The sequence below is a fragment of the Homo sapiens genome, chromosome 12, assembly GCF_000001405.40.
Source record: "Homo sapiens chromosome 12, GRCh38.p14 Primary Assembly".
Taxonomy (NCBI): Eukaryota; Metazoa; Chordata; class Mammalia; order Primates; family Hominidae; genus Homo; species Homo sapiens.
The window spans coordinates 97,965,419-98,037,507 of NC_000012.12; the positions used below are offsets into that span (position 1 = coordinate 97,965,419).

The window sequence follows — 72,089 nt, forward strand, 5'->3', positions numbered from 1 at the left end:
ATAAATAAAATAAAATAAAATTTAAAAACCATAGATTCACATCTCCCTGTAAACCAGTTACTTTAAGGTGTCAGCTGTTACAGTTGGCTGTAAAGACTGTGTTATCTGCTGGAGTCAAACTTCATTCCATCAGTTTGGTTCTCATTGTGTTTCTTCTATTTTTTCACAGCAAAACAAAGGGAGGAAAGGGGACTTGGTTTGTTTGTGAGGCTTTATTCGACCAAATGAAGATGGAGGTTTCTCTGGCAATGGCAGACTAGGGAGGCAGGCAGGCAGTGAAACAAAGCACCGGCATCCATAATTGCCTTGATGTTCGCTATGACCTTTCTTCCCTTCTGTGGCCAAGCATCAGACAGGTAGGTTGGAGCCAGCAGGAGCAGCCTGACCTAATCAAGTGCTGTCCCAGGCATCCCTAGGAACATCACCAGCTGTGGGTTCATGGGGGTCAGTGGTCAGTGTGAGCAGTGTTACTGTGACCTGTTCTCCTTGGCTCAGTGTGATCCTTGACTCTCATTCTGTCAACTCTAACCCACTGTTCTCTGTCTCTATAGACAGGTTTCTAGAGGTATAAGCCACTAGGACCAGGCTCTGAGTTGGGGGCCTGGGTTCAGGATGGAGAGGTATGGGGGGTAGCCTCCCCACCGCCACACTTCTGTGGCTCCCCTGTGGCCCTGCAAATCACCCCTATCCATCCACGACTCACCTCCTCACCAGCTCATCATCATCTCAGCTCTCTCTCTGTGAGGTGCCCACAAATACTGTTTGTCTAACATCACCTGTGAACTCCTGAAGCATAAGCCTTTATTTCATATTTTATAAAAAGCTGTGTAAGTTCAGCACTCCATAAACATAAAATGGTGAATAGCAAATTTCCCCCATACCGAAGCCATTTCATTTTCTTCAACAAAACAGCTCCTTTCACTTCCATACAGAAAGCCCAAAGAGGGAAATTTCTTCATTGCTCAGACAGCTACAAAATGTGATCACATTATTTCCCAACAGCTAATGTGCTCTTATGGATAAAATTTAAATTTGAAAGTCTGAGCAGATGGCCTATAAAGCTCTTGTTTTCCCTCTGAATTTAATTTCTTCCTGCTTATAGTGGGATTTTTAAAAAAAACATTTGGAAAGGAACAATAAAATGTTTGTATAAATTGTAATAATCATTATCTTGGTAATTGTTATCTCCTAAAGTTACCCCAGAAGAAAGATTAGAAGCTTGACACTGGGCCTGGAATCTTACCTCTCCTGTTGTATGCGTCTGTTCTCACACTGCTATAAAGAAATACCCAAGACTGGGTAATTTATAGAGAAAAGAGGTTTAATTGACTCACAGTTCTGCATGGCTGGGAGGCTTCAGGAAATTTACAGTCATGGCAGAAGGCACCTCTTCACAGGGCGGCAAGAGAGAGAATGAGTGCCAAGTGAAGGAAGAAGACCCTTATAAAACTAGCAGATCATGTGAAAACTCACTCACTATCATGAGAACAGCATGGGGGAAACATGCCCCCATGATTCATTCTTCACCTGGTGTTGCCCTTGACATGTGGGGATTATTATAATTCAAGGTAAGATTTGAGTGGGGACACAGAGCCAAACCATATCACCTGTCGTGTTCACAAGCTATAATTAATACCACCAAATCTTGCCAACTGGGCCCTGATCATTTTGGAGTCCATGTTCATTCTTACCTAAACTCTGCTGAAGTTCACCTTCTATTAAAAAACAAAAGATCAGGGGATGAAATGACCTAAGCAAATTAGCTGTACACAAGAATATAGATGAAATGTTAGGCTCTTTTAGAAAATATTATTTTCAAGGACTGTAAGAGCCATTTCATATCATCTCATTCGGATCCATTAATGAGCTAATTATCTTTTTACTAAAGGAGGCCCATAGGGCTTCAACTTAGAAATATTTAGTTGATCATCAGTTTGGGTGATTACATTTAACAAAATTGTGCTGTTTTCCAAACTACTTTATAATTCAGATTCTTTCCTAACTTAGCTAACACTTCCTAATATGAAGGAATCAGGATTGACTCAATGTAGTTTCTGATTTATATAAGGAAAATATCCCTGGTAACATGTATATATAGTGTTTTTCCTCCTTTTTATCCAGTCAGTTACTCCATTCAAAGGTATATATCTATAAGAAGGCTAAATAAGTTAACAAAATATAGATTGATATCACCTTTTAATCCCAATGCTATTCGCAAGTTGAATTCATTGACATCAGCCTGCTCTTAAAATTTGCAAGGCTCAGGGTTGAGAATATAAATGGAAGACCACCAACTATATGTTCATATATTTAAAAGTTATGTTTACTTTGAAAAATATACCTGTCGTATAGTCTTACCTTGGTCTGAAAAATTGAAGGTCAGGTTCAAATTTAAAGCCCTTGGCTCATCACAGTACTGTCTCTGAACATGGCTGCACAGGGTGCATCAGCGCCCAGCCTGCTACACACCCACCCTCTCTTCTCACCCCCAGCTCCATTCCACACTGCAAGGGACATCAGACACTCACAGAGCATGTCCCTCTTGGCTTACATTTCCAAGCTTCATTGCCACCTTGTCTCTCCTGCTTCTGCAAACAGCTGCCTCTTGGCCACCCTCCAGGTCTAAGAAAGCAAATGCTTGCCCCATAATCTTCCCTCGGGTGAACAGGGAAGAAGTCCTTCCCCTGACAGAGACTCATTCAGCCTCTGGAAGTGAGCTCATTGTCATTATAATAGGAAATCCTAGGGTCACAGGTATGAGATATATGATCTAGAAAGTACAAAACAGGGAGAGGTTTAGGTAGAATCTTACCTATGTGTCATGTCATGTTCATAGCCTTCTACTGAGTTAACAAAACTTTGAACTCTTTCCCCAAAAGCAGTGCTATAGCCACAAGTGGGCCAGGGGAGGGACTCCTCTAGGGGCAGAACTAGCTGTTGTCCTAGCAGTATGAACCAGCCCAACAGTACTTGTTCTACATACATTTACTAGGCACTGATAAATAGCATAAGCTGTATGTCATGCTAAGTGCCACGGAAAGACAAACACCTATGAGATGTATTGCCTGTGCCCACAGAGCTTACAGTCTGTTTGGGAAGATCACAAACACAAAAATAACTGTGCTACAGAGATAAAGTCCTAAGGGACAAAGAAGGGGTGCAAGTCAAGTCAATGGTTTATTCTTCCCAAAAAGTAGTTAGGGACTAAGAAATATTAAGTGAAGAAGTCTTCTTTAACCACTTTAATGAAATATTGTGCTACCTTTCTAAATCGGCCTTCATGATACTCCTTGGAGGAAGGTTAGTATTATCCTATGGAACACTCTGGAAATGAACAGGTTAAGATGTCGGCTTCCATCCCTGAGCAAATCTGATGCAGGCAAGATTCGAAGTAGAAAGGTTTAGCTCCCAGATCAGCACACTGTGTGCCAACCCATCTGCCCACATCAATGTCTATTTAAAAGTGAAATGAATCAGACTAGCTCCATCTTCACCTGTCTTACTGATCACCCATAGAAAGGGAGGGATGGAAAGCCCTCAAGTTAGACTGGAAAATTGAGCCTCTGTGCAATTTCTAGTCGTGTGTCTGCTTGGAGGCACGCAGCCAACAAAGCCATCAATCTGGCAGTTTCTTAACATTGACCCAATATATATTTGCTGGGCTATTTGAGCCATCTGCCATGCAAATGTCCATTAAGGAAACAGCATAAAGTGGGAATACTGGGGTTAAAATGCCATTTAGTAGGAAAACACCACTTTCAGCAGCAATTGTCCACAGGAGAACAAAGAGCTGGGAGAACCAAGGACAATAAAAAGAGAATAGAGGAGTAGGAGACCAAGGCTCCTAAACCTTTGCCTTCAGTCCAGGCTTGTTTCTTTATGGCACCTTCAGAGGCACAGGTCTTACTGACAAAGATTCCCTGTATGGTTTCACTGAGTTAAAATATGCATATATACATGTGTGTGTGCACTTAGATATATACACGCATACACGTGTATATATATGTGTGTGTATACATATATGTAAAAATGTATATTATATATGTGGGTAAAGAAGCTATGTTAGGGAGATAAAACTATGGGTGTTGTTTTCCTTCTTGAAAATACACACACACACACACACACACACATATATATATAGCTATACTACATATAAATTATATATAAAATTTGTTACATGCAATGTAATTATATGTTATATATAAAAATACAAAATTTTAAGGAGAAAAACAGTATTCATAATTCCATCCCCCTAACAAAGCTCCCCAACCCTCCTAAATATTATCTTCTGATGTTGGTCTATATGTGAGTAATATTTGTAACTATCTAGTGAGCCCTTACTATAATATGTTGGGTACTATATTACTTAATAATTGCATATTTCTCTAATATTTACATCAACACTAAAAGATTGATATTTCTTTCTAATTTTATAGATGCAACAAATAAGGCTCAAAGAAATAGTATTTTGATAGTTTCAAGGACATCCAGCTCATAAATGAAAGACTAAGACTTAAATCAGTTCATCTGCTTCTAATACCTATGTCTATCGCATTGCAGTCAACCCTCCATGTATATGCACTCTTTTATTCATGATTAACACAAAAATAAAAGCTATTTTGTGCTTAGCTTTGCTTAGTTAACAGAACATCATAAATGTTTATGTTTTTATATAGCTTTCATGGTTGTCACTTTTATTAGCTGGATAATAATCCATTTAATAATTTATATTAATTTATTAAACACTGTACTTTTTATTTTTTAACTTTTATTTTAAGTGTAGGGGTACATGTGCAGGTTTGTTACGTAGGTAAACTTGTATCATGGGGGTTTGTTGTGCAGATTATTTCATCACCCAGGAGTTAAGCCTAGTACCCGTTAGTTATTTTTTTTTATCCTCTCCCTCCTACCACCTTCCACCCTCCGATAGGCCCCTGTGTGTGTTGTACCCCTCTATAGGTCCATGTTAAACACTGTATTTAAATTTTCCCTCTCTCCCTACCTTTCTCTTTCTCTCTCATTCTCATCTTTGTTATTTCTCTCTCATGGTTAATAGTACAATGAACATGTTGGCATGTACAGTTTTTTGCTTCTGTTGTACTATTTCCTTAAGATACATTTCCAGGAGTGGACTACTGGATCAAGGGGTATGACCATGTTTATGGCACTTGGTACATATTTTCATACTGATTTTTAAAAGTATTCCATTCGAAGCATATGAGTGTTTCAACTAGGACAACCACACCAATACTGCATGTTTCATTAAAATTTCTTGTTGCTAATTTATTAAACTATAAATGGCACCTCAAGCTTCCTTTGATTTGTGATTTTTACTCCAAAGTGGTGATGGCTGTTTTCTCATCTACCTGTTTACTGCTCTGACATCTCATATAGCTGTTCTCTTTCCCTAGACCATCCCTTGAAAGGTGCTTTGTGTAAATACGTATGTACTCTTCATGCGGAGGAAATATTAACCCTTTTCCTTATTCTCCTATCCTTGAAGAAATGCCAGGAAAAAAAAGTTAACTTGACATATAAAATTTTAGCAACAAATCCTTCTACAGAACGAAGTCTAAAACTGAAATAATCAAGAGATTGAAGCATGAGCGAGCTATTTGGAAATATATAGGTAAATATAAAGAGAAACAGCTGAAAGATTTTAAAGTAGTAGCTTCTGGGGGGCATGCATGGTGGGGGACAGGGCACAAAGCTGCTCTTTTTCGTAAGTCTGACGTAACTATTTGACTTTCTACGTGGCAATTACAACTGACGAGAAAGATCAAATTAAATTTATAAATTTTTCTCCACAAATGAATTGGCAGATAACATAATGCTCTGTGTGTCTGCTTGAGAAAATATTCCAATTAAGCTTTCCTTTTTCAAAAATTAATATATGTTTTTCATCTCCTTCCCATTGCTCACAGCCATAGGATGCTAAAAGGAAGGGATAAAATCTGGCCACATTGTGTTCAAGGTTACTATTAGAGTCATGTCTTTCTGAATTCCAGATTCTCTTTATTTCCCTGTTTTAATGTATTTTGCATAGATTTAATTAGAGCTCCTACATTGCAGTGGGGATCCATAACAGGAGGGGGGCTCTGTCTCCAGAGAAAAACTGATGCTCATTAACAAAGAAATGGATCTCGAAATTAATTTTATTTATGAAACCCAAGATTCAAATACACAAGAGCAGTGGACTGTAACCCTACTCTCCTATAAGAGCAAATAAAAAATGACTGAGATGAATCATGTCCCCTAAAACCAAGCTTATTTACAATCTGAGACCACCTACATTGAATCTTCACTCTGTCACTTTTCAGGTGCCTGACTTTGGGTAAGTTATTTAACCTTTTTTGTCTCCGTTTTCTTATCTGTAAAATGGAAATAATAGCATTTGCCTCTTGTAGTTTTTGTAAAAATATCACGAGTAAATAACATTTAAAGGGCTAAGAACAACACCTGTCATACAATAAGAACTCAATAAATGTTTCTGATAAGTATTATCTTTGTTGTTATTCTCATTTTGGCAGTTTAAGTGTATAGGAAACATTGTCCATGATCATGTGGCATGGCATAGTTATGATTAGGGATCTTTATGGAATTAGAAGTCAGACATATTTAGATACTAACATTGGCTGTGCTGCTTATCAGCTAAACAACACTGGGTAAGACACTAATTTCCTCATTTGTACATTGAATCCTGATATCTGGTTCTTAATTTTGACTATGAAGATCAAAGATGACAATGTGTCTGAAATCTGCTCTTCCAGTTTTGGCATATATATATTATTATATATATTTATATATATATTATATATATTATAATATATATTATATAATATATATAATATACATTATATATATAATATATATATAATATACATTATATAATATATATATTATATATAAGATACATTATATAATATATATATTATATATAAGATACATTATATAATATATATATTATATATAAGATACATTATATATTATATATATTATATATATTATATATATATTATTATATATATTATATATATAATATATATAATATATTATATATATTATATATATAATATAATATATTATATATTATATATATTATATATAATATATATAATATATTATATATATTATATAACATATAATATATATTATAATATTTATATATATTATATATATAATATATATATTATTATTTATATATATTATATAAATAATATATTATTTATATATATTATATAAATAATATATTATTTATATAATATATTATATATAATATATTATTTATATAATATATTATATATAATATATATTATATATTATATAATATATATTTTATATATAATAATATATAATATATATATTGTATATATATTATATAAATTATATATTTTTTATAATATATATATAAATATATATATTATATAAATTATATATATAATATATATATATTTCAGAGGTGAACAAAGCAGGGCCATGGGAAGAATTAGAACAGTTACCTGAGATGAGCTGGGCGCAGTGGCTCACACCTGTAATCCCAACACTTTGGGAGGCCGCGGCGGGCGGATTACGAGGTCAGGAGGTCGAGACCATCCTGGCTAACACAATGAACCCTCATCTCTACTAAAAATACAAAAAATTAGCCGGGCGTGGTGGTGGACGCCTGTAGTCCCAGCTACTTGGGAGGCTGAGGCAGGAGAATGACGTGAACCCGGGAGGCAGAGCTTGCAGTGAGCTGAGATCGTGCCACTGCATTCCAGCCTGGGCAACAGAGCAAGACTCCGTCTCCAAAAAAAAAAAAAAAAGTTACCTGTGATGGTTGGAGCTGAACCAACTTCTCCTGTCTTAATAGCACCAATTGCAGGTGACTGGCGGAAGAGCAGTGGAGCAGAGAGGATATTGAACATGTGTTTGTTACTTAACCCACAGTCATTATTGAGCTGTGCTGTGCTAGGAGATAATCAGGTCACTTCCCTCAAGGATATTAAGAAACAAGAAACAAAGATAAACATAATTAGAATACTGTGTTCTAAGTACTAGAATAGAGCTATGCAGATGGCTGCAGAGAGGAGAGGTACCTAGGATGTGGAGAATCTGCTTGGAAGGGAGGTGTGTATCTATTGCTGTATAACAAATTGGTCCAAAACTTAGTAGCTTAAAACAGCACACGTATATTATCACATTGTTTCTGTGTGTCAGGAATCTGGGCACAGGTTAGCTCAGTCCTCTGTTTCACAGTTTCTTGTAAGGCTGCAACCAAGATGTGAGCATAAGTATGCAGTCTCATCTGAAAGCTCCACTGGGGACATATCCACTTTCAAGCTCTCATGGTAATTGGCAGAATACATTTTTTGTTGTGCTACTGGACTGAGAGTTGTAATTCCTCCCTGTTGGCTGAAGGCTGCCCTTTGTTCCTTGCCATGTGAACCTATCCAGCATGGCAGCTTGCTTCATCAAAGCATGCAAACCTAGAAGGCAGAAAAGGGAAACTGCTCATGAAATGAACACAATTGTTTGTAACCTTACCATGGACATGACATCCCATCACTTTTGCCAGTGCTTGAAAAATCACTAGGTTTAGCCTACTCTCAAGGTGAGGGGATTACCAAAGGGCATGAATACTAGGAGCAGGGACCATTAGGGGTCATCTTAGAAGTCAGTGGACTCTAAAAGGACTCATGAGCTGATTTTTAAAGCAGGAGAATGTCACGTCAGTCTACAGGGATGGAAAGTAGGAGGTCATGGAGGAGACAGGGCAAGCAAACAAGAAATGAGAAAAAAGATAAATAAGTTATCTCAAATCTTAAGGTATGTTATCTCTTGTAGAAAAAACTGGAAAAATGATAAGCTTCAAATAATCTAATGAAAAGGAGACAATTGATATAGATAAGGGAAGAATAGGGGTGAATTTTGAATGGAAAAACAAAGACCATTATATTCTTACCAGTGGAGTGGTTTGAAAGCCACACTGCTGATGAGGGTTATTTTCCTAAATTTACTTTGAATTGGTGAGTGGAAGAGAGGTCAGTGTGACAGAAGTGGGCAGCGCTCACATGGGAATGGCTGAGGGCAATATAGCTGTCAAAGTGTGTTTCCCTGGCTTTTTATTTTTAAATTATTTATTCAATAAATAGGCCCTCTTTTTAAACTGCATGGCCATTTAATTAATTAATTAATCACAATGTCAGTTATTATACTTTCCTGTATCTTTTTAGTTTTTACCATACCCCATGTTCTCACTTTGTTGTTTCCCTGATGTGATTACAAAGAAAAAGATTGCAAAGATTACTGCCATTATATTGAATATTTCAGCCTAGAACTTGACATTCTCACTGGTCCCCATTATGCCAGCCAAAGAAAGAAACAGTCAAAACATATTTGAAGTTACCGTAATGAGGAAAAATGATTGATAAGTACTCTCCACTGAATTTTTAGATTCAATTTGGTCACTCTCCTTTGCCTCAATGTCTGTAGCTATAAAACGGGAGTAAAATAACCTACCACCTCTATCTGTTAAAAGAGATAATGTAGTACAGGTGGTTTGAAAATTATAAATTTTACATATAATATATGAAAAAGTTATTCATTCCAAAAATGATCATGAGTGCACTGCACTAGTGTCTAATAGAACTGAGTCTGTCTGCTTGAGTGGCTCAAGGGTAGCGGGAATGAAAGACGTTTCAACACTTCCTTAGAATACAGTTTCTCAAGCATGATAATGAAGATTTATATAAAAGTGATTAAGGCTGTTACTAAATTTATCACATCTTATTTTAAATAGTTGCCCTATCATAGTAAAGTCACACAACAGCATTTTAAAATATTATTGAGTACCTAGTTTTGTTTGATGTGTAGTGTGGTAGTTAAGCACATGAACTCTGGAGACAGCCTGCCTGAGTTCAGACTCTGGCTCTGATAATAACTGTGTGAGCTTGGGCAAGTTGCTTAACCATCCTGTACCTCAGTTTCCTCTTTTGTAAAATATAGATAATAATAGTTCCTATATCATAGAGGTGTTGTGAGGATGAAACAAGTTAATACAAGTGAAGTTCTTAGAACAGTACTTGACACATAGTAAGCAAAAGTACAAATGTTTGCTTTTATAATATGGTCAAAGCACTGTGTCCAGACCAAAGGATGAAGCAATGAAAAAGAATATAGTCCCTTCCATCCAGTACCTTGGAGCTTGATGAATGAGTATCAAGATCCACTACACATCAAGTCACCTAGACCAGAAACCTGGAAGTTATCTTAGATACATCCCTTTTCCTGAATTCTACCGCTGTACTCCCAGCCCTCACAGTCGGTCACTGGGTCAGATCATGTACACTTTCCTGTCTGTTCCTTTCTCCCCGATCCCACGGCCCCTGGATTCATCCGGTAACTCATCTTCTGTCATCTGCATCAGTGTCCTTGGTCCCAATGTATCCTCCATGATGCTGGCAGTATGTCTGAGCACCCACACCTCTGATTCCAACCACTCCAGTGTTTTCTCACTGCCTCCTGGAACAACTACAAATTCCTTAGCAAGATCCTTTATGATCTGTTCCTTGCAGACCTCAACTTGCTTACAGGCAGTATGTATAATGGTTAAGGATAGACTCAAAAGCCAGACAATTTGAATCCAGCTCTACCATTGATAAGCTCTAGAATTTTCATCAAGTTACCTAACTTTGCTGGGCTCTTTTTCCTCATCTATTAATGGGGATAATATCTACCTCATAAGGCATTTGTAAGAATTAAATGATTGGACATATATGAAGTACTCTGGCATGGAGTAAGCATTATATGAATGTTAGCAACAATTATTATCTACCCAGTCTTGAATTATTTTCCCTTAATTCCACCATCCATTACAGCTATATAGAACATTGTTCATTCCCTACATACTCTCTTACTTATCTGTTCCTCTCTTTCCTCATATCATCCTATGTAGTGAACAGACCTAATGGGACCTTCAGTCAGTCCTTTATTCTGGTATTCATACCTTTGTGTAGTCCCCTCCCCATGGGTACAGGTGAGACCTGTGATTGCTTCTAACCAATAAGATATGTTAATGGTGATGAGGTGTCACTTACATGATTTTGTTACCTTATATAAAACTCTGTCTTGGCAGGTTAGAGATTCTCCTTGCTGGCTTGATAAAGTAAGAGACCATGTAGGGAAAGACCACATGGCAAGAAACTGGGCAGCCTCTAGGGACTGTGGCTGGCCTCTAGGACCTGAAAATTGACTCCATCTAATAGCCAGAAAAAATCTGAGGGCCTCAGACATACAACCACAAGGAAACAAAAGCTGCCAACAACTGAAATGAGCTTACAAATAAGTTCTTCCACAGTCAAACTTCCAGATGAGAATGTAGCCCACTTAACATGTTAAATATATCCTTGTGTGACCTTGAGCAGAGAATCCAGGTAACCCATGCCCAGACTCTTGACCCACAGAAACTATAAAATATAGGTATTTGTTGTTTAGCCTTCTACATTTGTGGTAATTTGTTACTACCCCCAGCTGTCTTCACTTGGTGAACTCCTACTCAACCTTCTGTTTGTGTTACATCCTCTGTGAAGCCTACCCTAATGCTCCTATGCACAGATGGGCTCTCCCTCCTGACACCCCAATTGCACCTCTTACACCTTTCCATAACAGAACTAGTTGCACTACATTGTTATTGTTTAAGTTTTAAGTCCATAAGAATAAAGCTGTATTTTATGCATCTTTGATTTCTCAGTTTCTAAAACATAGCGACAATTTTGCAGAGAAAAGAAAAGAGAGAAACTTAACAAAAAAGTAGGATATCAGGGCAACTAAAACTGCTCGATAAATGTTTGTTGATAAGTGAGTGAAAGTATTTTGATTATTTTCTTCTCTGCTCTGTTGAATTCTACAGAAATGCTTTCATTTCACTCTGATAGGCATCTCAAATATTGAGGCTATCATCATAATAGAAGATTGAATTATCACTAACTTGGATTGCCAACAAAAAATGAAAATAGCATTGAGAAAAGAACTACTACACTAATAGAAATATTTTTATTTACTTTTATGCCTGAAAGAAAGCTTGGGTAAAATAAGGTCTAACTATTAGATTAAGAAGTGATGCAAGCAATTTTTCAGTATGCCAAGTACTGGAAATGCATGCTTAAAAAGATCAGTTGATAGGAAGCATGGTAAAACTCAAACAACTTTGAAAACATCTCATTTAACTTTATTCAGTAGAAATAAATAATAGAAGAAGTGACAGTTTCCCAATTTCTCAAACTTTTTATAAAAAAATAATTTTTTAATATTTAATCTCTTTGAAGGAAAAGTAAAATAGTTAACTTGCCAGTTCTTTTTTTCTAGGGTAATTGTCACTTTGGAGTACATGGGTTAATTCATGAGAGGGCTTAAGTTGATTATCTATTCTTATTGTGTGAAATTATTGTTTACTCTGTGTGTGTGTGTGTTATATTGCATCCAAGAAGAAATAAAAACAGAAGAGGTCCACTGTAAAGAAAAAAAAGTATTAAACCTTGCCAAAGCATAATTTAACCACAGATAAAGTCTGAATTTTTTCCTAGTGTCTGCTTTCTGCAGGTCAGGGCCATTGCAGGCAGGCAGATGACAAACAATACAGCTGCTGAGATTGGAATGATGGATGGGTATATGGATGGACACATGCTGATAACTTTCAGTGACAGCAGCTGCCCTACAGTGTTAGGTTAGTTGCTGAGAGGAATAAAGTAAGTATTAACTTCTAACGATAACAGCTATTTCACATTGCATGTGTGTCCAGCAACTTCTCACTTAATCCACTGTTGCTTGAGGAGATATTTCAAATGTCAAACATGTAATGCCCAGTCCCCAGCACATGGTAAGGATACATTAATATTACTCAAACATAAATCTGAATGGCTGCTCTAAAACTGTTCCCTGCCTTTGGGAACTGAATGCTTGCCATTGGAATCGGCATTACCTACACTTATATTAATTTGGATGGCAAGCCGGCCTGGTAGGCTAAACACTGAAAGTTTAATGATGAGAGTTGAAAGAAAATCTGTTTTAAAACTTATGCTTGCACAATTCCCACACAATAATCTGTGAGAAAAAGCATACACATTAGATTTTATTATGGTCTTTTGGATTGAAGAAAAAAAAAGACAGTAAGTTGGTGGGGGAGAGGTGAAGTAACTAACAGTTTTAGCAGAGTAGCCAATGCACTATATTGCTCCAAGCTTTTGTTAGCCTCAGGGCTCTTTGATCTTGGGCCACCCTGTGTCTACTGCATAAGAATGGAGACTGCATTACTTTTCTATTGCTGCTGTAACAAATAACCACAAATTTAGTGGCTTAAAATGAAATACAGGAAGGGCATCAAGATGGCTGAATAGAGGCAGCTGGTACTCACCTCTCCCACAAAAAAGAATCAAAATAGCAAGTAGATAATCACACTTTGAATAGATCATCTAAGAGAGATCATTGGAATTCAACAGAGAAGTGGCAGGAAACACCTAAGGCAAGGAATGAAAGGGAAGGAGGCAGCCTACTCTCCCAGGAACAGCTGAGAGCCTGGCGAGGCTCCCCAGTGTGGGGAAAGGGGAGGTGAGAGACCCCTAGCAGCAGTCCATATTCCCACCATGGACTCTTGCAATTCTAGCCACAAGAAAGCTCTTTGAACCTCATGGACCCTGAGACTAACATAAGGAACTGCCTAGAGACCATGCAATAGCACTGTTCCAGAGAGGGAGCTCACACTGGGTCCCACACACCTCCTGAGTCTTAAGCAGCTATAACACGGCACCATTTTGAGAGCACAGCCCCCACCAGACTGCATCCTGCCCTGGGGTCCAATAGCCCCTTCATCTCCACATTCCTGGTGCCCCATGGATATCTGCCACCTGCAGCCACTGCTGCTCCTGGCTGCTGGGACCAGGGCCAATGTGCAAACCATTGGCAGTAACTTTGCTGTCCCCAGCAGTGGGGTTGGCACGCATTTACAAGTGCCCTGAGGACAGGCTATGCCACCTGCAGCTGACACATGGAACCAAAGCATACACACTCCCCAGCCACCTGCCTACAGCTGCTGCCACTGAAAGCAATCCCACCCCCACTATCATCAGGGCCAGAGTGCAGCTGCTGCAAAGCCCTCAGTCTGAGTATTCCCCTAGGGCCTGGGGATAACTGTGCCCCTATCTACCACAGTCAGCACCTGCACACACCAACTGAGGCCCTGAGAATGGGGCCACCTGGCCCAGCTTCACCCACCCCAGTGCCCAAGCACACCACTCAGGGACCTGGGGATGGTCCTGCCCTGTCCACCACTGTTGGCACCTGAGCACTCATTTTCGGGGTCTGAGGAAGGGCCCACACAATCTGCCACTACCACTACAGCTGACACTCATATGCTACCTGTGGGCCTGGGGACTGGCCTGCCGAGCTTATTATAGCCACTCCCAACACCAGTCCACACTGCTTGGAAGACAGACGGTTGTCCTGACACTGCTACTGCCATTATGTGTGTCACGCCCACTGCCCAAGAGCATGGGGACCCATCCACCTGCCCTGTCTACCACTGCCACTATCAACACACATGCGAGCCACCTAGAGGCCCAGGAATCAGCCTGCCTGGACCTGCCAACACCAGTGCCAGTGTATGACACCCAACAGCTATAAAATACACATTTTTCTCATCAGTAGATGAAATATTCTCTGGGATATACCATATGTCAGGACAGAAAACAGGTCTCAACCAATTTTTAAAAATTGAAATTATATCAAGTATCTTCTCAAGTACAATGGAATAAAACTAGAAAAATAAGGAAAACTAGAATAAAACTAGAAAATAAAAATAAAAACTTGGGAAACTATGAATAGATGGAAATTAAACAACAAGCTTCTTAGTGACCATTGGGTCAAGAAAGAAATTAAAGAGAGAATAAAAAAATTTCTTGAGGCAAATGAAATTTGAAACACAACATACCAAAACCTATGGGATACAGCAAAAGCACTGCTAAGAGTGAAATTAATAGCAATAAATGTCTACATCAAGAAAACTGAAAGACTTCAAATAAACAATCTATCATTGAAGTAGAAAAGCAAGAAAAAACAAAACTCAAATTATTAGGAGGAAAGAAATAATAATGATCAGAGCAGAACTAAATGAAATAGAGACTAAAAATAAAAATACAAAGCAACAATGAAATGAAAAGTTGATTTTATGAAACAATAAGCAAAATCTATAAATCACTGGCTAGATTACCAAGAAGAAAAGAAATAACACCCAGATAAGCCAAATCAGAAATAAAAAAGGAGTCATTACAATTGATACCACAGAAATACAAAGATAATCAGAGACTATTATAAGTAACCATTAACAAATTAGAAAACCTACAGGAAATTGATAAATTCCTGCACACATACAACATACTATGATCAAGTCAGGAAGGAACAGAAAACCTGAACAGACCAATAACTACAATAACTACTAATGAAATTGAATCAGTAATTTAGAAGTCTCCCAACAAAGAAAAATCCAGGATCTTATGGCATCACTGCCACCGCCACTGCCAAATTTTACCAAACAATTAAAGAACATTAATTCTCCTCAAACTATTCAAAACAATTGAAGAGGAGAGGATTCTTCCTAACTCATTCTACAAAGCCAGCATTACCCAGATTTCAAAACCAGACAAGAATGCAACAACAACAAAAAATAAAGATATAGGTCAATATCCCTGATGAATATATATGCAAAAATCTTCAACAAAATACTAGCAAACAGAATTCAACCCCACATGTAAAAGATAGTACACCATGATCAAGTGAGATTTATTCCAGGGATGCAAGAATGGTTCAACATACTAAAGTCAATAATGTGATTATTGTGATACATCACATCCAAAGAATAAAAGACAAAAACCATATTGTCATCTCAACAGATGCAGAAAAAGCATTTGACAACATTCTACATAACTTCCTGATAAAAGCTCTCAACAAACTAAGCATAAAAGGAATATACCTCAACATAGTAACGGCCATATATGCCAAACCCACAGCAAACATCATACTGAATGAGGAAATGTTGAAAGCCTTTCGTTTAAGAACTGGAACAAGACAAGAATGTCCACTTTCACCTCTCCTATTCGACATAGTACTGGAAGTTCTAACCAGAGCAATCAAACAGGAGAAGAAAATGAAAGCCATTCACCTTGGGAAAGAGGAAGTCATATCACTCCTCTTTGAAGATGACACAATTTTACATCTTGAAAACCCTCCAGCAAAAATCTCTTAGATCTAATAACTAAATTCAGTAAAGTTGCAGAATGCAAAAATCAACAAACAAAAATCAGTAGCATTTCTGTACTGTAATAATGAGCTAACTGAGAAAGAAATCAAGAAGGCAATCCCAATTCATAATAGCTGCCAGAAAACAACTAGGAATAAATTTAAATTTCGTTTAAGGAGATGAAAGGCCTCTACAGAAAAAAAAAAAAGACTAAACATGGGTAAAATAAATTGAAGAGAACACACACAAAGGGAAAGATATCCCATGCTCATGAATCAGAAGAATCAATATTGTTAAAATGACCACACCACCCAAAGCAATCTACCGGTTGAATGCAATCCTTATCAAAATACCAATGTCACTTTTGAACAGAAATGGAAAAAACAATCCTAAAATTTGTATGGAACCAAAAAAAGAGACCAAATAGCCAATGAAATTCTGAGTAAAAAGAATAAAGTTGGAAGCATCATACTGCCTGACTTCAAAATATATTATAAGGCTATCGTAACCAAAACAGCATGGTATTGGCAGAAAAACAGAAACATAAACCAATGGAACAGAATATAGAATCCAGCAATAAATCCACATATTTACAGTCAATTGATATTTGTCAAAGACACCAAGAACTTATACTGGGGAAAGAATACCTTCTTCAATAAAAGGTGCTAAAAAAAATTGGATTACCTATGCAGAAGAATGAAAACGGGATTTCTGTCTCTCACCATATACAAAAATCAACTCAAGATGAATTAAAGACTTGAATATAAGACCTAATACCATAAAACTATTAGAAGAAACCACAAGGGAAACATTTCAGGACAATCGTCAAGGCAAAGATTTTATGACTAAGACATCAAAAGCACAGACAATAAAATAAAAAATAGGCAAGTGGGACTATATAAAACCAAAATGCTTCTGTACAGCAAAGGAAACAATTAACAGAGTAAAGAGACAACCTGTTGAATGGGAGAAAACATTTCCAAATTATCCATCAGGCAAGTCTAACATCCAGAATATACAAAGAACTCAAACAACCGTTTTTTTAAAATCCCGTTAAAGAGTGAGCAAAGGGCATGAATAGACAATTCTCAAAAGAAGACATACAAATGGCCAACAGGCATATGAAAAAATGTTCAACATCACTAACCTTGAGGGAAATGCAAATCAAAACCACAATGAGATATCATCTTACTCCAGTTAGAATGAATCTTATTAAAAGGACAATAAATCACAAATGCTGGCAAGGCTGCAGAGGAAAGGGAACTCATTCACTATTGGTAGGAATAGAAGTCATTAATGCCAATAGGGAAAACAGTATCGAGATTTCTCAAAAAACTAAAAATAGAACTACTATATGATTCAACAATTCCACTACTGGGGATATATCCAAAGGAGAGAAGGTCAGTATATCAAAAGGATACGGGCACCTCCACATTTATTGTGGCACTATTCACAATAGCAAAGATATAGAATCAACCTAAGTGTCCATCAACAGACAAATAGATAAAGAAAATATGATATATATACAATGAAATACTATGCAGTACTAAAAGATGAAATCATGTCATTTGCAGCAACATGATGGGACTTGAGGACATTATGTTAATTGAAATAAGCCAGACACAGAAAGACAAATATTGCTTGTTTTCATTCATATACGGGAGCTAAAAGTCGATTTCATGGAAGTAGAAAGCAGAACTATAGTTCTCAGATGCTGGGAAGGATTGCAGTGGGGAATGAAGAGAAGTTGGTTAATAGATACAAACATATAGTTAGAAGGAATAAGTTTTAATTCTCCACAGCAGAATAGGGTGACTATAGTTAACAAAAATATATTGTATATTTCAAAATAGCTCAAAGACAGGATTTGAAATGTTCCCAGCACATAAACATAAAATGATAAATAAGGTTATAGATACCCTAAATACCCTAACTTGATTATTACACATTTTGTGAATATAACAAAATATCACATGTACCCCATTAATATGTATAAGTATAAATAAAGAAACAAACACATTTAATCCTTACAACTCTGGAGGAATTTTAAGAACTTCAAAATCAGTCTTATTAGACTGAAGTTAAGGTGTCAGCAGGGCTAGCTCTCTCTGGAAGCTCTGAGAGGAGAATCTTTTCTCTGCCTTTTTTCAGCTTGTAGTGGCCTCTTGCATTCTTTGAGTTTTGACCCCTTCTTCCATCTTCAAGACACATTACCCAATCTCTGCTTCCCTCATCACATTGTCTTCTGCTCTGATAAGGACCCTCATGATTGCATCAGGCCCACGCAGATAATCCAGGACAATCTGCTCCTCAGGATTCTTAAAGTGCAAAGCCTTTTTTGTCACGTAAGGTAACATCCCCAGGATCTGGGGCTTAGCACTTGGACATTTTGGTAGAACATTGTCCAGACTTTCATTGGGACTTAGCCACAAGTCTAGTTGACTGAATATTCAGCATTAAATAAAATGATGCAGATTTAGGATCGAGACCAAATGTTGAAATAACAAAATGCCCTTTCAAGCATAAATAAATATAGTACATTGCTTTGACGCCTTCAGCCAGTAGTTTCTCAACCTATCTTCCCTCCACAGGGAAAGGTAGCATGCCAGAACTTATTACAATAAAGATTGCATACTACCTATTCCCATGGTATGACATGGCTGAGACCACTGATTAAGCCCTCTTAGGGGCCCAAAGAATTTCCTGGAATCAGTAATTTACTAACTATATTCATGTGGTTATATGGATATCCGAGCACATGAACTTATTTCTGATTGTGCTTGACAAACTCAGAGGGAACTTACATTTATCAGCATAAAAATGTCCCCACATCATGCTTTCTCCTGACTAGCTTCATTTCCTTTCTCAAGCTCAGCCAACACAAAATACAGTCAGCTCCTGGGCTTTACATTATGTGATTGTGCACATCGGGCCTTATTGTTTCCAGTAGGTGAGTAAAAATTGGAAGCCAGGGGATGCTGCATTGCACTGAATATGATTCATTTCCCCCTGGTTTATTTGGCTCCCAATGTCATCAAAGACCAGTGTTCTGTTATACTTCCTATATTAGACAGGAACAGAGTTATCAGCTGGGAGCAGTTTGCCCTCCACCCCCATGATAAATCCAAGTAAAGTTTGACCTGCCAATCTTGTGCCCCATCAGGACATCCATGGGCAGAGGGTTTCTCGACTTAATTAGAATCTGTCTTAATGGGCTCACCAGGCCCTGGGAACCCAAAGATGCTCCTACACAGCAATTTTCTTTCTCTCCCTCTTCTTCTAGTTTGGCACAGCCTTGTCAACAGGTGTGATCAACAGTAAGGAAGCATGCAGTGCCAGTGCTCCCATTCTGGTCCAGGATGAGAACCCACGACTGAAAAGATGGTACTCACAGCCTCAGGCAAGCTGCCATGAGATTGTCATTCCTTGGCACTGGTGCCTGTGGCGAGCATCTTAGGCAACTTTTGATTGGGCACCATGCCCTCCAAACAGATGGGCATGAATGTAGGCAGGCAAGAGACCATTTATTTATATCAACTGTATTTGCTGAGGGCAGGGTTCCCAGCTGGGAACATCAAAACAGCTCTTTGTCCTGACCGTCTGCAGCTCTGATGGAGGTGATGCTGCCTTGCAAATTCAGCTGGATTAATTTTGAAAAATAAGAACAATGTTTCTATGGACACCAGGGGACATTCTTGGCTCCCTTCAATGGTTCTGAGCACAGAGCAGGCTGGGCCCAGGTCATTTTAATAAAATCTCCCATCCCTGTTTGGATTGGGTGGGAAAGAGCCAAGAAAGCTTTCCAAATTGGGCCAAGTTTAGGTGAACAGAGTTAGCCCCACATGGAAGCCAGTTTTGTGAGTTCTTTTATGCACAACGCCAAGTAGCTTCCAAAGAAAATTAAGCTGAAGTCACCCAGACTCAGGAGCTAGGAAGGGTATTCTGATACTGCCCTGTTTTTCTAGGCATCCATTAACCTTCATGTTGTCCCTCCTGTAAATGATGAATGGGATCAAGTGTGAGCTGAAAGTGCAAGAGTAGACATTAGGGTTGGCTTCAATGAGAGTTTCAATTGGCTTTAAGGGTAAATAGATAAATAAAGAATTATTACCTACATATAGACATCTGAGAAATTGTAGGGGTCTCTAAAGAGTACAACTTTATTATTAATATCAGTATTAACTACTAAAATATATTGCTTGCTTGCATGTCTGGCGTTGTCTTAAGCACTTTACGTGCAATCTTTCTATTAATGTTTGTAATAGCTCTATCATCTAATAATAGCTCCATAGAGGCGCTATTATTAGTATCATTACACAGATGAGCAAACTGAAGCTTAGAGAGACTTATTCAAAGTCATACAGCTAGTACCTGGGATAGCCAGGGTACAAACTCAGGACTGCTTGACAACAAAAGCTGACACTATGTTCCACTTCCTCTAGAAACACAGGAAGCTGCCAGTCTGTTTGGTAATTGGCTTGCCTAATTTGAGGGTGTTTCGTATAATAGTAGTTTAGGCCGATGCTGGTCAAACTTTCATGTGCCTACAAATTATCCGTGGGGAAAGTGCTAAGGTGCAGATTCTGATGCAGTAGACTTGAGAGGATGTCTGAGATTTCTGCGTTCCTAACAAGCCCAGGATGCTGGCACCCTGCAACAATGAGAGTAGCAAGGTTTCAATTTAGAATGAACATTGGATCTCAACCTGAGCAGCATGTTGAAATGTTCTGGGAAAACAATTTTGATGCCCAAATAGTACTTTCAGATATTCTGATTTAATTGCTCAACAACCGTTGGGTTAGCGATTCTCTTACCTATCAGTGTTTTGTCATTTGTTTGAAATGGGAATGCTGAATTGTAAAAGATGCCCTTGGTTACATTCTGTACAGATGGAAAATAAGACAATGAATGAAGATGTGTTGTTGTAGGACCCTCCCAGTTCCTAGTCAGTTCATTTTCCTGATGCTGATTATTTATAACAATGCTGGAGGCAGGTGATGGGATAGACCCTGCTACTCACACAGTCGTCCTTAATGTGAGCAGCTGGGAGCAAGAGCAGACTGAGATCAGCACCACCATTGCAATTGTTTAAGAGCCAAGTGCTGACAAACTGTATGTTGATGGAGGGGATGAGAAATTACAATCAGAGACATCATCTTTCTATGAAATGGGTTTTTTGTTGTTACTTTTGGTTGAGAGGATCTAAATAGGAAAACCTAAGGCCATTCAAATCTAAACCGTGTCAAACCTTTCTTTAATCAGTTGTACAAAACAAGCAATAGTATGGATCAGGTGTTCAATGATTGTATTTATTAGAGAAGAACAATTGATTCCATGTTGGCGGATATGTGACCATGACTCTTTTTAGGGTTTCCTGCTAAGTGTGATCAAACCAAAAGGACTACAGATTATTATATTCAAATCAATATTTTTGCTGGCAAAAGAAAAGCATTCAGTGAGAAAAAAAGTATCTGCTTTTCAGAAGATCTCAGCCTCATGTATTATTGATGCAAAGATGATCAGATAAAAACTGGAACTTGGCAAGCTGTCAAATAAAAAATGCAGAGTGAATCAAAAATTTATAAAACAGTATTGAGTTATTACAATTCTATTATAGATACCAGTAATCATTTTTACTGAAACAAACCCTTTATATGACTGTACAGCTGGGATGTTAGGGTATGAGGATTTAAAACTCAACCTCATTTTGAGTGGAGGATACCACAAAATTAAAAATTAAGTGTAAAGAGTAAATGATTTAGGCACTGTTCAGTAGCAGATTGAATAAAAACAATAGAATTTTTTTTTTTTAATGGCAATGCTTTCCTTCTTGGGCCACATTTTGCTGACTTCCTTGAAAAATTACTGGCATTAGATTCAGAGCAGGATGAATTGCTTTACAGGATCTGTAAACCTAATTTGAGCATGTGCCAAGAACATGCACGATGCAAGATGCTGGGGAGGAAAAATGACTTGGTGAAATATTTTGTCACTTATGGATTTTCTTTTATAGAAAAAAGATTCCAACTCTATAGTTTTATTAGCTGCCTCATCTTGTATAGGGCCCGTCTCTCTCCCTTGCTAGAACTAACGTCTGACAATGCCAGAAATACATTCAAGAATGGAAAGATGACTGTCACCATTCTTAAATATTCAGAAGATAATTGCCAAAGTTAGAGCACCTTGACATAAAACATCCCTTTGGCCCCCAAGCCAATTTGCCTATCCAAGATCAAATAAATAGCTATAATGATAAAATCATGCAAGTCTGGATACATAATCAGCATTTGAAAAATGGCACTAAGAAAGTTTAACATCGCCAGGCACGATGACTCACATCTATAATCCCAGCACTTTGGGAGGCCAAGGCAAGTGGATTACTTGAGATCAGGAGTTCGAGACAAGCCTGGCCAACATGGTGAAACCCCCATCTCTACTTAAAAAAAAACACAAAAATTAGCCAGGCATGGTGGGATTAGCATGTAGTCCCAGCTACTAGAGAGGCTGAGGCAGGATAATTGTTTGAACCTGGGAGGTGAGGTTGCAGTGAGCCCAAATCACGTCACTGCACTCCATCCTGGGTGACATTCCATAAAAAAGAAAGGAAAGGAAGGGAAGGGAAGGGAAGGGAAGGGAAGGGAAGGGAAGGGAAGGGAAGGGGAAGGAAAGGGAAGGAAAGGGAAGGAAAGGGAAGGAAAGGAAGGGAAGGGAAGGGAAGGGAAGGGAAACGAAGGGAAGGGAAAGGAAAGGAACGGAAGGGAAGGGAAGGGAAGAGAAAGGAAGGGAAAGGAAGGGAAGTAAAGGGAAAGGAAGGGAAGGAAAGGGAAATGAAGGGAAGGGAAAGGAAAGGAAGGGAATGGAAGGGAAAGGAAGGGAATGGAAGGGAAAGGAAGGGAATGGAAGGGAAAGGAAGGGAAGGGAAAGGAAGGGAAGGGAAGGGAAAGGAAGGGAAGGGAAAGGAAGGGAAGGGAAAGGAAGGGAAGGGAAAGGAAGGGAAGGGAAAGGAAGGGAAAGGAAGGGAAGGGAAGGGAAAGGGAAGGAAAGGGAAAGGGAAAGGAAGGGAAGGAAAGGGAAAGGAAGGGAAGGGAAAGGAAGAAAATGGAAAGGAAAGGAACAGAAGGGAAGGGAAAGGAAGGGAATGGAAGGGAAAGGAAGGGAATGGAAGGGAAAGGAAGGGAAGGGAAGGGAAAGGAAGAAAATGGAAAGGAAAGGAACAGAAGGGAAGGGAAAGGAAGGGAAAGGAAGGGAATGGAAGGGAAAGGAAGGGAATGGAAGGGAAAGGAAGGGAAGGGAAGGGAAAGGAAGGGAAGGGAAAGGAAAGGAAGGGAAGGGAAGGGAAGGGAAGGGAAGGGAAGGGAAGGGAAGTGAAGGGAAGGGAAGGGAAATGAAGGGAAGGGAAAGGAAAGGAACGGAAGGGAAGGGAAGGGAAGAGAAAGGAAGGGAAAGGAAAAGGAAGGGAAGGGAAAGGAAAGGAAGGAAAAGGAAGGGAAGGGAAGGGAAAGGAAGGGAAGGGAAGGGAAAGGAAGGGAAGGGAAAGGAAGGGAAGGGAAAGGAAGGGAAGGGAAAGGAAGGGAAGGGAAAGGAAGGAAGGGAAGGGAAGGGAAAGGAAGGGAAAGGAAGGGAAGGGAAAGGAAGGGAAGGGAAGGGAAGGGAAGGGAAAGGAAGGGAAGGAAAGGAAAAGGAAGGGAAGGGAAAGGAAGAAAATGCAAAGGAAAGGAACAGAAGGGAAGGGAAATGAAGGGAATGGAAGGGAAAGGAAGGGAATGGAAGGGAAAGGAAGGGAAGGGAAGGGAAAGGAAGGGAAGGAAAGGGAAAGGAAGGGAAGGAAAGGGAAAGGAAGGAAAGGGAAAGGAAAGGAAAGGGAAAGTAAAGGAAAGGAAAGGAATGGAAGAGAAGGGAAAGGAAGGGAATGGAAGGGAAAGGAAGGGAAAGGAAGGGAAAGGAAGGGAAGGGAAGGGAAGGGAAGGGAAAGGGGAAGGGAAGGGAAAGGGAAAGGGAAAGGGAAAGGGAAAGGAAAGGAAGGTTTAACAATGAGGCCTGCATTCTGTCCTTGGCTTTTTCTCTCTGCCTAGGCAAAGAACAAAGAGGGTCTCTTGGAGCTGAAAACAATTCCAAAGCAAGGTAAGTATAGAGCACAACCAGAAACATTGGCCCTGGTCACTTTGTCTTTTAGAAACAGAATTGACTCCACTTAAATGGATCTTATAAAGAGGCAGAAAGGGAGAAATGCCTTGCTTAATCAGACCCAGAGCCAAATTACCCCATATTATGACCAAGATAAGAAAATGTGGTAAACTTTCATCAGACTTAAAATGTTCAACATTGAACATTTTACCTAGAATTCTGATGCCAAGAAATCTGCAGGATGCATCAATCACTATAATGAAATAGCACAAAAAAACTCAGATTCTCTGCTGTGATATAAGAATTATGTTGAATCATTATTTTTTGGCTTAATGTTTCATTCATGTCACCGTGACTGTTTTCAAGAACATAAGGAAAAAGCAAATACAAGGAGAATTTTAATTTCCTACTGAGAACCAACTTTAAAAAGTTCCCATGGCCCTTGCATTTGTCTTGGGTAACTGGTTATGTGCTCTGCTGTGTTCCCAAGATTAGGAGTTAATTATTCAGTGTTGATTATCCCAGTTACTAGGCTAGCGAACTCAACAAGAGCCAGATGAGGGCTGGAGATCAAGTGAGCCATGAGATCTCAAGTAAGAACAAACTCAGTGTTTGGAATGGGCCCGCTGTTGCATGCTCTGCCTCTGTCAGAATCCAGTGAGGAAAACAGAGGCCACATTAAGTATTGCACACAGAAGAGATTTAGCACAAGGAGTTGGTTACATGTGTGTCAATAAAGGGCACAGCCTTTTGGACAAAGTATAAATAAAAATCCCTCGGGTGAAATGCTCTCCAACTGCACACAGGAGTTTGGTAGGCTTAGCCAACCACCCTGCTTCAAACTGCATTTCAGCCATTTGGATCTCCTGACTTGCTTCTATTGGGAAGAATAAACTCTATCCTCATTTCCTATCATCTATTGCAGCATGAAGTGACTGAAAATTGTTCAAGCAATTACTGTGTTTCACCAACCGGGTGCCTTTGGCCGTAAGGGGCCTTTTGGGTTTGCAATAGCTCTACTGTCATTCCCCTTCTTTGACTGATTCTGGTACGAATTGCTAATGGCTTCCAAACTGTGGTCCTCTCTCTCACTAGAAGAGAAGTCAGATTCCTTCAAAAACGAAGTTTGCTCTTAGGTATATGTAGCGATGATGGGAGTGGAAGGGTAGCAGCAGAGGAAACGGACAGAGACACTCACCTCTAACACTAATCAATACCACTGATGAGTCCTGTTGGTTCTGCCTCCTAATTATCTCTCGAATTCATTCCCTTCACTACTCCCACAGCCACGGTGTTCCGCCAGGTCATTTCCTCTCTCAGCTTAAATATCACAACAGCCTCCTAACTGATTCCTCTGCCTTCTACCCAGCTCTCTCTCTATTCATAATTCTCCATAGCAGTGGTTCTTTACCAGGGGTGCACTGCCGCATCTGTTCCCACCCCCTACCAGCAGATATTTGAAAATGTGTGAGAGCGTTTGGGGGTTGTTGTGAAATGGAGGTGGGGCATGCTGGCTGGCATTAAAAGGCAAGATCAAGGATACTGAAATGCCTACTTGTGTTCATTTCCTATTGCTGTGCTAAAAAAAAAAGTACTGCAAACTTCACAGCATAAAACACTCATTTGCCATCTTACAGTTCTGGAGGTCAGCTGTCTGACCATGGCGTGACTGGTCTAAGATCAAAGTTTCAGCAGGGCTGCATTTCTTAACGAGAAGCCCAGGGGGAAGAATCCCCTTCTTAGGTCATTCAGATTGTTAGCAGAATTCAGTTCCATGTGGGTGTAGGACTGTGGTTCCAACTTTCTTGCTGGGTCTCAGCAATATTATTCTCAGCTTCCAGGGGACTCCCACATGTGTTAGCTGATGGTCTCCTTCATCTTCAATACTAGTAATGATGGATTGAATCTTTCTCATGCCTTGTGCCTCCTGCCTTCTTTTCTGCCATTCCTTTTTCTGGCTCATCTGTCTTCCTCTTCCACTTGTAAAGGCCCATGATTAGACTGGGTCCATCCAATCTAAGTACTCCAGGATAATTTTCCTAACTTAAGGTTTATAACTCTAATTGTGTTTGTAAAGTTCCTTTTGCCATGCAATGTAACATGTTTATAGATTCTGGGAATTAAGACATGGACATCTTTGGGGAATCACGAATCTGCCAGCTACACCTGGAATGACTGATCTTCATAACAAAGAATTGTTTCATCCAAAATTCTAATAGCAGCCCTGTTGACAAATACTGAGTGGGTGGTCTTTCTAAAATACAAATCTGATCGTGCCTCTTTTTTGCTTTAAAATCCATCAGGAAAATTCCCATTGCCCTAAAGACAAAATCCAGGGCAAAGCCTTACCATGTTTTCAGGAAAGTTCTTTATAATCAAGCATCTCTGCTAATCTCTAACTCACATCTCACCATTCTGCCTCTGTCTCTGCCTCCTGGCTCCTGCCACACTGGATGATTTTCTGACCATCCTATGGAATCTCTTACCTTTTAATGTTCACCAAGGCTATTTCTTCCACCTGGGGCACTCCTTCCCCAAACTCTTACCCACCTCCCTTAACGCAACTAATTCCAACTCAACTTTCAGGTTTCAATTTAATATCTTAGTTCCTTGTGAAAGCCTGCTATAATCCTACAAGTTAGAGTTAGAAATCATTCCCATATGTTGTCATAGCAGCCACGTGGCCACACACACATCATTTATCATACTGCTTTGTAATTTTTTTTGCCTGTCTTTGATTCCCCGTAAGCTCTAAGCTGTAAGAAGGCAGGGATGGTGTCTTATTTGCTGTTTTATCTATAGCACTCAACTCATACCTGGCATATATTTACCATCAACAAATATTTATTCATTAAATAAATTACTTCATCATGTAGACTTTTATACAAAGAGTGCAATAAACTTGGTTTCAACTGCTCTATAATAGAGACATAATTATAACAATAGTCAAGCACCAAATTTTGTCATTCAGGGACCATTTCATTTGAACTCTCTATCTGTATGAAGTAGGAATTATTATTGAGCCAATGTTATGGAGAAAATTGAAACTCAAAAAGGATAGGCCAGGTGTGGTGGCTTACACCTGTAATCTCAGCACTTTGGGAGGTGGAGGCGGGCAGATCATAAGGTCAAGAGATCGAGACCATCCTGGCCAACATGGTAAAACCCCGTCTCTACTAAAAATACAAAAAAAAATTAGCTGGGCATGGTGGCACGTGCCTGTAATCCCGGCTACTTGGGAGGCTGAGGCAGGAGAGTCGCTTGAATTCGGGAGGCAGAGGTTGCAATGAGCTGGGATCATGCTATTGTACTCTAGCCTGGCAACAGAGCAAGACTCCGTCTCAAAAAAAAAGAAAAAAAACACACACACACACAAACACAAAACAAAAAAAGGATAAATACCTGCAAGAGCACTTGGCACTCAGGTGGCAAAGCTAAGATCCAAGGCTAGTTTCTGATTCCAAGCCAATACCATGGTACCTTTCTGAACCAAAAAGAGTACCTTACAGTTTATAAAACATTATGCCACAGTCCTCATAACCTCACTCTAAGATTAAAATGTTGATCTCTTTTTTGGACATGAAGAAAGGTACTCATCAAAGTTAAGTGACTTGGCCAAAATCACACAGCTAATATGTGGCAAATTCAGACTAAAAGTCAGATATTTTAATTACATTCCTCTTGTTCTAACTATACCATCTACAAACTGGGAAGAGGCTAGAACTTGGAGAGTGGAAGAAACTACCTTGGTAAGGTATTCTCAAAATCTTTGTGTCATCATCTCATACCTCCCTGCACACACACAGCCAATAAAGAACTTAGACCAATGAAAAATCTATTTAGAAAAAAAAAGGAACTCCTCTATTCATGAATCACTTATATATTATGCAGGTGGCAAAAAGAGAGAGAAAATGTTATGTGAATTTAATCTCCAAAAAGATGATAGGTGGTGAATAATGGCAGTTAGTTAGCTTGAGAACAAATGTTGATTATCATAGTTATCAGAATACATACATGGTATAGAATCCAACCTTGAGATAAGAAATCTGTCACTATAGTGTATGGGTCAGGACTCTGTTGGCTCCATTGTAGCCAGCGTCCAACAGGGCCTCTGGTAGTCTTTCCCTCTTGGTATTCATATCCTTGTATATTCCCCTCCCATATGGAATCAAGATTGACCTAGTAAACAACAGAATACTAAAGATGTGATGGTATGTCATTTTCAAGGTTAAGTCATAAAAGACATTTACATCTTCCACCTTGGTCTCCTGGATCGCTTAACTTAGGGAAAGCCATCCGCCATATCGTGAGAGCACAAGCCAGGCTGGGGAGAGGTTTCTGTGTGAAGAACTGAAACCCCCTACCAAGAGTCAGTACAGGCTTATCACCACATGGCTAAGCTACCTTGGAAGCAGATCTTCTAGCCCCAGTCAAGCCTTTAAGTGGCTGTAGCTCCAGCAAACATCTGAATGAACATTATGAGAAATCCCAAGTCAAAACCACCCAGCCAAGCAGCTTCGAATCCCTGACCCACAGAAACTGAGAGATAATAAATGTATATTTTTGTCTTAACCCACTAATTTATTACACAGAGATAGATAACAATACAGGCAACGAGTGACAACTCCTATTTGAACTAGCTTTAAACAAACTGGGACCTCTTAACCTATGTAAGTAAGGAAAGTCTCAGGAGACATGGCCTTAGGGAGAGTGGAACTAGATACTCCGAAGGGGCCAGGCTCCTTTTTCTTTCTCTCTCATCTCTGCTTCTCTCTGCACATAAGTTGCATTCTCTTAGTCTTCTTCCACCTGACAGAAAACATGGCCACCAACGCCATCAGGCATTACCTCTGACTTTCTCCCATCCCAAGTTCTAAAAGCATGGAAAGTACTCCAGTTGGCCTAAAAATGGATCACTTGCTCATCCTAGACCAATCAGTGGAGGCCTAGCTGGTGGAATCAGTAAAAATATCTATTTCCATCCAAACCGCATTATTAGGGTGAGGAAAAGAACATTTCTTAGAAACAACATGGGGTGGGCAGTTTCCTTGGAAGAGAAACAAGCAGTCCACTGCTCACTGTATGTTCACATAGGAGAATGAAGACACATACGTATGCATGCACAAGGGGTTTCTCTATGCTAATCCTGGGGTGACAGTAAACATCATTTTCATGAATCATTTTGTCACCTGGCCCTAAGGAAAAGGCTCTCTCTAGCCAGGAAAACACATCAGCCAGATTTCCAATGAGAAGTAAATCTTATCTTTCAAAGAGAAAGGAAAAAAAATAGCCTAAAGCAGCCCCAAAGTAGAAAATACCTCTGAGATTTCTTTCCTGAGAACCTAGGGTCTAGATGATGAGAGAGGAATAACAATAATAATGATAATAGATGCCATCTATCATGCACATGTCAGGTACATTAAGCTACTGGATATCATTTTGACTCATATCACACAACTGATAAATGCCAGAGCCTAGATGACTCCTGAGTCTGTCTGCTGCCAAAGTCTAAACACTTAATCACTATGCAAAATACCAGAGAAGGAATTACAGAAGCCCAAGCCTCAACCAAGACCATGGTTAGCTCCTAAGCTAAAGAAAAGCAGAGCAAGCTGTCCTCAGCTCAGAAGCTATTTTCTGTAAATTTCATGTCAACCAAGATCTCATTTCAGCATTCCCCTGAGAGCCAGGTGGAAGAACTGAACTCCAGCTCACTCCTGCTGCTCTTGTCTATGAAACAGAGCAAGACCCAAAGCAAAAGTTTTCAGAATTTTGTTATAACAAAATCTCTATTTTTCATTGTCTTCAGAAATAAGTTTTGCAAATCAATTCCAGCTTTGGGTGGTTCTCAGAGGCAGTTACATAAAAAGAAAGCCCATGTGACTCATTCCTGCTGAGAGTGGGCCACTTTGCTCTCTTGGAAAAAGGGAATTTAAGTGTTCATCAAGGCAGGCATGACATCATCACTGACAAGTCAGGCCAACCTTCAGATGAGGACCATGTCTGTTGTTTGTTAAGTGTGTCTTGGGGAAGTTAATACTTCATGTCAAGGTTTCTTTATCTGAAAAAAAAACGTGCCTCTATCTCATATTTCACAAGGTGATTGTGAAGACCGAATGAGACAACACATGTGGAAACACCTAGCAAAGTACTTAATGCTATGGTTTGAATGTCTGTCCCCTTCAAACCTTCCATTGAAATTTGATCCCATGTTGGAGGTGGGGCCTAATGAGGGGTGTTTGGGTCCCCATTGTAGATCCCTCATGAATAGAGTAATGCCCTTCCTTGGGGGTGAGTGAATTCCCAGTCTATGAGTTCCTGCTAGAGTTGGTTTTAAAAAGAGCCTGGCACCTACTCCAGTCTTGTTTTTTTTTTTATCACCATGTGATCTCTGCACACACTGGATTCCCTCGCTTTCTGCCATGGGTGGAAGCAGCCTGAGGACTTCACCAGATGCCCAACCTTGAACTTTTTCAAACATCAGAAATAAAGTGAAATGACTGAAATAAACCTTTTTTCTTTATAAATTACCCAGTCCCAGGTATTCCCTTATAACAACACAAAATGGACTGAAACACTTGATAAACATTTGTGACATTTGTCTTTCATCATCATGGCTTTGTTTTGCTCTATGTTACAGTGCATGCGGCTTTTCTCCTCAAGGAGGTTCTAAGTTCCACTTGGCAGCATCACTGTCTTATTCCCACTGTGTGTCCCACACATCACTCATGAGCAGGTAGGGCTTGATGTGCTGATAGTGGGTTGTGCTGGACTCCACAGAAAGCAAATTTTCAAAACCTACAAGCAACATGTTTTCTGGCATGCCACAATATGCCATCATCTCACTAGACAATAATAATATACATGAACACTTGAAAATTTGAACAGACAGATATCTAACCTAATTGACTCAGTGGCTATAAGAGACAAGTCTATGGATACATATAAACATTTTAATCCTACTTGGCAAAAAGTGTGTCAATGGGTGTAAGGAGTTAGTTATAGCCTCCACTCTCATCTGGGCAACTATGCCCTTTCTCCAACCCCTGTTGACAAGGCAACCCCAAGGTGGCCACACTGCAAACTAAATGATCTCTTCAAGTTTATGCAGTTGCACATTTGGCTGGACCAGAGACAGCAAAATATGATGCAACTAGGAATCAGATGAAGATTTAGACCAATCAGATCCTTTCCCTTGAGAGCATGAACTTCGAAATACCAAGGAACAAGGCAGCGCCAGATGGGCATTCAAACTGAAAGAATACCATTGGAAGACAAATTAGAGTAGCGGGTGAAGGCTAGAGTCAGTCAGCCTGGATCCCTGTGTTAGCTTTGTCAGTTCCTGCCTATGTGATCTTGGGAAAGGTACTTTCTCCAAGTGTTCTCATCTGTAATATGGAGATGATAACAGGACTTCCCTCATGAAGTTAGTATGAGGATTAAAGAGTAAATGTATATGAAAAGTACTTGGATGGCTGACACATAGTTAGAGCTATATAAACAATGGCTGTCATTATCAGGTAGACTCCAAGATCAAGTAAAGCCCACACCATGTGCAGAAAACAATGAGAAAGTAGAAACTATGAGAATGCCTAGGAAGCTCTGAGGTCAATACTGAGAGAAGAATAGGGTATGTGCATGGGGAACCCATGAGTCACACAGACCCTCTAAAGCATGAGAAAGACACACAGAGCATAAGATATTTTCAAGCTGACCCCTCTCAAATGTCCTTCAGCTCCTTGGAGTATGGGTCAACCTGCCTGTTCTCTGAGCTGGGAAACCTAAAGAACCTAATATTTGGTACAAGACGGAGCCTGAACAAACAGAATTGTGTTTTTACTGAAAGTCCACAAAGGCTTCATGAAGATGATGTATCCCAATTTTTTTCAGTAAAGAGATAAAAATGAGGCCACGAAAAAACAACATTGACATGCCCCTTACCTCATCATAAATTGCTGGTGAAAGCCCCAAGTTGGCACATCTGAGCTTTCTCCATCTAGCAAGTGATAACCCTTATCAAAGGAGCAGAGTCTGAAGCAAAGAATGTCTTGCAGCCCCGATAAGCTCCAAGGCACTGGGCCAGGGTAATGGACCATAGGCGATGGAGTGGGGTCTGCCAAGCTCAATAATACAGCATTGTGGCTGCATTGGAAAATGTTTTAATTTACATTTTCAAGCGCAAAATATTTTCCCCTCATGCTTTAGCTAAATTAGGTAGTTAAAGTCTGTGAAGTGGCAGTAATTGGAAACAATGGATTTTATATTTGACATTTATTATTTTAGTGGAATCTGTTTTACATTTACATCAAACATCTAAGGACCCCTGCAGAAGTTTCCTTTGCTATTGCATTATCATTTAGCTCTAATAATGCACTTTGAATTCCCAATTCTCAATTATAATTATATCATTTCAGATAGAGTAAGAGATGGAGTAGAGATAAACCTTCACTGGAAATTGTACGCCTGTGCTTTCCTTTCCTTGTGTTGAACTTTGATACATTAATAATTTGCTCAATATATTTTTATCCTAATTCTTTAAAGTTTCATATTGTTCTCTAATTACTTTATATATTTTGATCTTACTTCCCCAAAAACCTACTTAGGGACAAAGATCATGTTTTGTCCATATATTTGCTTGAATATAAGTACATAATGAGAATCAAGATATGTTTCTCTACTCAGAACAGATCAGTGTTATCTTATGGGAAGTGGGGAGTAGAATCCAAGGGAGGACAAAATTCCATTTTGTTTAAGGAAAGATTTTCTTACAGAGCTGCTCGAGATGGATTAGGCTGATTCAGAAAGTAGTGAATTCTTAGTCCCCAGAAATGTTCAAAGGAAACTTTAAATAATCACCCTTCCTATTCTCTAATTTGACTCAAACTAAAAATTATAAAATATAGTTGTCAGAAGTTCTACAGATAAGTTTCGGCTTTACCTAAAGCTCTGCTGTAATGGATGTCCCATCTGAGACCACTTCATAACAAGGAAACGGGCCAAGAATGAAAAGGTTTGGAGTCAGAAAGAATTGGGTTTGACTCATAGCTTCACAACTTAATTCTGTGTGATCATGGGCAAAATGACCTAATCTCTCTAAGCTTAAGTTTCCTAATCTTGCAATGACATTAATAATGTAACTCTTATGAAAATTGAGAATAGGTACCCTTGTAATGAACTGGATGTCCTGAAGAGCCCCCAGTACTTAAGACAGCCCACTTCATTTGTGGTGGGGGAAAGTTAAAAAATACCATTTAATTCTTGACTTTCATAATTACAGAAATACAAACTGATCAAACTTTTGGAACAGAACTCAAAGACAGCCACCAGAAATAAAAAAAAAAAAAGAATGTGTACCTTTCAAATCACAGGGAAAACTGAAAGTGACAGAGAACAAAGAAAAAAGAAAGGAAACCTAAGACAACAGAAACTATAAAGCAAAATGACATAAGGAAAATAACCTGTGTTTGTTAATGCAAATTAAAATATTAATGCCAGGAGCTAATACTTTAGTGTTAAAGTTCCTTAAATTATTAGTTATCTACTAAAGCATTAGTTCCTGGTACTAATACTTTAATTTGCATTATGAAGTCCTTACTATGTTGGTAAGGACTTTACAAACTTCATCTCATTTAGTTCTTACGGTGTCCTAGAGATTGGCATTATTTTTATGCCCACTTTACAGGTGAGAAAAGTGAGGCTTAGAAAAGTAGAAATTTCTTAAATTTACCCAAGGACTAATATATTTGAAGCCAAACAACCTAGCTGCAGAGTGAATACTCGTAAATATTATGCCACCCTGTGGAAACAAAAGGGACTATATCTATATGTCTAAATATCATCACATATTTATATGTACAGGAAATAATTGGTCATAAATAAAATATGAAACAATATTTATCTCTAGGTAGTAGGATTATGAGTAGTCTTAATTTTCCTGTTTATAGCCTTCTGCATTTTTCAAATTTTCTGCAATGAACATGTATTTATGTAGTCAGGAGAAACGCCATGAAATTTACAATAGATTGCCCCGCTTCTTGTTATATTAGGAAGCCCAAGTCATGGTATAAATTCTTGAGATTTTCCTGGGATGTATGCTTCCTGAGGGAAAATGTTCCCAAAGTGTTCTCATCATTTCTTCCAGAGGAGCCAGTATTACAACTAGGAGATGAAGCACTTTGGTTTGTTGTTTCTAGTGTTTTCTATACAGATTTAAAAAAAAAAAGAAGAAAAGAAAAACTAAAAAGTTTTCAGTCTGAGGAAAATTTAAATAATCACTCATCTTATTCTCTCATTTGACTCAAAGTAAAAATTGTAAAATATAGTTGTCAGAAGTTCAATAGGTAAGTTTGGCCTTTACCTGAAGGTCTGGGGCAACGGATGTCCCATCTGAGGAATTCCAAAAGAACTCCCCAATCCAGGGAAAGGTCTCACCTCAGAGGCAATGTGTGAGAGTTCTAGCTACACACGTTGATGTAGCAAACAGCAGTCACATGGTCACATTCTCTTCCAAACTATTTCCATTTCGTCAAACCACAGAAATTGCCAGAAAGGATTGTAGTGTTGAGTCCACCCTTCTCTCTGTAAGTAAGAAACTGAGATCCTGAAAGGCTGCATCACTCTGTTTCCATCATGACCTTCCTAGACCAAGCTACAGCCTTCACTCACCTGAATTCCTGTATCTGTCCCCACCTGTCTCACACCCAATTCAGCGCCCCTTCAACTCCAGTTACCACCATGCTGCTCCCCTGACTCTCTCACTCACAGATTTTTATTGTTCTTAAAATAGAGAAGAATGTTCTTAACATGTTTTACAAGGTCTCTCCTAATCTGACCCTTGCCTTCCCATTTTTACCTGAATCACTTTTTTTTTTTTTTTTTTGAGACAATCTCCCTCTGTTGCCCAGGTTGGAGTGCAGTGGTGCAATCTTGGTTCACTGCAACCTCAGCCTCCTGGATTCAAGCAATTCTCCTGTCACAGGCTCCCAAGTAGCTGGGATTACAGGTGTGCACCACCACACCTGGCTCCTTTTTGTATTTTTAGTAGAAATGAGGTTTTACCATGTTGGTCAGGCTGCTCTCAAATACCTGACTTCAGGTGATCCACCTGCCTCGGCCTCCCAAAGTGCTGGGATTACAGGCATGAGCCACCGCGACCAGCCAATCACTCTCTTCTTTAGTTCTCTAAGCCCCAGCTGCACAGTCCAATTTTCCAAACTAGCCATTCTCCCCCCAGCAAATGTTCCTCTACTGGCCATGCACCTAGATAATTTCCACTGAGAGGTTTCCTAGACTCCAGTCCAAGTTAGATCCTTCTCTCTTATCATGTAAGCATCCTTCCTAGCTCTTATCATAGCTGTAGCTTTGCACTTCTTGCCTGTATTCCTCCCACTGGATTGGGACTCCGAGAGGCAAGGACATGTCAGTTTCACCCAGCATTTCACCATCAGCACTAACCCAGTGCCTGCCAAAGAAACACAGGCCCAGAGAGGTTATGTGATTCTCTCAAAGGCACATACCCAGTTAGTGATAGAGTCAAGTCTCAAATCCAGGTCTCCAGCATCGTTTCCTATAGAGCGCCCGTCTCTTTCTCACAGAGCTGCCTTTGTCCATCAATTATAGTTCTAGCCCAGCTCTTGTTTTTCTCCCAGATTTCAACTGTAAGACCTGGTGCTTCTGACTTCTCTCAAAGTCATCCTTCTCCACCTTCAACCCTGAGTCCCTGCTGAATTCCTTCGTGTTACTTAGAGTTGCAAAATGATTTGCTTGTGTTTGTCTCAACACGTTTCCCTGACATTCTGAACTCTCCGTAAATCAACCAGTGACAAAAATGTATTCAATCCCTCTTGTATTCTCAGCACTAAGCTGGCTGCTACAGGGAGTAAAAGGAAGACACAAATGTCCTTTTGACCCTTAAGAAACAAATTATCTATTTGAAGACATAAGGCTCACACATCTAATGCTAGTAGGGGAAAAAAACAGTAATAATAGTAATCAAGTTTGTGTAACACAGACTCTGAGTGCTACAGAAATTCAGCCAAAGAAAGATGAAGAAGGCTACACATGGAAGGTGAAAACTGATCTGGCATTGAAGGAAGTTAAGAACTTAGATCTGCAGAAAGGAAGGAAAAAAAAATTAAATTGCCATTTTCCAACAAGGGAAAATGATGGAAGCATCATCAATGATGCTTGACGTTGGGAAGCATTATCAATACATTTTGTAAAGGACCAACTCAAATGGAGAATAAGCCCAGACATGGGGGTGTAAAGAAAGACAAGGGCATAAGGTCTTGTTCCAAATCCCAAAGGGACTGTCAACAGACAAGCTGGGGAAGCTTGAGGGACAGTGTGACTCTCAAACCCTGCTATAGCCTCTCCACTATTCAGATGTCAATGTTAATAGTTAATGGTAAAAGTTAATCCTTATTGAACTCTATCTATATGTCAGACATTATATTAAGTGCTTTGCATATGTTATTTCATTTATTCTTACTTAATCCTCTCAATATTTCCTTTAACAGTAGGTAGTGGTATTATCCTCGTCTTACATATGAGGAAGCTGAGGCTTTGTCAGAGTAAATAACTTACCAAAGAAGATTATATAAATGGATTACATAGATCCAGAGTCTCAACCCACACTCTTTACTTGGGAGCCTGAGCAAAAATAAAAACGACTCAAAAATTTCCAATGCTGTTTCTAAAAACCAAAATAATAGCACAGAGTATGAACCCAGAGGTCTACCCATTCTACCTAGTATGTGTAAATCTTAAGGAATTTTACTGAATTGTGCAGGCATAGAGAGATGTAAAGGGGTCAGTTCTCACACCTTTATGATATTAAAATTTCATTAGTTTAGAACCATTAAGTCAAAAAGTAAAAGAAATATTTTTTTCCAAATACATCTGAGTTGCTGACCTAGAAATCACATGAATTGCTCCCCATTCTTTCTCCACCAGTGAACATTCTTCCCAATGTCAGTAACAGCATTTTAACATGCCTATTATAGGTAACAGAAAAGGTGATGTAAGTTTCAGGAATGGAAGGAGGGAGGGAAGAGGGAAGGAGGGAAGGAGAGAAGGAAGGAAGAAGGGAAGGAGGGAAGGAAGGGAAGGAAGGGAAGGAAGGAAAGGAAGGAAAGGAAGGAAAGGAGGGAGGGAGGGAGGGAGGGAGGGAGAGAGGGGCAGAAAATTGTCTCCTCTTATTGTCAAACGATGCTCGCCACCGCCTCTTATCTTCCCTCCATCTCCAGTAATGTATGTTGACAACAGTGACACCTCCTGGCGAAAACAAACTTGACCTCCTGCAGGATTTCATTTTGCTCACTCACCGCAAATTACTCTTGACTCTTCTTGTTGCCTCCAGGTGCAATTTTCTTTTCCTTATCTGGAAGACTGTACACTAGCACGGGCATCCTCAGCCTTAGAAACTCAATAACCCAGTGCTGACCTAACTGCAGAACTCGGTCTGACATGCAAAGCCCCGGAGTTTCATCCTAAAAACGTCAGCATGATTAGCCCAGAGACCCAATTCACAGCCTTCCTACTTACAGCTACATTAAATATAAATAAAGCAAACTAAATACCAGCTACTGAGAAATAGTTCAATTAAATCCTACAATGAGAGTGCCTCTTGATTTTAATGTGTTTAATCCCCTGGGAAACATAGTTGTTGTATGCCCTTCTTGTAGAATTTTTTTTTTTTTTGGTCTCATACTTGTGCAAATCATACAGCCACTAAAAAGGCTAAAAGCTTTTAGTATTATTGTTATCTAAAACAGTTTTAGAAAACTAACTGTGAAAGGTTTTGTTTCATCTCATTTCCTAGACATTCCAGGGCATGATCCACATGGTTACTCACCTTGAAAATAATATATTGGAAAATATAGTAAAGTATTTTGTACCTACTTTGAAAGCAATCCAGCACTTTGTTAAACTAGACCCCTGAGCAAGCATAATTAAGGGTGAAAGTAGCTGATGGATCAGAGAGGAAAATGGAGACCTCAAGCCCTGTGGCATTTTCCTTTTCTCAATTTTATAAAATAGCTTAGGCCCTTCTGTTTTTTTCTCTCTCTCTGAATCATTCAGTGGTTCAGAGTATAAAGAGTTTACCTTGAAACTTGTTTGTTCCTATTCGATTCACAGTCTGCACAAAGAAACCCCTTCATTTGGGCAACTAAATCTTGTAAGTTCGCTGGTTGAAAAAAGTCTATGAACTTTCCCTTAGTTAAGCTTTTATTTTGAAAAGACTCCTATGAGATACCTGCATATTAAATCTCAGGTGAACTTGCATCCCAAATTAATAAAAATTCAAACCCTTGCTCCTTTCCAGATCTAGTGATTCTTTTGACAAATAAACCTTGGAGATTAGATTATATCTTTGTTATGCAAGAACAGAAAAACACTGGTATTATAAAAAACAAAAGTTCTTCTAGCTGATCAAAAAGAAAACGGCGGTTGAGTCGCAACAGTTATATTTTTGTCTCTGTGTTGTTTTACAGTGAAAATCGTGGTTAAAATTTCAACTGCCTTCTGATACAATAAAGATTCCAAACATGGGCATTTCAAAACTTTATGCAAAGGCAAATTCTGGTGGGGGTGGTCAATTTCAAAAAAAAAAAAAAAAAATCTCTCTGCTTGCCTTAAAAGAACACACATGAAAGACAGATACTGGAACTAGAGGAACATGCTTCGTGATTAGCACAGCATCAGAATGATAGATCTGGAACATGTCAGCATATAACATACAAATGATAAATATATATTTGGACTTTATCACATAAGCTTATTCATTTACTCAACAGTGAATAAAGTATTTGCAGTGGGTTAAGCAAAATGGTAGGTGTTAGAAAACAATGGTGAACCCTGCCCTCGAGTGAGAGCAGTCTAGTATGAGATGATAGGGTTGTATGAGACATACTTATACTGAAAGATTATTCATTGTTTATCTGAAATCAAATTTAACTCAGTGCACTGCATTTTTACCTATTAAATTTGGTAAACTTAATAGAAGGTAAATGGGCAATTTCTTCTTTTTTATTGTTATTTTTCAGAGACAGGGTCTTGCTCTGCTGCCCAGGCTGGAATGAAGGGGTGCAATCATAGCTCATTGCAGACTCTAACTCCTGGGCTCAAGTGATCCTCCCACCTTAGTCTCCCAAGTAGCTGGGATTACAGGCCAGAGCTACTGCACCCAGCAGCAATTTCAATCTAGTATGATATATTGAAGTGATAAGAGTGAGCTGAACATTAAAGAAGTGCATAAGGATCTCTCTTTGAAATATTTATTTTATTTCCTTTGGATACATACACAGAAGTGAGACTGCTTGATCATATGATAGTTCTATTTTCAATTTTTTGAGGCATCTTCATATTGTTTTCCATAATCTACCAATTTACAGTCCTACCAACAGTTCTCTTTTTGCCACATTCTTGCCAACATTTAAGAGCCATCCTTACAGGTGTGAGGTAATATCTCATTGTAGTTTTGATTTGCATTTCCCTGATGATTTGTGATGTTGAGTACCTTTTCATATACCTGTTGGACATTTGTCTTCTTTGGAAAAATGTCTCTTCACCTCCTTTGCTCATTTTGTAATCAGGTTACTTGTTTTTGTTTGTTTTGTTTTGTTGTTTGTTTCTATTGGGTTTTATGAGTATCTTATACATTTTGGGTATTAACCCCTTATCAGATATATGATTTGCAAATATTTCTTCCCATTCCATAGACTGCCTTTTCATTTTTTTTGTTTCCTTTGCTATGCAGAAGCTTTTAAATTTGATGTAGTCCTACTTGTTTATTTTTATTTTTGTTGCCATCTTTTTGATTTTATAGCCAAAAGATCACTGCCATGTTCATTGTGGCATTATTTGCAATAGCCAAGATATGAAAACAACCTAAGTGTACATCAACAGATAAACTGATAAAGAAAATGTGGTGTGTAAATACACAGTGGAATATTATTCAATCATAAAAAAGAAGGCAGTCCTGCCTTTTACAACAACATGGATGAACCTAGGGAACATTAAACTACATGAAAGAAGCCAGGCTCAAAATACAAATACAGCAGGATCTCACTTCTAAGTGAAATCTAAGTAATTCGGGTTCATACAAGCAGAGAGTTGAATAATAGTTGCCAGGCGAAGGAGGGTGGGGGAAATGGGTAGATGTTGCTCAAAGGGTACAAACTTTCAGTTACAAAATGAACAAGTTCTGAGGATCAAATGAATAGTATGGTGACTATATTTTATAATACTATGTTATTCACTTGAAATTTGCTAAAAGAACAGATCTTAAGTGTCTTCACGCCCCTCCCTCACCACACACACAAAATGGTAACTATGTGTGGTGAAGGGCGTGTTGATTAACTTGATTGTGTTTATCATTACACAATGTATATAGATATCAAATTATGATGTTGTACACCTTAAATATATACGATTTTGTCAATTATACCTCAATAAAGCTGGGGGTGGGGAAGAAGTGCATAAGGAGGTACAGGTAACTCTGACTTTGAAATTGGGATCTGAAAGATAAATAAGAGTTAACCAAGAAAAGAGAAAGAGGTTAGTGATTCCAAGAGGAAATGCAAGTGCAATGTCCGTGAGGAGAGAAAGAGACTGGCACGTGTCTATCATCGTTGTTCAAAATAAATGGGCATACAGTGATGAAGCAGGAGAGATTAGCAGACGCCAGACCACAGGGACCCTCTAAAGACATTTGGATGCCATATTTAGGACAAAGGAAAGTTTTAAAGGTTTCTAGGCAGAGGCGTTTTATGATCAGATTTGTCATGTAGGAAGATTATTCTGGATGAATGCTGGAAAATAGATTGACATCTGGGAAGACTGGAGGCAAGGAAACCAGTTGAAATAATATGCTTAAGGAACTCTAAAGGAACTAAAATCTTAACCAAACTATGAACTAAAATCTTAGCAGTAAGGAGTGTACATCTTAGTCTAAATATATATATATATATATATATATATATGTATAAAGCCCCAACAAGTCTATGAAATAGGTATTATTATTATTCCTGTTTTATAAATGAGGAACATGAGACTTAGAGAAAAATAAATAATTGGCCTGTAAAGCTAGTAACTGGTACAGTAAGGATGATATCCAGGTCTGGAGGATAAGCCATGGGCTGAGAGATGGTGCCACTGACCATGATTGGAAATACAGAAGAGGGTACACATTTGTGAGAAAAGTGCAGGGCTCCTTTTTAGACTTACTGAATTTCAAGTGCCTATGATATCTGAGGGCAACTGGATAGATGAATTTAGAGCTCATGTGGAGATGAGGATTGGGGAGATGGGCTCATCTGGAGACAGGGATTGGGGAGATGAATCATCAGCCACGCAATTACAGTGGAAACTCTAGAGTATAGATAAGGTGGATTACAGAAGGTACACGGAGTGAAACTAGAAAGAGCCCTAGGGAAGAATCTTGAGAAACATCAACATTTAAGGGTCAAGTGTGGCCAGGGCAGTAGGAAAAAGCCCCGAGAGTATGATGTCAAAGAAGGCAAGTGCTATGGACTGAATGTTTGTGTCCACCCAGCCAAATTCATGTACTAAAATCCTAAACCCCAAGGTGATAGTGTTAGGAAATGGGGCTTTTGGGAAATGACTAGGTCATGAGGGTAGAGCCCTCATGAACGGGATTAGGGCCCTTACAAAAGAGGCCCAGAGAGCTACCTTACCCCCTCCACAAGTGAGAACACAGTAAGAAGACACCATGTATGAGAAAGCATACCCTTATCAGACACCTGATCTGCTGGTCATAGATTCCTAAGCCTCAAGAACTGTGAGAAATAAATTTCTGTTACTTATAATCTACCCAGTCCATGGTAGTTTGTTACAGCAGCTCAGATAGACTAAGACAAAATTGGTACCAAGAAGTAGAAGCACTGGCTGGGCACCATGGTTCATGCCTGTAATCCCAGCACTTTGGGAGGCCAAGACAGGTGGATCATTCGAGGTTAGGAGTTCAAGGCCAGCCTGGCCAATATGGTGAAACCCCATCTCCACAAAAAAATACAAAGATTAGCTGGGCGTGTTGGTGCATGCCTGTAATCCTAGCTACTCAGGAGGCTGAGGCAGGAGAATCACTTGAACCCGGAAGGTGGAGGTTGCAGTAAGCAGAGATCACACCACTGCTGTACTCCAGCCTGGGTGGGAGAGTGAGGGAGAAAAGAAGAAGAAGGAGAAGGAGAAGGGGAAAGGGAAGAGGAAGGGGAAGGGGAAGGGGAAGACGAGGAGGAAGGAGGAGGAGGAAGAAGAAGAGGAAGAGGAAGAAGAAGAAGAGGAGGAAGAAGAAGAAGAGGAGGAGGAAGAAGAAGAGGAAGAAGAAGAAAAGGAAGAAGAAGAAGAGGAAGAGGAAGAAGAAGAGGAGGAAGAACAAGAGGAAGAAAAAGAAGAAGAGGAAGAAGTGGAATGGAAGAAGAAGAGAAAGAAGAAGAAGAGGAAGAAGAAGAATAGGAAGAAGAAGAGGAAGAACAAGAGGAAGAAGAAGAAGAACTGCTATACAAATACCCAAAAATGTGGAACTGGCTTTGAAACTGGGTAATGAGTAGAAGGTGGAAGAGTATTGAGCTGAATGCTAGAAAAAAACCTGTATTGCCATAAACAGACTAATAAGGGCAATTCTGGTTAGGGCTTAGGAAAGTTATAGAGAAAGCCTCAATCTTCTTAGAGAATATCTGCATCATTGTAAACAGAATGTTGGTAGAAATATGGATGATAAATGTTATTTTGATCAGGTCTCAGATGGAAATACAACCACTTAGGTATTCACTATTTTAAACTGGAGGAAAGGTGATTCTTATAAAGTGACAAAAAGTGCATCGTGTTCATGTCCTAGTTTTTTGTGAAGGTAAACTTGTGAGTGATAAAACTCACAAGATATTTGGCTGAGGAAACATCTAAGCACAGCGTTGAAAGAGTAGCTTGGCTTCCCTTGAATGTTTATAGTAAAATGCAAGAAAAGAAAAATTATTTAAAGATGGATTTTTTTAATTAATAGGAAGACGATCTTAACGATTTGGAAAATTTACAACCTGGCCATACTCTAAGGAATGAGAGAGTATGTTTAGGAGACAACACCAGGGATGTCATCAAGCAACCTTTTGATAAGATTAAAATTGTACTGGTAGAAATCAGGCACTATTCATCAACACAATGGAAGAATGACCCCAAGGGCATTTAAAGATTGTGGAGGTTGTCCTTCCCATCACAGGCCAAGAATATCAGGGCCTTGGAGGCAAAATGATTTCAAGGCTCTGCTTCTCTCATTCTTGCCCAGTGATCCTAGGCAGTTCACCCAGATGCAGCATGGACCGAGGTGGCTGCCCCTCAACAGGGCACAAACTATAAACCTTGGTGGCAATCACGTAGTGCCATCTCCACTGACCTGTAGATTGTACAAAATATGAGGGTATGGCTATCTCCCTCCAGATTGTGAAGGATGGAGCCACCAAGGAGAGGGTTAACTTCAGGCTAGGGCTACCAGAATCCCCACTAGGGTAATACTTAGTGGCACCATAGAGTTAAGACCACCATGGTAACTTCAGATCATTGAAGCCACCAGCCTGCAATTCCAGCCTGGGAGAACCACTGGCACAAAATTCCCACCTATGAGGGGCTGCAGCATGGGCTGCACCTAACATAGCCATGGGTGGGACCACACAGAACTCTGAGGGGCCAACCCGTACCACAGTGTGTTTGGAAGGTTGCACGTCAATTCAAAAAACATTATTCTGGAGCCTTAAGATTTTTTAACATATTTTTAAATTTCTATGGTTTTGGGGCTATAAATGATTTTTGGTTACATGGATGAATTGTAGAGTAATAAATTCTGAGATTTTAGTGTACCCATCACCCAAGCAGTATACATTGTACTCAGTGTGTAGTTTTTTATTCCTCATCCACCTTCACCCTCCCTCTTCTGAGTTTTCAAAGTCCATTATGTCACTCTGTATGCCTTTGTGTACTCATAGATTAGCTCTCACTTGTAAGTGAGAATACATGATATTTGGTTGTCCATTCCTGAGTTACTTCACTTAGAATAACGGTCTCCAGCTCTATCCAAGTTGCTGCAAAATATATTATTTTATTCCTTTTTATGGCTGAATAGTATTCCATGGTGTATATATGTCACATTTTCTTTATCCACTCATTGGTTAATGGGCACTTAGGTTGATTCCATATCTTTGCAATTATGAGTTAGGCTGCAATAAGCATATGTGTGCATGTGTCTTTTTCATACAATAACTTATTTTCTTTTGGGTAGATACCCAGTAGTGGTATTGCTTAATCGAATGGTAGATCTACTTTTAGTTCTTTAAGAAACTGGAGCCTTAAGATTTAATGTTGTTTGCTCTGTTGGGTTTTGGACTTACTTAGGACCTGTCAACTCCTTTCTTCTTCCTGTTTTTCTCTTTTGGAGTGGGAATGTCTATCCTATGTCTGCCCTGCCATTGTGTTTTGGAAGCACATAACATGTTTGATTTCATAGGTTCACAGTTAGAGCGATTTGCCTTAGAATAAATCATACCTTGAGACTCACCTATATCTGATTCAGATGATATTTAGATAAAACTCTAGACTTTAGACTTTTGAGACAATGCTGGAGCAAGTTAAGAATTTGGGGGGCTATTGGCTGTATTTTGGATATAAAAAGGACTGCAATCTGGGGAGGCCAAGGGCAAAATGCTATGGTCTGAATGTTTGTAGCCCTCCAAAGTCCATATGTTGAAATCCTAACCCCAAGGTGATAGTACTAAGAGATGAGGCCTTTGGGAGGTGATAGTGTCATGAGGATGGAACCTTTATGAATGGAATTAGTGTCCTTTTAGGTGAGGCCCCAGAGAGCTACCTTGTTCCTTCCTTGATGTGAGGATTCAGCAAGAAGTTGCCCTTTATGAAGCAAAGAGTAAGACCTCACTAGACATCAGAGCTGCTGGTGCCTTGATCTTGGACTCCTTAACCCCAAGAATTATGAGAAATAAATTTCTGTTGTTTATAAGCTACCTACGTCATGGTATTTTCTCATATTAGTCTGAACAGAACATTCCAAGATATAGGTAGTGTCAGCATTATAAAACGAATTATGTGAGATGTGCTAATCGGAGAGGAAATTCAGAAGGTCAATCTATTGTATACAGCAGAAGAGAAAAGTTTTAAAGCTAGTTGAAAGAAAAAGAGTTAACTTAGCAAATTTAGGGGTAGAATATACTGGGGCACCAGAAAAGACAGTTAAAACAGGAGAAAGAGAATGGTGGAAATGTGAACTGCTGTGCCTTCTTGCCAGCCCAGCAATAAGGCAAGTCAAGAACACAGTGGGAGTGTGATCAAGTAGGGTTAAGGTTAATTTCAATAAAGACTAAACTTTACATGTTAATAAACTTCAATAAAGTTCAAACTCTCTTCTGGTTGACCTAGTCATGGGGGTCTCCACCGCATGCTGTTGGTATTATGAAAAACAAACACAGACATGGAGCTATTTTCAGTCAAGTTTGTTCTGCCTTAAGGGAAAGTTTGGGAAAGTGCTGAAGGGAAGGAGGAGAGGGCTGTGTGCTACAAATAAAGGTGTCATCAGGACAGAAAAAATTTAAGCTCTCCCTAAAGAAATTAAATTGAGCCTACCTGCTGGAGAGCTTCTGGGTACAACACTAATCTGTTGTTCTCCTATTGTCTTTGAACAAACTATGCACCATTGTAAAATGTACTGTTAAGAGAGGAAAAGCACCCCTACAAAAAGCTGGAAGACAAAAGGGCTACATCCCCAGTGTTAAGAGTAAATGAGAAATAAACTCACAACACAGAAAGGGATGGTGAAGAAGTGTCTCAATCTTGGCAATTTGTGAAGAGGAGATTAAAAACCCTCCCCTAGGTGTATGAGCCAAAGCACAGGCTTTGGTCTGAATTCACACCATCAGTGTAGCCAAAAAAGACCTCAAGCAGAAAATGTAGTTTAAAGTGATTTCAGGTTGTGGTCCCAGTGACTGGCAGAAAGAAGGAAACTCAAATCCTTCAGGGAAGTTGATATCAACCCAGGCTTACAGTGATTTGAAATGCCATGAATTATAAAATATGCTAAAATGCAAAAAAAAAAAAAAAAGTCTTAAAATGTATGGAATAATGTAGTTATTTCACCCTTATACCAGTTGGCCTGGAAGGAACTGTAGGTTTCACCTGATGACCTGTGAAGTTAGCTTAGGATCAGAACTTTTAATGGGCTGCCCTAGGATCAGAGCTTAGACTGTTCTTACTGTCTTACTCTCATCTAGCAGCACTAGGCCTACCCAAAGGGAGTACTGAGAACAGAACAGGAAGTCAACAACTTGAGTCAATAATCAGGGTAACTGGCACCTTTAGGCCATACTTGTTCCAGTTCAAAAGAATTCTCCTCATGACAGGTGTGTGTCACTGGGTTCACTGCAGAGACCAGATCACACATTTCTTCCAAGTCTATAAAATCAGAACTAAAGAAATCCAATGGGTTTAACAACTATATCACTACTCCTCTTTCCAAGAACAATTTTGATGGAGTCGGAAAGAAGAAGAAAAATACATTGCTTTGAAGTTAATAATCAGGTAACATGTAGAACAAAGTGATAATCATCTCTGTTCTAAAGGAGAGGACAGAATTCCCAAACATGGTATCTGTCCATTTTCTCTATTACTTAAGATCAAGATAATGCATTCCTATAAAACCTTTTTGGGATTTCACTGGTGAAGGAACCTAGTCTAAAATCATTTGCTGTTTCCAACCAAAGGCTCTTGAAATGAAGGATTTCTTCATGAATGTGTAATTTAGGTGTTTTGAATCGGACCACTGAAGAGGCATAATAAATTCTTGAATGTTAAGTGATGTTTACCTTTTTGGTTCACTGTGAAAGAATGTTTAAATTAATTCAGCTTGCTTTATTCCACTGACCAACATTCATGTATATCTTAGTGTCTAGTATGTATCTAGTTAACATCAAAGTGCTCTTTAAAAATTTTCTTCAACCAGATTCTCAACTGTCACTGTCCTCTACCACCCTTACATTATTATTCTAAATTAGTGAAGTCTTGCTGCCCATATAATAACTGTGTTTAGACATACACAGAATATTTCTTAAAGTTCTAAACTCTAAGATTTCCAAACCTGAAGAAGAAAATATAAAATAGGTGTTACCCTTGCTATAGGAGTTGCCCAGCAAAAGATTCTATTTCCCTTTTCTCCATAGAAGCAAAAGTCATACAGATATGTTAGAGTTAGTGGTTCATGTTTTTTCTGTAAAAGATATATTTTATTCTTGTTTTACCAATCTAGCCAGAGAAATGTTTTGAACTTGTTTCCCTAAGTAAAATAAAACTTGTAGGACTAATAGTAGGAGGTCTTAGGAGAAAATTGGCCAATGAAAAGCCTCATCTCCCACTTCTGATATAACAGCCTTAGTGGAGAGGACCTTAAAAAGTCAAGACTAGGTTAGTGCATCAATAAGATAGCAGAATAAGAATTTTCAGTGCTCATCCTCTTGCAGAAATATCAATTTAAATAACCATCCATGCAGAAAAACTTCCTCAAAGAGCTAAGAAATACAGCATCTGGATGGGGCACAGAAATAAGAAAAAAAGCATTGAAGAGTGTAGGACAGTTTCACGTTATTTATCTCACCTTTCCACCAATCCCAGGAAGCACAGCATGAAGAGAGGTACTCTCCACATGGAGGAAAGAGAGTGAACATTCAACTTTGCTGCACATCCAAGCACTAGGCCTGCTCTAGTAAACCATAGTACCAGGCCGGCCTCCATAGAATCAGGACTCAAGCCTGCCACAGTGCCAATCTGGCCTCCACTGCCCCAGGCTCCAGGCCTGCACCCATGGTTTGAGGCACCAAGCCCACCCCTGCACCTAGGTTCCGGGACCATCCTCACAGACCCAGTCACCAGGCCCACCCACGTGGACCCAGACTCCAGTCCTGCCCCAGTAGACCCAGGTTCCATACCCACCCCCATAAACTCGGGCACCAGGCCAGTCCCTGTGGTTCTAGGCACCAGTCCAACCTGCCCAAGGACTCCAGCAGCAAGTCTGCCCATGCACCCCATTAGCCAATCTGCCGAGAATCTCTAGAAGGGCTTTTCCTGTCAAAGGCAGCTTATAAAAATGGGGAGAGGTGCTTGCTTCTTCACATGTGCAGAAACCAACACAAGACTACAAAGATTACAAATAATCAAGGAAACACGACACCATCAAAGGAACAAAATTAAGTACCAAGAGCTGATCCTAAAGAAATGGCAATTTATGAACTCCCTGAAAAGAATTAAAATAATTATCTTAAAGAAGCTGAGTGAATTCTAAGAGAACACAGACAACTACAAGAAATCAGGAAAACAATATACAAACAAATGAAAAGTTCAACAGAGAGTCAAACCATAAAAAAGAACCAAACAAGTTCTGGAGACAAAGAATACAATGACTGAACTGAAAATTTTCATCGAGATCCTCAACAGCATACTCAATCAAGCAGAAGGAATAATTAATGGGTTTAAAGACAGGTTATACGAGACTACTTTACCCAGTCAGAAGACAAAATGAAAAAAAAAAATGAGGAAAGCCTAAGGGACCTGCGACAATGTCAAGTGAACCAACATTTGGATTGTAGAGCTCTCAGAAGAAGTAGAGAAAAAGACAGGGACAGAAAGCTTATTTAAAGAAATAATGACAGAAAACGTTCCAATTTGAAGAGGGAAATAAACATTTATATCCATGAATCCCGAAGAACTCCCACACATTAAACATAAAGAGGGGTTCACCAAACATATTATAATCAAATTCTTTAAAGTCACAGAGCAAGAGAGATTTTTGAAAGTGGCAAGAGTGAATTACTTATACAAGGGTGATTTCCAAGTGACTGTAAGTGGATTTCTCAGCAGAAATCTTGCAGGCTTGGAGAGAGTGGATGATATCTTGGAGAGAGTGGATGATATCAAAGTGCAGAAAGAACACACACACAAAAAAAACATTCAAGCAAGGATACTATACTCTGCAAATCTGTTCTTCAAAAACAAAAAAGATAAGGACTTTCCTAGACAAACAAAAGCCGAAAGAGTTTATCACCACTATATCTGCCTTACAAGAAATGCTAAAAGGAGTTCTTAAAGTTAAAAGAAAAAGGTTCTAACTAATAACGTAAGTTGTGAAAGTATAAAACTTACTGTAAAGGTAAGAATATGTATTTAGAATATGTTAATACTGAAATGGTGATTAATAAATCACATTTAACCCTTTAGTACAAACATCAAAAGACAAAATTATTTTTAAAGTGTAACTACAATAATTTATTAATGGATATATAATATAAAAATATGTAAATTGTGACATCAATAACATAAAATGTAGGAGCAGAAGTTACCATGTAGAGTTTTTGTATGCAGTCGAAATTAAGTTGTTATCAGGTTAAAATATACTGTTACAACTGGAAGACTTTATATAAGCCTCAGGATAACCACAAAGAAAATATCTGTAGTAGACATACAAAAGTAAAGATAAAGAATTCAAAAACATAATACTAAAAAAAAAGCCTAAATTATTAAATCACAAATTAAAACAAGAGGGGAAGAAAGAAAAAGGGAACTATATAACAGTTAGAAAACAACAAAATGATAAAAATAAGTTCTTATTTATCAATAATTATTTAAATTTCAATGGATTACATTTGGCTACATGGATGAAAGAATAACAAGATCCAACTATATGCTGCCTACAAGAAACTTACTTTAAGGACACACATGGACTGAAAGTGAAGGGATAGAAAAGGTATTCCATGCAAATGATAACTCAAAGAGAGCAGGAGCAGCTATATTTATCAAACAAAACAAACTTTAAGCCAAAAACTATTACAAGAGACAAGGTCATAATCAAATGATAATGGAGTCAATTCATCAATAGAGTATAACAGTTGTAAAAATATACACACCCACCATTAGGCACCTAAACATGTAAATCAAATGTTAACATAACTAAAGGGGAAAATAGACAGCAATACAATAATAGTAGGGGACTTCAACACCCCGCTTTCAACAATGGATAGATCGTCCAGACAGAAAATCAATAAGGAAACAGTGGACTTGAACAACATTATACATTAAAAGGACCTAATAGACATGCACAGCACATTCAATCCAACAACAGCAGGCTGTACATTCTAAAGTACACACAGAACATTCCCCATGACAGATCATATGTTGGACCACAAAGCAAGTCTTAACAAATTTAAGAAGATTGAAATCATATCAGATATCTTTTCTGACCATAGTGGTATGAAACTAAAAATCAATAACAGGAAGAAAATCAGAAAATTCATAAATATGTGGAAATTACACAACACACTCCTAAACAACCAATAGGTCAAAGAAGAAATGAAAAGAAAAAAAAACTTAAGAGAAATAAAAATGGAAATACACCTCAACAACAGTTAGCAGAAGGAAGGGAATAATAAAATTCAGAGCAGAAATAAATAAAATAGACAATAGAAAAAAAATAGGAAGACCAATGAAACTATAAATTGGTTTTCTTAAAAGATAAAATTGACAAAACCTTAGCTAGACTAAACAAGAAAAAATGAAAGAAGACTCAAAGAAATAAACTACAAATAAAAGAGCAAACATTACAAATGTTACCACAGGAAAAAAATCCCACTTGTTCATGTTGTCTGATCATAAGAGATTACTATAAACAATCATATGGCAAAAACTTGAATAACCTAGAAGGAGTGAATACATTTAGAAAAATAGAGCCTAACAACATAGAATAATGAATAAAAAGAAACTATTAACAAACCAAAAATGAGTAAGATTAAATCAGTAATCAAAAACCTCACCACAAAGAAAAGCTTAGGACTTGACGGCTTCTGTGGTGAATTCTACCAGACATTTAAATAAGACTTAGCAGGTATGCTTGTCAAACTTTTCCAAAAATGATTAGGGAACCCTTTCAAAACCATCATACAAGGCCAGCATTACCTTGATACCAAAGCTAGATAAGGACACTCTATGAAAAGAAAGTTACAGGCCAATATCCGTGATAAATATGGAAGCAAAAATCCTCTACAAAATACTAACAAACAAAATTCAATTGTACAACAAGATCAGACAACACGAACAAGTGGGATTTATCCCTGAGATATAGGGGTGGTTCAACATACAAAAATAAATATACCAAATTAACCAAAAGGAAGGATAAAAGCCATATGATAATCTCAATAGATGCAGAAAAAGCATTTGATAAAGCTCAACACTCTTTCATGATGAAATCTCTCAACAAATTAGGAATAGAAGGAATATACCTCAACATAATAAAGGCCATATATGACAAGCTCACGGCTAACATTGTACTCAGTAGTGAAAAGCTTAAAGCTTTTTCTCTAAGATCAGAAACAAGAAAAGGATACCCACTCTTGTCAATTCTACTCAACACAGAACTGGAACTCCTAGCTAGAGCAATTAGTCAAGGAAAAGAAATAAAACACATCAAAATTATAAACAAAGAAGTAAAATTATTTCTGTTTACAAGTTACATTACCTTATTTATAGCAAAACCTAAAAGCTTCACAAAAAAAAAAAACCTGTCAGAAATAATAAACAAAATTCAGTAAAGTTGCAGAGTACAAAATCAACATATAAAAATTCATTGTCCACTTTGGGAGGCCGAGGAGGGCACATGACGAGGTCAGGAGATCGAGACTATCCTGGCTAACACGGTGAAACCCCCCTCTCTACTAAAAAATACAAAAAATTAGCTGGGCATGGTGGAGGGCTCCTGTAGTCCCAGCTACTCGGGAGGCTGAGGCAGGAGAATGGCGTGAACCCAGGAGGCGGAGCTTGCAGTGAGCCGAGATCACGCCACTGCACTCCAGCCTGGGTGACAGAGCGAGACTCCGTCTCAAAAAAAAAAAAAAAAAATTCGTTGTCTATACACTAGCAAGAGCATTTAGAAAAATCAAGAAGACAATCCCATTTACAATAGCTACAATACATCCTTTAAGGGGTTAATGTCTAAAATATATACAAAGCTGAAACAACTCAATAGCAATAAAATAAATAACTTAATTTTAAAATGGGCAAAGAATCTGAATAGACATTTTTCTAAAGAAGACATAAAAGTGGACAACAGGTATTTGAAAAATACTCATCACTAACCATTAGGGAAATGCAAATTAAAACCACAATGAGATATCACCTCACACCTGTTAGAATGGCTGTTATCAAAAAAAACCAAAAGATAAGTGTTGGTAAAGATGTGGAGAAAGGGGCACCCTTGTACACTGTTGGTGGGAAGGTAAATTAGTAAAGTCATTATGGAAAATAGTATGGAGGTTTCTCAAAAAACTAAAATCAAACTACCATATCATTCAGACATCCCACTACTGAATACATATATTCAATGGAAATAAAATCAGTATCTTGAAAATATATCTGTATTCTCATATTTATTACAGCATTATTCACAATATCCAGGATATAGAATCAGCCTAAGTGTTCATCAACAGATGACTGGATTAAAAATATATAGTGTATATCATATATACAATTAAATATTATTCAGTCTTAAAGAAGAAAAAAGTCTTACCATTTACAACAATATGGATGACCTGGAGGACATTATTCTAAGTGAAATAAGCCAGGCACAGAAAGACAAATATCACATGATTTCACTTATATGTGGAATGTAAAAAAGTAGAACTCATAGAAGCAGAGAGTAGAATAGTGGTTGGTAGGGTTTGGGGAGAATGGGGACAATAAAAAGATGTTGGTTGAAGTGTACAATATTTATATTATACATAATAACTTCTGGAGATCTAATGTATAGCATGATGACTATGGTTAATAATACTATATCAGTTACTTAAAATTTGCTAAGAGAGTAGATCTTAAAGGTTCTCACCACAAAAAAGGTAACTAGGTGAGGTGGTGAATATGTTAATTAGCTTGACAGTGATTATCATTTCTCAGCATATATATATATATATCTCAAAACATCATGTTGTATATCTTAAATATTTACATTTGCATTTGTCAATTATACCTCAATATAGCTGGGAAATAAATAAGGAAGGAAATAAATCAAATTTTTAAAAAAATCAGAGCTGCTTTTATTCATTGGGGACCAAAGGTCTGAGGTCAGAGTCCCAGGCAGAGACAGGAATGTGGTGGTGTGCCTCTTACTGGAGTCACCTGATACTCTGAGACCAAAGTTGACTTCTCATGACTTCCCCTGTAAGAATGTGGCAACCAGCTGAAAATGGGAATATGGCAACAGCCAAATCTGGGTCCAAAAGTATTCATTTGTGTCACATCCATTGCTATCTACTTTCTTTCTGAGAAAAACATCTAGGTTGTAAGAACTGGTACTTTCAGGTCAGAAATAAGAGGAACAAATGAGCTAATGAGTACCTTGTCTCTATTTTCTTTTTGTTCTATAGCCCTCAAATCAGTAGGCTTCTTTTCCCTTTAAATTTGTTGCTTGATAAATGCTGAATTGAAATGGATAAATTGGGCTATACTTCAACTACTAGATCATTTGCAAAAATCGAATTTTTAAACATCGTGTAGTTTCATTTGCCTGGCTGGTGAGCCCCAAAGTTAGAATATTATGAGTGCCTTATTGTATTAATTTCCTATTGCCACCATAACAAATTATTACACTCTTGGTGGTTTAAAACAGCACAAACTTATTCTTTCATAGTTCTGGAGGTCACAAATCCAAAGTCAGTATCACTGGGCCAAAATCAAGATGTCATCAGGGCCACACTTCCTTCAGAAGTTCTAGGAGGGAATTTGTTCCCTGCCTCTTGCAACTTCTGGTTGCAAGCATTCCTTGGTTTGTGGCTACATCACCCCAAATCTTCAAGGCCAGTATCTTGAAATCTTTCTCTGTTCCATCGTCATATCACCATCTTCATTGTATGTGTCAACTCTCCCACTGCCTTACTCTTATAGATACCTGGGATTGTATGTATCCTTATAAGGCTCGTTGGAGCCCACGAGACTAATCCAGGACAATCTCTCCATCCCAAGAGTCTTAATTTAATCATATTCACAAAGACCTTTTTTGCCATATAAGGTAACATTCACAGGGTCTAGTGATTAGGACACGAAGATCTTTGAAGGCCCGTTTTTCAATCTACCATACTCATTTCTTACCTATTATCTCACAAATACAAAGTCAAGTAGATAGGTAGGTAGAGTTTAAACCCAAACCAAAGTAACAAGCTATTGGTTTATTCTTCCGCAAACTTTGCCATGAAAGTGGTAATATTCAATGATCTGGAAAACTCACCTGAGAGGAACTCTTTATTCATACAATGCTGAATGTATAAGATGTATTGAAAAATTTTTAAAAAATCTCTTCAGTAGTTTGATTTCAAAGTACAGTATTTATTTTGGGTCAACATTTTGCCATCAGGCTTTAGAAAGAATGTAATAAAGAAGGATGAAAACAAAGAACTGGAATTATACTGCAACCTCTAGTTGTGGTACATTTACCCTCACTATCTGTCAATTTAGGTAGGTGTGTGAGTAGAGGAGAAACAAAGGAATTGTCCACCCTTGGACTTCAGTATTTCCTTAAATTCCCTATAGAAATGATGTGACAAAGCAAATACCATTTGCTTTTATATTGGAAGAGGACATGAGTCCCTGGGGTAATAAAACTCAATTCAATTCAATTCACAACCCAAGAGAGTATACAGAATTGGATTCAAAGTTAATCCATTCAGAATTTAAATACATTTTAATATCTTAAAATACATTGGTGAGTCATTCACACAAGATGGTGTGGTGGACAAGATTAAGGGGTAGAGATAGATCAGGGACAAAATTATGCCCTTAGAGCCTACAACTCAAGAGGAACCCAAAGTGACCCTGAACCTCAAAGACAGGGAGGAGGAGAAATACTGCCCATAAGGCCCTCAAAAGGAAATTTTTGCTTTTTGTTTCTACCTTTTATTTCTATTCCCATTGAATATTTTCTAGTCCTACAATAAATTTGATGTTCTGAATGGGTGAGGGTAAGAAGCACTCTGAGATTTAGACCAGAAAGCACTAAATAGAACAACGAATTCTTTCTCTCTCTCTCTCTCTCTCTCTCTCTCTCTCTCTCACACACACACACACACACACACACACACACAGCTTGGGAGGACTGTGTGAGGACACCCATGTACTATGCCTAGGGTAAAGTGACTCATGAAGCTAAATCATGCCGACATTTCTAATTCCAGATCACCAGGGATTTAAATTGTACAATGAGGAAATGACTTGTTGGATAACTTCCAGAGTTTTTCTTAAAATTTAATTGCAGCTTACCTAACACTTTTATAAAATATATACATTTTACTTACGTTTCTTAGTCAAAATATTCCTCTAACCTTTTTTTCTTTTTTTAGTAAGTGACGAAAGTGTTCTTGTTGTAATTAATGAAGAACAAAAATATTGGGGAAACATGCCTAAAGGCTTAAACTATAATTCTATTACTAATATATTCCCTTGGCTTGCCTTTTGAACTCGGCTGCCTCTTGCCTTGCAGCTGTGTTTAATGAGTAGAGAGATTATTCAAATCAGCCCACAGCAGAGCATTATTTCTGAGGCTCTAGCTATCTTGAGCAGGCATCTTCTCCTACAATCAGGCAGTAAAAGCAAACCATCACTCTTCAGTTACCTGGCCATGTAAAATAATTCCGTAGACACCAGATCACATCCCTAGATTGGGAGAGAAGCTACTAATGATGCGGTGGCCTGACAAAAGGACAGCAGAAATAGCCTTCAACATGAAAAACGAGAAGTCACCTGCGCTAGGCTCTACCGTGCGTCAGCTTTCAATTTGTCACTACCTGTCAGTGATGGAGACTGTTAGTGGCTAATAATGAAAACATGCAGCCTTACAAAATAGTCTCTTTAAAAATCACTGTTTGTGGGCATATGGCCTTTGTCCCAATAACATCACAATGGGACTCACTGCAAATGGGCAGGCCAATGTTTAATAATTTTTAGGATGTTAAAATGAGTTCCTACTCATGTAAGATTTAAAAGTCAGAACAACTCTCTAGGGGAGAAACCCCTGAGACAGTTACAAAGTTGCCAAGAAAATTTAATAAGAACTAATTTTGAGCTGATAAGCATTCAATCCAATATGGTGGGATTAAGCAATAAGAATTCTTCCTGGGACTTTACAGAGAGATAAGCATCTCATGAATAAGTAAATTCTGAAACAGGAGGCTACAGGGTGTTTATTGATTTTGAAATAATTTGTTTGAGAAATTGCCCTTGAGGAAAAACTATTATGGCTGATAATATAATAGTTATATTCAGAGACAACCCATTTCTTTGGCTGATGGCAGAATAGAAAGATTATCCACACAATACAAAATTTATAAGCACAAGTTTGATCCACAAAATCCACTCATTATTCTAATCTTCCATTTCCTATTCCTATAAATTTCCATATATAATTTTTAGAGTCAAAAATAAGTAAAAGCCTAAATAAATAGAGTATCCAATTTACTAAATACTTTTGCTACAACTGGAATTGAAATGTTTTGCAAAAAGGCTGTGTCCAGAGACATTCAAAGGTTCATATGCATTCATACCAATCCTTTACACAGTGTGAATCTACCTCTGCAACTGGGGATAATAACTAAAATTTAGAGGGAACTTCTGTGTCATTTAAATATTTTCAAAACAACATTTTTCAGTTTATCATTCTCATTAAAGTAAAAAAGCAAGAAAAATTCAATCACTTTTAACAATGGTGGAAGCATAAGTTTTATGGTAAATTCTGAGTTAGCCAGAAAATTTCATCACAAAAATCTTGTGTTTACTAATAATTGGGTAGTCATTTTTTTTCCAGAACATCCCTCTTAAAGGACATCTCCCAGTTGCTCCCTTTTTTGACTGCTATCCAACATAAAGCAAGGTAACAGGATTCAATTTGTTTATCAATGAAGATGCAGTAGCTAAAACAATACTGTCTTCCATGACAGTATCATGATACATCAGTACCTATATTGGGTTCCACATGAGTAGTGAGCTGCCCATCCTCTCCTGCTTGCATCTAGTCTCTGAGGGAAGAATGAGTTCTCTTCAGGACAAACTCTCCCTCTCTCTGTCCTCTTAATTCCCTCCTTCCTGTGTCTTCCAGGACCATATTGCATCAATTGTGCCCTCTTCTAGATTTATCCTTGCCTCTTCTGTTTGCTCTTTCTCCTTAGCCTATTAACAAGTGACCTGACTTCATTAAAAAATAAAACCAACCTCTCTCTGTTTGCCAACTCATCTTCATCCACACATGACTTGCCAGATTCTTGAGTAACTACACTCTAGTCTCCACTTGTGACTCAGCAGGCTGCTTCATTCTTTGATCCATTTTCCACTAGCACCAACACATGGAAATGTCTCCCAAGCCTCAATCATGCTTGACTGCCTCAGGTTCTCATCAATATTTGATGCTATTGGTCACTGTATCAATCTTTCTCTCTGTCTTCCATGACCTGGTTCTCCTGCTCCTGCCAGGTTTGTTGAGCTCTGAGGCCAAATGCCTCCCCAACTTCTCCTGTATTAGTCTGTTCTCACACTGCTATAAGGACATACCCGAGACTGGGTGATTTATAAAGGAAAGAGGTTTAATTGACTTACAGTTCCACAGGGCTGGGGAGGCCTCAGGAAACTTTCAATCATGGCGAAAGGAGAAGCAAACATATCCTTCTTCATATGGCACCAGGAAGGAGAAGAATGAGAGCTGAGTGACGAGGGAAGCCCCTTATAAAACAATCAGATCTCATGAGTAGTTACTATCATGAGAACAAGATGGGGGAGCCACGCCCTTGGTTCAATTATCTCCACCTGGTCCCTCCCATGATAGAAGGGAATTATGGGAACTACAATTCAAGATGCAAATTGGGTGAGGACACAGACAAACCATATCACCCCCTAAAGAAACAGTACACAACCTATAATGCCACGTTGTCTGGAATGTTTTCTGACTCCATCCAAGAAAAGAGTCATCCACATCTTGTACATGTCTCTGTAATACCTCTTCACACATCAAATAGAGCTTCTATTTATTAATTCACCAAATACTGTTGCATTTCTTCTTGGTGTGAGGTACTGGTTTTGGCATTTGGGACATTTTTGCAGAAAATGATCCCACTACTTAAAATGCCCTCCCCTCTAGCTTCTCAGGTACCCTCCTCCGAGATACAATTCAAAGCCACTTTTCCCATGAACACCCAGTGAATGCCCCAACTAAAGTAATGCCTTACATTTTTAAATGCTCACAACCATTAATTTGCATCTCCAACTCTTGTCTGCTTGCTTCTATTTCTCAAGATTATCTGTATGCAGAATTTTTAATCTCTGTCTTCCTATCTAACCTTGTCTCTGACTTCCCACCTCGTCTGAGGACTTTGGCTTCTTTCTGCTCCTGGCAGTTGTTGACTCCTGCTGCCCAGGACTTGCTCCCTCAAGGTCTTCACTTGACTGTTTCCTTTGCATTATTCAGATTCAGGGCTCAGAGAAGCATCCCAGAACTCCTTTCCTGTCCCAGCTACTCTCGATCACATTATTTCTGTATTCATGTTTTTACAGCACTCATCATCAGTACCTATTTTATTTGTGGTTTATTAAATGTGTTTACTTGACTGTAAGCTCAATGACAGGGAAATTGTCTTGTTCACTGCTGACTCCTCAGTGCTCACAGCACATAGTATGACTCAATAAATATATGCAGAATGAACGAAAACCTCGTGGCCTCTATTAACTTGACAGCTACTTTGAGAACACAGAAGTTCCTTTTTATAGCTTTTAGACCCCTATGATGTATGGTCCCTTTCCTGAAGGAAAATACTCATTTAAATATTTATTGAATGAATGAATGAGTAAATAAATAAGAAAAGAATTCTTTGGATATATTCTGATAAAAAGAACCTTATAAACCACTGGCTTTCAACCTTCACTGCCCATTAGAATCACCTGGGGGGCTTTTTAAAAATGTCAATGCCCTGGTCCCACCCCCAGAGATTCTGCTTTAATTAGGCTGGAAAAGCACTTGGGCATCAATATACTTTTAAGCTCTCCAGATGATTCTAATGGGAAGCCAAAGTTGAGAACCACTGCTCTAAACCCTACAGAAGAATGTCAAATCCAAATAAAATGTTGAATTCTGAACAAGACTTAGGCCATTGATTTGATTCTTGAATTGCTCTTCATGAGGAATTGTGAGCAAGTGCCCTCTTTTGCAAAGGCCTACTGAAAGAGAACACTTTGAAGCAAAAAAAAAAAAAAAAAAGATATACTACTTTGGTGCTATATACTAAAGGAGGTGGCCTTTCAAAGCAAACACTACACAGACCCATCTACTCTTCACAAGTTCTTTGGGAAAATCATTGGCTACAGCACATGCAGTTCCCCATAAGCCAGAGCAGAAAATGTATGCTACGTCATAAAGGCAATTAGTATGACTTTGGAGAGATTTGGAGCCTATATGCAGAGGAATGGATTATACCTTCCTGTCACGGTATTAATATGAATGGTGTAAGCCTATTGTGTTCAAGATTCAATAAACCTGCAATGATTTAGGCAGAGAGGGTATCTGTAAAGCAGAAGAAAGCCTGCCTAATTAGAAAAACAAGGAATGGGAAAATAAATAAAGGGGTTGAACGAAGTCAGCTCTGGCTTTAATTTGCCTGGAGACATCCTAACACTTGCTGCAAAATAAATCGAATTTTTGCTGTATACATTCAATATTTGTTAATAAGCTGACAGCTAGCGATTTTCTGTATTTCCTGCACAAGCAGGGAGTGGTGTGTGTATTGTCAGGTTGGTGCATGCAATGAACCACTTGGAGGCAACTTTCAGTCTGCAAAAGCACAGCCTGGGCTCCAGAGAAGACTGCCCCCAACTTGTACATCAGGAGGAAAAAAGACAGCATAGGTGAGATCCATGTGCTTCATATATTGTGTTGGGAAGGAAAATAATAATTTTTAGAGGCCATTTGACAAGGAATTTCTACCCTGCTAGTCTGGTTTAGCATTTCTGAATGTGACAAATAACAGGGCTCTTGGACAGCCCATTTTTTTTCTTTATTTTGATACCCTTACAGCAGTAATCATGCCTCTTGTCAGGTGTTATAAAGATAAAGACAAATGTTCCCTATTGCTATTCTGTCAATGCAGCTCAACCCAAGCCAAAGAAAGACGCCCCTGCCGGATGTGGGGAATGCACCATTTGCCTTGTCTCCATCACAGATGGAAGCACATCCTGTCCCAACAGGATCCTCAGGTCAGAAAAATAGAAATCTGCTGCTGACAGTGTCAAAGCTTGCTTTGCCTGCTCCAGAAACTAGTGCACCTTGTGCATTCCCTCCACGCTGACACCAAGATTTATTTTCCTTTTCTGGTACTATTGATTAGACTGTACAACATATTCATAGGGTCAAATAGCAAAACAATTCCTTTATCAAATAAGATGGGCTTTGGCACTAGTGTTTTTTTTTTTTAAACGGAAAGACACCGTACTGTCATTTATTGATGGTAGCAATATTTGAGAAACATAAAATAATTTTCAAAGATGTGGTTCAGGAACCCATCTGAAAAATTGTTGATGCCAAAACAGATGGAGTTTGGCTTAATTGTTGAAATAAATTGCCATATGGAACAAAACACAGCTGATTATTGCATTAACACTAATGTTAATATGTTTCATCATTCTGTTGTCATTGTAGCTACAGTTGTCACCATACTCTAATCAATATGCTTATAAGGAAATACAAATTTTGGAATTTGGGACCTAAAGGAGATTTCAGAGATTATCTAGTTATCTTATAGATGAGGAAACTGAGGCCTGCAAGGATGAGTGCTTTGTATAAAGGCATGTGCCCTATAACCTGGAAATGAAAGAGAGTCTAAAAACATATGGCACATATCAGCAAGGCATTCATTAAAAGCAAGATGATTATAACTCAAGGTGAAGTATCACTACTGCAAATGAGCATGATAAGAGACTTGGTGCAATGAGATGAAATAGATAGGACTTCCCAATTCGAAAAGCTTCTTTTTCATGCTTAGCATCTCTTTGTTAACACCCAAGATACTCTATGTTCTCTTCTTGAACTTTTGTAATGGTTTCTCAGTTAGCATCTTCTTCTGAGGATATTCTCCATATAAAATAAAAGCATTTCTGGATGATAGAAAAAAAAAACATACACAAATAAGCCACAGGAGATGGTGGGGAAAGAAAACGGAACACAAGAACAGAGAGTTCAGTTCCATTTCCAGGTGTGGTGAGTGAAGTTTTTTACTCTTAGTTTTTCTCATAACTGTTGATCCTTCTGTGGTCCTCTCTTCTCTGTAAAGTGGGAAATGAATGGGAATTGATCTAAAAAGCTATTTCAAAAGTTATTACAGGATTGTCAGTAATCCTTCTAAACCTAACCTCCATCTCTACTGCCACCCCTATACCTGACACACAAAACCCTTTGAAAAGCTAGTGTTGGAAGTCTGAAGTGTCTGAAGTGTGAAAACAGTAAGCCAGTGGCCACCCCCTACCCCAGCCCCAGCTCAAGGTCAGTGACCCAGAAACAAGTGAGAGAAGGCTTCCAAATTCTGTGAAAGTAATTGTACAGGTGCATTGAATGGATGCTCTGTTTCATGATTTGTGTTTCATCCCACTGCAGCAAACTTTTAAGAGATGTCCAAATCCTTTCATTATCTCCGGCTACCACCCCTGACAGAGTCCTCTGTTACAGTACTCTCCACCTTTAATTTCCCTTTATTATTTCTTTTTCTATCTTTTCCAGCTAGTTTGTCAGCTCCTGGCCAAAAAAAGAGAGGAAAAAAATATGTAATTATCTATGCAACTCTGTGCTTAAGACAACAGGCAGTAACTAGTAATGAATATATGCATGGATCTAGAATTTGTTGAGCTCCTGAGTTCTGAGTGCTGTATTAGGCAGTGGGTGTTTAAATGCTTGTGTCTGCTGTGTATTTGCTAATTATGAGTTAGGGTAAGAGCCAAGCTGCTATAACAAAGAGACCTGAAGATATAGTGACATACTTAAGATATAAGTTTGTTTTTCTCTCACATAACAGACCAGTAGTAGGTGAGTGGTCCAAAGTGGGTAAGTGGCTGTGGTCTGCAAAGTTATTTTGGGACCTGAGCTGGTGGGTTATTTCTGCCATCTTCAACATATGGTTTCCATCTCTGGGCCTCACATGGCTCCATTTCCCAGCCTGTAAAAATGGGGAAGGAAAACGAGAGAGGGAAAGAGTGGAGAGCAAGCAGCTTTCTTAGCACACATTTCTTCCATTCATATCCCATTGGCCAAACTTTGTCACATGAGCACACCTTAGTTGCAAGAGAAGCTGGGAAATTTAATTCTCAAGCTGGACAGCCATGTGCCTAGATAAAATTCAAATGTGGGAGATGAGGAACAGTATCTATTAATAAAAAGAAAGAAGAGAAAATGGATACTGAAGAACTAGTTGCCTCCACCACAGTGTTTGTTTTGGAAGAAGAAGATGCAAGAAAAGAAATATAGTTTGGACTTAACAAAATACAAACAATTAATAGGGTTATGAGCTGTATCTACTACATTTTGCTATCCCAAAGTTAGCACTGAAAACACTTATTTGCTCACAATCCTGTGGATTAGCAATTTGAGTTAGGCTCAGCTGGAATGGCTCCTCTCTAGTCCACAGGGTGTTGGCTGGGCCCAATCATGCATGGTCAGCTGGCTGTTTACATGTCTCGGGGTTGACTGGCTGTTGGCAAAGGCAATTGTCCCAAGAAGTAACTGTCCTTATGCTGCTCATCATCCAGCAGGTAGCCCGAGTTTGTTGGACACAAGATTACCAAGAGCAGCAAGGGACAGCAAGGTCCCGAGAGTAAGTACTTTTCAAGGCTCTACTTGCATCAGATGTGCTAATGTTCCACTGGCCAAAGCAAGTCATGTAGTCAAGCCCAAAGTCAGAGTAAAGAAATAGATTCACTTCCGAATGGGAGTTGCTGCCAACTTACATTGCAAAGGGGCACGCATATAAGAAGAAAAATTTCTGACCATTTATGCAAACAATCTACCGTGAAAGCTAGACTCAAAATATATCAATAGAAAGTATCAGAGCACTTTCTACAATGCTTTATAAGAGATGGAAGGTTCTAAATTTGTTGGCCAAATTTTCTGAAAGGAATAACTAAATGGATATTATCTGTAGTATCAGAAAAGGTACAAATCTCAGTAGAATAAACCATTTTATTCTCCAAGAAACTATTTTTTTAAAGTATCACAGGAACATTATGAAGACAAAAATAATTCACTTTCTGGGAAAAAAAGGGTTATGCTCTCCAGAAAGGGTATCTTTTGAACTGAATGAATAAAATTATATTAGCCCTAAAAAAAGTTGGAGAACGTTTTACACATCCCCACCATTTTATCTTTCTAATCCAATTCCATAAGCCTGTGTTGAGTACCTACCACATGCTAAGCCCTGTGGCAATTTTGTAATGACAAGGGATATTAAAGTATCATGAATTTGGAAATGTTCTCATTGAATTACTTATCAAGTGAGTTTGGTGAAAGTCCTCCCAGTTTTTGGTAAAGAAACTGAGTAAGAAGAGTGCGTTAGTAAAGCTATCCAAGGATACAGTGGTGGGACCCAGGGCAGAATCCAGAGCTGTCTTTGCCATGTACCAGGGCACTGGTGATGAGAATAAAGGCACAGAAGACAGGAGAGGGCTAGATTGGGACATCTGTTATTTTAGGAATTTAGAAATGAAAAATTAGGGTCACGAAGAACTAGATGCAAATTATTAAATTAACCCAATGTACTCAGCATAAACACATTAATAATATGCTTTTGAGGTTTCCCAGCAGAAAAAAATCCAAGTTCTTACATACCCTGTAAGGCTCTGCAAGACCTAAATGGTCCATCTCCTACCATCTTCTTCTCCCTCTCTCTGTTCCTGCCACCCTACCTCATTGCTGTTCCTCAAAAACACCAAGACATCCCTTCTCAGTGCTGTGTACCTCCTCTCCCCTCTAGTTGGACCACTTTTTCCATCCCAGAGCTCTACAAGCCTCTTCCCAAGTTTTAGCTCAGATATCACCTTACTGGAGAGGCCCTTCCTAAACATACTGTATGAAACACAACTTTCCCTCTGCCTTTCATACTCTGTCTCCTTAACATACTATCTTTTTTTTTCTCACTCTGTCGCCAGGCTGGAGTGCAGTGGCATAATCTCGGCTCACTGCAACCTCCGACTCCCTGGTTCAAGCAATTATCCTGTAGCCAGGAGCCTCCCAAGTAGCCAGGATTACAGGTAAGCACCATCACGCCCAGCTAATTTTTTTTGTATTTTTAGTAGAGACAGGGTTTCACCATGTTGGCCAGGATGGTCTCGATCTCCTGACCTTGTAATCTGCCCGCCTCAGCCTCCCAAAGTGCTGGAATTACAGGCATGAGCCACCGCGCCTGGCCCATGCTATCTATTTTTATTCTTAGCACTTCTCATCTCCTGAGTTGATAGATACTTATTGTCTGTCTTTCTTACTAGAATACAAGCTCTTCAAGATTTGGTCTATTTTGATAACCATTTTATTCCTAGCACCTAGGATAGTGTCAAGCCTATAGTAAGTTTTCAATAAACATTTGTTGAAAGAAGTATTCTTCACTGATATATATATGCATGTATTGTATTATGGAAATACATATATGCATATACGTGTAGATGTATATATACATATTTACTCCTCTGTGCCAATGAAGAACAACTGCTACAGTGTGCTCCTGGGCTTAATTAACAATCTCTTCTCATCAGGGCATGATTATCACTCTAAAATTTGTTAACTTTATGTTTTTGATCTCCTTTTGTTACTCTGTCGCATCAGTGTTCACTGATTATTTGCAATTTGTATTTCACACAGATTCATGAACTTCACTTTTTTGTGAGACCGGATAGAAGTCATTAAAGAGAATCCTCGTGACCCAAAATTGCTTAAAATGCACTCTTTCATGTAAAGAGAATTTCTGCCTTGAAATACATAGATGTTATCTATAATAGTCATTTCTATTGATCTAGATGGTCACTTTCCTATTTGCTATTACACAGGTATAGACAATAGTGAAAGACAATGCTCCCTGTACCTCAGATGGTGCATAATAAAATGCCCCCACACCCCTGCTACACAATACAATTACAATTATATTTTTATTATATAATAAAAATGTTTAAAGCACCTTCCGATGTATTTGTTTCCTGTAAGGAAAGTAAGTCTTTCAGATTAATTACTATTTAGAGGTTTCTCCCCACTAAAGAAAAGCTATTGTTTGTTGTGCAATTATTTTCTGCCTCTAAAATATCTCCCACCTAACACAAGTGAGAATAAAAGCTTTCGGCTTCCTAGCTCACTGAGGATTGACATTTAACCTTTTCATGCCTAGACACATGTGGGTTACTGAGTACATGTGGATCACCAAGGAGGAACTCCATGGAGCCTGGGAAGGTCAACAGAAGGGGCCATAGCGGAGAGAAAAGGCACAATACTCAGGTAAGAGAATTTCTAAGACAGCATCTACCATCCCAGTTCTCAATTCTGAGCGCTTCTCTCCTTCTGCATAACTACTTCTCCAATTCAGACCCTTTAATCTCTCACCTAGACTATTCCAAGGCCCCTTAACTAACTTCTTTCCCTGACTCTAGTTTCTCTCTTCTCTGATTTCTCCATGATGAAATCACCTGAGTCTTCTTCCTAACTCACACATAGGATCATATCACTTCAACAACCTTCCATGTTTCCTCTTGCTGATAGAGTCAACTCCATATTCCTTAGCAAAACCCTAAACCTCCTCGTGATTTAATCCAAGACCACTCTCCCAACTTCATCTCCCACTGCACACCCTCGCTTAGTCTCAACACTCCAGCAAAAGGAGAGCTACACATCAGTGACTTTCTGTGTTTTCTCACCTTGGCTCTTTTTGTTTCTTTTAGCAAGAGTCCATTCCCTTGATACCAGCTTACTTCTCAATGTACAGACCACAGTCAACCTAATTCACGAAAACTTCCCTGTTCCTTTCCGTTTGAATTAACTGCTCCTTTCTCTGTGCTCCACAGATTTTGCAAATGTCCGTCTATTGCATGTGTCTCATACTCTGCTTTGTTATTGGTACAGAATATCTCCTCCACTAAAGTGCCAGTGCTTTAGAAATGCATTTATTTCTGTATCCCTTATGGGGCTTTTACTATATGTTAGACATGATTTCAAATGCTGCAGTTGGGTTAGTAATTTTTTAACCCTCATAACAACTCTAGGGAGTAGTTACTCTTATCCTAATTTTACAAATAAGTAGACCAAGGTACAGGCAGGCTAGGCAACATGCCTACCACAATGGTAAGTGTTGGAGCTAGTCAATTTGACTCCAGAATCCTTATCCTTAATATGCGAAGTAGATATTTAAACTTACCTGAACAAAGGCATTTAGATAGTTCCAAAGACTGATAGAAAATACTATAAAAATCAGGCAACAGCAATATTAATGAGCAACAGACTAAAGCCCAGAGAAAGTGAGCTGCTTGCCTAAGTTCCCACAGTGAGTTACTGGCAAAGACAAAGTAATATCTGGGTCTCCAGAGGCTGGCCTAGCACTCTTTAAACTAGATAGATCATGGCTCCTGTGTGGTGCCTATGGAGCAAAAGGGCACGAAAAAGAAATGAGAAATCTAGTCAAGTCTTGTTTAATTGTAAAAGGTAATGAGGAATTCAGGCAAGGATGGGTCTCTAGACACTGCAAGCTCACTCCCTAATAAACACATCTCTGCAGAAGAATTTTCTTAAACTATAAAATGCAAAAACCTAAATCCATGGATCCAAGGAAAAACATGGGCAAAATGGAAATGGACAGAACCTAAAAAACAACAGCTAACTCTTTCTTCAGTACTTAGCATAGGCTGGGAGCTGTATTAGCACTTGATCTAATTTAGTCCTCAAAATCAACCCTCCTTTTTTACTATTAGCCTCATTTTATAGCAAAACAAATAGTCACAGAGAAATGAAGTAAGTTTCCCAAGGTCAAGAAGCAGGTAAAAAGTAGCACTGGATGCATATTTCAAATCAGTGAGCTTTTCAGATAATAGAAGCTTATTCCTTGAAGCTCTAAAACCATTTTGAATTTCAGCACTCTCCCACATAGTACACACTTTCCTACCCTCCAAAAAAAGAGGGATTGGAATAATTTTAATCTATTATTTGGTCCCCAAAGTCATCATTATGCATGTCCCTATGCAGTAGCTCCTTCCAAAATGGTTGTAAAGAGACAATGATCAGACAACAATGTCTTGTTGTCGGAGGTATGTGTCTAGTGTACAGTGTCCAACAATAAATGACCTTTTTTTTTTTTGAGACACAGTTTCACTCTTTTGCCCAGGCTGGAGTGCAGTGGCACGATCTTGGCTCACTGCAACCTCCACCTCCTGGGTTCAAGAGATTCTCGTGCCTCAGTCTCCCAAGTAGCTGGGGCTACAGGCACGTACCACCGCGCCTGGCTAATTTTTGTATTTTTAGTTGAGACGGGGTTTTACCATGTTGGCCAGGCTGGTCTTGAACTCTTGACTTCAGGTGATCTGCCTGCCTCAGCCTCCAAAAGTGCTGGGATTACAGGTGTGAGCCACCACGCCCAGCCAGCAATGACCTCTTAAATATTTTCTTAGTCCCTTTTCCTGCCTTTACGGTTTTCCCATCCTTTCTCTCATCAAAATACAGCAGCTGCTATTTCTGGCAGTTATGTTTTCCTCATATCCTCCTCTTTTTGTCATGGGCTGGGAAACCACATAATAGGCATGGTTAGAATTTGGTCACAACTTACAGTTATCAGCATTTGAGTGACAGTCTGAGACACTACACCCCAAGTAAACGGCTTGAGCAGAAGCAAAGCAATACCTTTTTTTTTTTGACTCATTAGAACCCCTTCCTTTTTTTTTTTTTTTTTTTTGAGACGGAGTCTCACTCTGTTGCCCAGGCTGGAGTGCAGTGGTGCCATCTTAGCTCCCTGAAAGCTCTGCCTCCTGTAGAACCCCTTTCTTTAGCTGTGTTTCTGATCATTTAAATGTTAAACAAATGCTGGGAGGGGTCTGGCACTGGAAGGATTTGGGGATTAGAGGGTAACATTATCTTAAAATGATAGATTTTTTAGGGTAAATAAAAAGCAACCATTTTAAAGAAAAAATAGAATATTTTAATAGGATCAGATTATAAAAATTGAAATGTTGCTTTTAATCTTTATTAAATATTTAAAGAGGTGTTATGGTGAGATGCAAACGCCTAGATTTTATACCTAGAAATACCTAAGCTATAATCTCTCTCCACTGTTTTCTGATAATTGACTTTGCACGTTACTTAATTTATCCAAGCTCCCATTTTTTTATTTTCATATCTTAAATTGTAGATAAAGATAAAATATATCTCATAAAGTATGTAAAGTACCTGACACATAACAGTTAGCTTGAAAATCCCACATAATAGAGTTGAGATCATATTTTTATTACTCAAACTTAAAATATGCTTAGCTTCAAATTTATACTTATGGTGTAGAATATATATAACTCATAACTTTATAGCAAAAAAGATAAAGATCTCTTGCTGTCTTCTGAAGCTAGCAGAGTTTTATATTCAGAGAATTTGTATGACTTGAACTTACTAATCATCATTTAAGCCTGATGGCTTAAATTTAGAAGTTTCTTGCTAAATAGCCGTTGGATGGATGGATGGAGGGATGGATGGATGGATGGATGGATGGATGGATAGATGGATGGATGAAAGGAAGGAAGGAAACACTTGTATTTGGGCACAAAGTTAATATTTAAAGAGGATACATTTTTAGATGGATATATACTTTTATTATCTATTTTCATGCTGATGATAAAGACACACCCAAGACTGGGCAATTTACAAAAGAAAGAGGTTTAATGGACTCACAGTTCCATGTGGTTGGGGAGACCTCACAATCACAGTAGAAGGTGAAAGGCATGTCTCACATGGTGGCAGACAAGAGAAGAGAACTTGTGCAAGGAAACTCCCCTTTATAAAACCATCAGATCTTGTAAGACTTATGGGAAAGACCCACCCCCATGATTCAGTTACCTCCCACCTAGTCCCTCCCACAACACGTGGGAATTGTGGGAGCTATAATTCAAGATGAGATTAGAGTGGGGACACAGCCATACCATATCTATCTATCTATCTATCTACCTATCTATCTATGGAAACTCATCTTTGGTAGGAAAACTATTCTGACTGGATTAGAATCATCATTTAATACAAGATCAATTTGGCAATACCTATCTGGACTTCAGTTTAAAGTATGCAGGAGCTCAGCAACATGGAGCTGGAAGGAAGAAATGAGAAGCCAGGTGGGATAAGAATGGAGGTAAGGGTGGCGTAGAATCTGGCCTACCTCCAGCTACAGAGCTAGGGAAGTTCAGCCAGAAAGTCTGAAGCTTAGAATCCAAGGGGTACAGCAAACTTGGCACAATTCAGAAAAACTATTACTCCTGAGTAAACTAGTATGACAGATGAAGTGTGCAACAATGGAAAATTCAAAAAGGAGGACAGCAAGAACTCTCAAGATATGGGAGGAGAACTGTAAAGGTGGTCCTAGGGGATCTATTCATTTCCTATAGAGCTGGGGCCTGTAACCTCAGATTCCAGGATAATGCCCTAGCCCTCAGAGAAAGGAATTAGAAGGAGCAAAACAAGCTGATTTTGGGGCCAGAGGAAATGGGCAGAGAGGTATGACTGACAAAATATTGGGGACCAAGGCAAAGGCCAAGGGGAAGGAAGGTCCCAGGCCAGATGAAAGCAATGGAGTAGCCATGTGACAAAACAGTGCCCAGCTCTCATTTAACTGTTAAGAGAAAATTCAAGGAAGCAACATGGCCCAGCACCCATGGCTAGGCCCTAGTTTCTGGGTCCCAGGTCTTGGTTTGAGACTCATTTTCAAATCCTCCTGAATACTAACAGTGAGGCTAGATTTCTGCCTCACTTGGGATTACATTTAGAATCAAAACATACTTGATGCTGGGTAGGGAGAGTCAACAACCCTAGTAATGAGAAATTGAAAAGACAGAAGCAAGAGAAACAATGTTGACAATATGTCTCTAAGATAAATGTATTCTGAAAAGACGCTTGAGAGCAAAAACTAAATCTTCTTTATTCATTCAAATTTCATAATGATGCCTTGCACAGGTGGGCACTACAGTCAATCCTCAGCAAAGGTTAAATGGAATCTATTCTCATGAGTACAAATTAACTACTCCAGTCACTAATTGTTACAAGTGCCACTTACCTTCTTTCCCCTGTATATCTATAAACAAAAATATCCTGCCATATCCCCCCTTGCTACTCAAAAATATTTTCATAACTTCTGACCTTATCTCCATCTGTGCCCTGACTGCTTTTCAAAGAAAAGTGTTAATTATTTCCCCAGCAATTATCTGTTCATCTTAAATCCTCTTATCAAAGATATTTTTGACCTATATACATTAGAGCTCTGAGCTCCTGCATAATCTTCTCATCACAGCATGCTAAATTTAATTAAACAAACATTTGTTTAGCAACTATTATGAGTATTAAGTGCAAAAGAATAGCAAGTATTTGGAGCAAATATGATTATGACAAGTTCCCTGTCCTCAAGAAGCTTTAAAACTAGTCAGATGAGCAAATATGAAAAAATGAAGTAAGCTAAAACCAAATGAAACAAATAATTCAATGAAGATACAAAGAATGTGGATGAATAAGCAATTAATTCCTGCACAAACTATGTATATTATTAATATCAATATCATCTCCTTTGTGCATTTCCCGGAACCTCAAACAAATTGCATTTATTCTCTGCTCTGGTATTTATTCCAAACTCTCTGAAGCAACTTTGTTAGACTTTCTACCAGCTTAGTCACATGTCATTCACCTCCAAGTAGACCAAAAGCTGATGCCGTCTCTGGCACAGAGACAGGTTTTTGAACACAGGGGCACCTAATCTCTATTTTTTGAGTTGAACAGAAATATACATACACACACAATGAATATCTATTGTTTGAGGAGACAATAATTATTCTTCACACTTTTTGATTCTGAAATATTTCCCCCAAGCATCCATGATTAACATGTTGAATTAGATAGTTCATTTCTCACTGGTTTCAAAACAACTGCTTCAGCTATTTTTAATAAAGAAAATTTAAAAATTATTATTCAATTTTCTGATGTAGCAGCACAAATCATTTGTGGGGGATATCTAAACAAATCATTAATGTAAGATATGCAATGTATAGTATCTATAAAATGAAATTTTAGCTGTATCTAGGCACAGGAAATATTAAATAAAGTTATAAACAAATAACAAAAACTCACTCTTGGTAAAAGTTGATAATTATAATCACTTGGTTATTAGTTTAGGCCAATATTGAAATTTATTAAAAGAAAATTCAATAATATTTATCATCTATATTAATTTAAAATAATTAAAATCTTGAAATTGGGGCCAAATCCAGAATGTGAAATGCTAAAACCAATAAGTGCATAATTTCCACTAAGGTATCCTCCTCCATGACACTGAATACAGAAGATTTTTGAGGTAAACATTTCCTTATTTAAAAACCTCGTCTGATCCTTACC

General features: G+C 38.6%; 1 non-coding gene across 1 annotated transcript; it reads right to left on the bottom strand.

The window, feature by feature from the left end:
• Positions 1-29,964: 29,964 nt before the first annotated feature.
• MIR4303 (microRNA 4303) lies at positions 29,965-30,030 on the bottom strand. The gene has a single exon (NR_036189.1). It is a non-coding gene; the product is annotated as a microRNA 4303 (primary transcript).
• Positions 30,031-72,089: the final 42,059 nt, after the last annotated feature.